The sequence below is a fragment of the Setaria viridis genome, chromosome 5, assembly GCF_005286985.2.
Source record: "Setaria viridis chromosome 5, Setaria_viridis_v4.0, whole genome shotgun sequence".
Taxonomy (NCBI): Eukaryota; Viridiplantae; Streptophyta; class Magnoliopsida; order Poales; family Poaceae; genus Setaria; species Setaria viridis.
In genome coordinates, this window is record NC_048267.2 from 10,264,176 (window position 1) to 10,335,586 (window position 71,411).

A 71,411-nucleotide genomic window follows, 5' to 3' on the forward strand; every position below is an offset into this window, starting at 1 on the left:
AAGTGTGACACTTTTATCCCGGGTCCCTCAACCGGGACTAAAGACACCCTTCTTTAGTCCCGGTTGGTAATACCAACCTGGACTAAATGGGCTGCCACGCCAGGCGCGGTACAGGCCCCCTTTTATCCTGGTTGGTAATACCAACCGGGATAAATGGTTTTGCAAAAATAAATTGAAAAATAAATAAATTCCTGGGGGGGTCTAGGAGGCCTCCCCACACGCGCACGTCGCAAGTCACGCGATTCGAACCCACGACCTCAAGCCTCGCACGTAGCTTCCTTACCATCCCACCTACACACCACATCTGACTATATAGGGAATCCAATCCTTTTATACTAACTCGTGGGGGATCCTTTTATCCCGGTTGGAAACACCAACCGGGATAAAAGACCCCCTTTTATCCATGTTGGTATTACAAACTGGGATAAAAGGGTCCGAGGGCTTTAGTTCTTTTTCAGCCACCCGTGAGGGACCCTTTTATCCCGGTTGGTGTCGTGAGCTTTAGTCCCGAGTGGTAACACCAACCGGGATTAAAAGGGTGACCTTTAGTCCCAGTTATTCTTACCACCCGAGACAAAAGGGTCCCCACGGGTAGCTGATTTTTTCACCCGGGACTAAAGGGTCCCCACGGGTGGCTGATTTTTGAACCGGGTTCCGGTTGCAAATACCAACCAGGGGTTCCGGTTGCAAATACCAACCGGGAGTAAGCTCCGCGCACCCCCTTTTATACCGGGCCTACTTTAAACTGGGATTAAAAGGGGCGCATCGAAAGTCAGTTCTCTACTAGTGCGTGATAGATGACTTGCCACACATGTGCATGTGATCATATACAGCCTGTTCGCTTCAGCTTATTCAGCCGGCTTATCAGCCATCAAACAGTATTTTCCTCTTACAACAAATCAGCCGTTTCAGCTTTTCAGCCGGCTTATACGTCGAAGCGAACAGGCCTATAGACTATCCAAATCATGAGTAGTTGGAATACGTGAGGTACGGTAGACGACGAGGTGAATCAATGCATGGCTAGTAGATGGAGGAAAAATCAATGACTAAGATAAATAATATTGTGATCATATATACACGTGGTTTTACATTTCCCGGTATGTCAATGTGTGCCAGCAGACGAAGAAGTTATCTGAATTAAGAATGTGTGTTTCTGACGTCCTGTGAAGAAGCCCGCGCTTACGTGCATTGTGTGGACTTTTTCTACGAGGTACCCATGGTGTAGATTTTATTTTTAGGTTGCATTATGTGGATTTGTTGACCCATTATTTTCAGTGAATCATTTTTTTATATTTGATATATGCTGATAAATTTTTTTTTCTCGTAGACTCAACATTATTTCTGCTTGTTCTGAACGCATATGTATGCTTCCGCTCATGTCAGGCACACGCAGACAGAGTGCGACTGCCGGCAGGCTATACGCCTAGACTACAATGCTGCCAACACAGCTCAGTCTTCCTTCTTACTTGGATCGTGGACGTATCCGATCCCTTAGCTGTGTCACGATGATGGCAAAGTTAGCTATTCCCGGCCCGTCACTGGTAACTAGCTCTCAGCCCGGCCACCCCGTGCAGGTGCAGTGTTTTCTTCCTCTTATCCGCACGTCCAGTCGCGATCAATCGTCGTTGGACAAGTGCATTACTTCAGGATCCGGCTGGCGGGCTTGTTGCGTCGGCGGCGCCGTGGCGAACTGCGATTGTGTGTGTTATTTCTGAATGGCCAAGTCAGCTGAACTGAGAAAAAAAAAATCCCCAACTTGTGTGGCGTGGATTCGTTGAGACAATATTTTCAGCGATTCATCTTTTTTTAAAAAAATATATAAGACTTGTTGATCAAAATATTCTTATATACCAGATGTTAGTTCAGTAATTTTCTCCTAAACTCAACATTTTTTTACATGTTCATTGAATTAACATTTCTAGGGTGGTGGCGATGGTACTCTTCTCATCTTCTGGTCCTGAACACATATGCTTCCGTTCAAGTCACACACACAGTGACGGCGCGCCACGGGCAGCAGGCTATGCATGGTGTTGTGTCAGCGTCGTCGGCGGATAGGGGTGCACGTGGCGCAAGCAACGAATGGACGAAGTGAGCTGAATTAAGAATGTGTGTTTATGACCCCCGCGCTTGTGCCATTGTGTGCATGACGTGAATTATTTTTCAGTCTGCATGTGTGGATATGTTTTACACACAACACATTCATACCGTACACATACGTGTGCACGTACCCGCAACAACCACGAATAAATCCTAGAAAATACGCAAGAATTCGTTCCCACTGGGGATCAAACCGATGACCTCCCGCTAGAGGCCCCGGTGCTGACCAACTGGCCACAGACCCGTTCGCGCATGTGTGGATATGTTGATTTAGCATTTTCAGTGATTCATCTTTTTATATGAGATTTGTTGATTCAAAGATTTTTACAACAGATGTTGTTTCAATATTTTTACAACAGATTTATTGACTCAACATATTTAGTGATTCAACATTCTTATAATTAAATTAAGGGAGAAGCATAATCTTTTTTTTGGGGTGGCCACTAGTCAACCAAGTAGCAGTGCACCATCAAATAGGAGGCCCGTCATTTTTTTTTCAAAAAAAGGCGGAAAAAACTTTGTACCGAATTCTATCAGAAGGGAGAAATGAAAAAAAAAACAAACAAGGACGGCTTCTTCAATGAAATTAAACTAACCGGCTCCATTTCGCAGCAACTGTTCTGCTATTGAAGCGCAATTTTTCCTTGGATTATTAACCATGCCTCCCTTTACGACATGCTAGATATATGATGTTTTCTCTTTATTTCTCACAGTACATTCAACTATTACATAGCCCATAATTGGGATCACACCAAAGTGAAGGTAACACACACAAATAAGTTTTTTCTTTTCTAAGAATGTAGATCATAAACATACACATACTTGTAGCTTGTAGCCTCGTAGGTATAGCTGCATAGAAATCCATGATCACTTGATAAACTGAAGGCAAGTACCGAGATGGTCGTAGCAGCTACTGTGTGAACTGGGGCGGCACACGGACAATGGGATACAGGCGCAGGTCGTTCTTCCTCCGAATGGTGAGGCCCATCTCCTCCGTCATGTCCAACTCACTTGGTTCCAACCCAGATTTAACCTTCCAGTCGAAGTGATACAATAGGGCAGCGAGAACGAGTTCCATGTTTGCCTGCGCAAATAGTATGCCCGGGCAGATCCTTCGTCCGGCACCAAATGGTATGTACTCAAAGTTCATGCCCCTAAAATCAACTGCACTAGACTCAAACCGCTCTGGCTTAAACTCGTCAGCATCTTCCCAATATTTAGGATCCCTGCCGATCGCCCACGCGTTCACAAGCACCGTGGTCCCTTTTGGCACATCGTACCCGAGGATCTTGCACGACTCCCTGGACTCCCTTGGGATAAGAAGTGGTGCAGGTGGATGCAACCTTAATGTCTCCTTGATAACAAGCTTCAAGTACTTCATCTCACTCAAATCATCCTCGGTCACTTTTGGCTTTCCATCAAGAATGTTTCTTAGTTCGGCTTGCACTTTCTTCATCACATTCGGGCTCCTAATGAGCTCCGACATGGCCCATTGGAGTGTAATTGCTGCCGTCTTGCTTCCGGCGCCAAACAGATCCTGCTCATGTGAGATCAGTAATAATTTTGTTAATTCGAATCTGAAAAATACAAAAAATATGAAAACAAGAAAAAGGAAGATACTGATAAGACAGCAAATAAAAACGGTATCCTTGAAGCTGCTGCACGTACAAAGATGGTAGCTTTGATGGTTCCGTTGGTGAGAGGCACGCTGAGGCCAGCTTCCTTCTGTATTCTCAAGAGGACGCCCACGAGATCGTCCTCCTCCACCACCTTGCCGTTCGCTGCCATTGTGGCCCTCATCTCTTCATGCTGCCCGATTGCATGTTCCATGAGCTCAATGCTCTTCTTGTGCATCGCATGCGATCGCCGCGCCGTGCCGCTGACGAAGTTCACAAGCCACGACCACGACGGGAACAGGTCGCTGAGGTTGAACCCCGAGGTGAGCTTGCTCTCCTCCTCGATCGTCTCCAGGAACTCCTCCCGCCTCCCGAACCTGTCCCCGATCAGGGCGCGCACCGTCGAGTCGGCGATCGCCACAGCGACGCGCTCGCTCAGGTTCGCCGGCTCCCCGGGCGGGGTCGCCGCGACGGCGGCGACGAGGCGGGCGACCTCCTCCTCCCGGACGCGGCGGAAGGACTGGACGCGCCGGGCGCTGAGCAGCTCCAGGACGCTGATCTTCCGGAGCTGCCGCCACTGCTCGCCGTAGGGCGCGAACCCTAGCCCGTACCCGTCGGCCATCATGATCTTCATGGTCGTGCTCCACGGCCGCGTGGCGAAGGTGACGTCCTGGGCCCGCATGATCTCGTGGGCTGCGTCGGGGGAGGTGGCGACCACGACGGGGACCTCGCCGAGCTTGAGGTACATGAGCGGCGGCGCGCCCAGCCTGCGGGCAAGGTCGGCCAATGCGCGGTGGACGAGCGGCTTGCCGAGGAGGTGGTGCAGGCTGCCGATCACCGGCAGTTGCCATGGGCCTGGCGGCAGCCTGACGCTATTGCCGGCACGTTTCTTGAGCTTGATGAGGAGTGGGAAGACGAGAGCCATGAACATGAAGAGGTAGGGGTAGTATGTTGCTTGCTCCATGATAGTAACTTGGGGCGCCTACCTACTGATCAGACGCTTTTTGTGGCTTTGGATGTGGGCTGCTCAGGTGTTTGCGAGATTGGAACGTTGCACATCTATATATACAAGTGTAGGTCCATGCGTGCGCTGCAAACAAAATGACATAGTACGAGTCTGTTATTTTTTTTTCCCCGAAGAACCCGTACAGGGCTCAGGGCTGCAAAAGCCAAGAATATTTTGACATGGCTCCGGTCCACACTACTGTAAACAAACTCATCAATGTTGAGCAACTCTTGGCATTATACTACATCGATTCCTTTTTGGTAGACCTATTTTCAAAAATCATTCACAATTGATGATCCTATCTGCCATCATCGACCATTGCATCTCAAGTCCGATGCTCATGCTGGAGGATCAACATATTTGCTGATTCGCCCGTGCCATCGTCCACAAGACGATATATTTAGTATAGCAGGCTTTGGCATTATTGCCAAAGATTGATCGGGTTCGAACGACTTTTTAATCTTTTGTGCAGTAAGACACGTAGAGTGCTGCCACCATGTATTTCCCCTCGTGATAAAGATATAAGTTCATTGAAATATCGATACGATCTTTAATATGTTTTGTTTAGCTTTGACTTTTCTCGAGAACATCTCTTCCATTCCCCATCCAATGGCTATCAATATTTCTTGTAAAGGCCTCCTTACTCTTGGCCTTTCAAACGGATATGAAAATCGCACCCACCCCCACCACATCATTTGGTATAGGGCCATATGGCGTACAAGAAATAAGGTTGTATTTGATAAACATCAATCACAAATTTTTTGCAGGTCTAATTCATGGAACACATTGGCTTCGGTTCAAGGAACAATTAGAATGGAGTGATGACCAGAAGAAGCTACTAGTTGTACTTTGCCGAAGTCTGAAGTCGGCAACGATGCGTCTTTTTGCCTCCCATGGATGATCTTTCTTGTTTTTACTTGATAAGTTAGACCTTATATATGCAATCTCTTTTGTCCATACATGGTCGGTTATTGGTAGCGCGAGTTACTACATGTATTATTTTAGAATTGATCTCACTTCTTTAAAAAGGATGAAGCCCAAACTCTTTCCATTGTTAAAAAAGAGTTTACTTGACATCACATGTTCCCCCTATTACTCCATCTGTTTCGAATTACAAATCATTTTATTTTTATTCAAAGTCAAATTTAATTAATTTTGTCAAGTTTATAAAGAAATAGATCTAACACGAAAAATATACTGATAGCACATTTATTTGATATTTTAGATGTTAATATATTTTAGATAAATTTGGTCAAAATAGAAAAATTTGATTTAAGAAAAATCCAAAACAATCTATAATTAGAAATTGAAGCAAATTACTATTCATTTTGACTTTTCTAGATGCATAAGTTTTACTATGTATCTAGATATAGTATATATAAATATATATAGGTGCATATCAAAATGTATGTATAAAAAAATTAAAATAAATAGTAATTTGGGATGGAGGAAGTATACGAGTAGACAGCTGAATATCTGGTAGCAAAAGTTGATGTGTTGAACTAGATATGTTCAAGGGATTAACGGAGGTCGCGAACATGCATGCTCGTCATTTCTCTATTAGATATGTTCAAGGGATTAAGGGATGATGTATTGCGCTAGGTCTTTTTCGTTAGGTTATAAGCTCGTCATTTCTCTATTAGTAGTAATCCATTCGTACACTTCAAAAAGTTAACCTCCCAATTTGACATCAGAAAATGACTAAATTCCTTCCTTAATCCTGAAAAACTTTCCCTTCCCTATATGACTGTGGGTTTAACTTTTGTTCCTCCTATAACACTTCCATCCATTCCATCTCACATATCTGTTTGATTTTCCTAGGCAAATGTCAGATTTTGTATGATGCCCTTAGGAAGGAATAGATCAGGCTGAGCCTGCTTGAGCCCGACCGACAAGAGCATTCTCTCGCCCATCTCTCATTCTCCTGTTCCTCTCGCGTGCTGAAACCCTAGATCGAGCACTGCAGCTACAGTCAGCGAGGTGGGCGGCATGGCCACGAGCGAGGCGAGCGATGCCATGGCCACGGGCGTGGCTGGCGTCATGGCCGCAGCTGGCATGGTCATGGCTCGTGAGCGCCATGGCCGGAGATGCTCGGTTTTTTTTAAAAAGGAAATAAAATATTAGTATTGAGTTTGCCGCCGCCCACCAGCAAATAGAGGACTAAAACTTGCTCAATCGTGACTGGCATCCATAGTGTCCACGAAGAAAAATAAGAGCAGAAATTGCTTCATGCAGATTAGAGGGGCAAATTCATCTTTTCGCATGCCACGCCGAACTTTTGGTAGTGTCATAGGAGGAACAAAAATTGAACCCGGTGTCATATAAGAAAGGTAAGGGATTCTTTCGTAAAAATACTTCTCCGTTTTAGATATATGTGACAATTAATTAGTTTGTTCTAACGCAACATGTTTAAAATCGAAGAACATATTATTAAGAGATTGGAAAGATTGACTTCAGACAACCCAAGATGTAACTTATCGAGAAGACTATATAATTTCGTCACTTGGAATTGAATTTAGTCGACAGCAAGCTTCCATGAATTACTTCTTGATTGGTATACATCAATCTTTGAATATATGATAACGAATATTTTATTCTTCTCGAGGTACACGACCTCAGTTTTTTTAGCAAGGAGTACTACCAATATGCAATCTCGCAAGCTAAACAGCTGCGTACTACTACTTATCTGTGAGATGTGATGTGTATCTCTTTTGTTTTAGTGATTAGTGTGATACGAATCTCTAGAGCCATGAAGTCTTAGTATCACATTAGTGGCTTGTTCCAAAATTTGACTAGCAAGGATTACCAATATAATGCAACCTCGCAATCTAAACGGCTACGTACTACTAATTATCTGTGAGATGTGATGTGTATCTCTTTTAAAATTTGTTCTAGTGATTAATGTTATAAGAATCTCTAGCGCCCTGAAGTCTTCGATCACATTAGTGGATTGTTCCAAAATTTGACTGCACTATATTTTTTTTATGTGCTGGGTTTGAATTCTTCAAACTGATATTATTAGACTTTTCATCAAAATTAGTTTCAGGAAAACAAATGTGCATAAAACCACATTTATAGATATATTATGAAAATACTCCGTTCATTTTCAATATATGACGTTGATGATAGACTAATTGATTAAAAAATAAACTAATTAACTATTCTAAATGTCTTATAATTTCAATTTGAATAGAGCATCATTTAGAGATTAGAACTTATTGGTGAGTAATGATGATCAAACATTGGAACGAAAGGATTATATAATGTCGGGAGGAATATATAATGTGGCCACATGGAGTACTTTACTCGACATAACGTGTTCCGTACAATAGAACATTGGATATTTGATACCGTAAGTTGAACAAAGTGATACTCGTTATGAAAAAGGACAAGAGATATTCAATATTATACATCACGAGATTGAGGGACGTTAGATGTTCTCTTTAACTAACGGCGCACCTTCCTTCCTTCTCAAGGTACACGATCTTAATTCGTTTAGCAGAGAAAACAAATCCAATATTACAAGCTAAACGGCTATTGCTAAATATCTGGGAGATGTGATGTGTATCTCTTTTGTTTTATTTGCTCTGTTCTCAAGTTGTAGTTGGCTTTGTCTTTGTCCTATAAGTCAAACTTCTCTAACTGCGATCAAGCTTGTAGAAAAATATGTTAACATTTACAGTATCAAATAAATACACTATTAAGCTATATGTCATGGTATATCTGATGAAACTATTTTGATGTTATAGACCTTTGTGCATTTTTCTATAAAACAAACCAAAACTAGAGAAATTGACTTAGGATAAAACTAAAACGAGTTATAATTTGAAACAAAGGATACAGTAATCCATGCGATAGAAATATCTAGCTTCCTGATCTGTGTGTTGTGCTACTCCATTCAATCACAAATAAGTGAAGCCTTGGGCTGTTCGAAGATAGGTGTTCTAAATTAACTACTATATACTTTTATGCGATGAGTTTGAATGTTTAAAAGTCATACGAGTATATTTATTGCGAAAAATAGTGTACTGAAATATTCATAAGCCACATTTATAAATATATTATTATAAAAATTACCATCCACTATAAATGGCATTAAGAACAAACTAATTAATTAAAAAATAATTAGCTTGTTCCAACCTTCGCATATCAAAAATTGAATGGATTATATACTAAAATATTGGTAGGATTGACTTCAGACATCCCCCAACTGTAACTTATTGGTGAGTTACGATGAGCAAAGACTGAAACCTAGCTTTCTACGAGCTTCCACTAATTGTTAGGTTTTTGAGGAACTAGAGCACGGAACCATTCATTTGAATGTTCTTATGAAACAATATTGATATTTATCAATCATTCTTTTTGTAAGTTCTTTCACTTCGAATGGTCTTCCATCAATGTTTGATGATAAGTCAACTCAACATTTTTGGCCTTCAATTGTTATCTGACGGCTCTTCCCTAGGACTTAGACCTTTCACAAAGAAAAAAGAAAAAGAAAAAGGCAAATGTATCCCCTCTAACAACCTCCTCAACCCAAACTTCCATCTCCTGCTCCTGCGCTGGTCCACGAAAGATGGATGAAGGTGAGTTTGACAACGAACTCAATAATGCCAATATATATTTTCATTAGCTTGTCATCTAGATCTAAAACTAGGAGAGCGAGAGGAGGAAAGAGAGAAAAAACTAGAAATAGATTTTTTTTAAATAAAACTTTATGGTCATATTATAACCATTAATGCTATGTTTGTCATTTTAATGTAATATAGAATTGAGTTTGATTATATTTTTCATTCTTATTAATTATTACATCCATAGTTTTAATTAATGAAGTTGATTATCTTAATATATAATTGAGTTTGATTTTTCCCTTCTTCTTATTAATTATTACATCCATAGTTCAAATTAATGAAGTTGTTCCAATTAATGAAGCTGATTTAATTAATATATAATTGACTTCGATTTTTTTCATTCTTCTTATGAATTATTACAAACTAGGGGAAAAGCTCCAAAAACATCAAATCTAAGGGGGAAGGTTTTGCTCTTGATTTCTCTGAAGGAGGTGACTACGTAAGGTGAGTTTGTGCCATTCCAACCTACCTTTTCAACTTCTATCCATCATTTCTAGCTTCATTAGCTTTGGGGTAATATAGAATTATTTTTTATTAAATTTCTTGCTACTTATTAGTTAGTACATCCATAATTCAATTTAGTTTATGAAATAGCTCATTAAATTTATTAATATAATATAGAAACCTTGTCATAGGTTGTTAAAGATGGATCAAAGATCATGGATGTATGGTATACGGAGACATTCACCTACTTTCATGTTAGAGGTAGCGAAGTTTGTGGAGGCTGCAAAGAAGCACGCTCGCATTTGCAATACAAAGCAAATGCGTTGTCCGTATTTTGACTGTAGCAACAAAATTATATGGGAGGATACTAATGTAATCAAGAGGCATTTGATAAAACGAGATTTTGTGGATGGGTACACAATTTGGTCCCACCATGGAGAGGCAGGACAGCACAAACATCAATACTGGCTGTGATGAAGTGGGTGGTGATGATGAAAACGACAATAATCATGTTATGATGGATGATGATTATGACCGTGGAGATCAAAATGGTGATCAAACAAATGTGCGTGTGGAACCACAGTGGACGAGGAACGTGATGTTGATATGAAGGATATGTTGCGCCACATTGAACCGGAAGTGATGGTAGGGAGCGCTAAAGGGTTAGAGAATTTCGAGACATTTAAGAAGGCAGCAAAGGACCGTATGTATGTGGGATGTGGGAAGGAGTGGACAGTGCTGTATTTCATCCTTCATCTTCTGATCCTGAAGGTTAAATTCGGCTGGTCAGATAATAGTTTCAATGATCTCCTTACTCTGCTGGGCAATTTGCTCCTGAAGCTGAACTTTGTGCCAAAAAACACATACAAAGCAAAGAAGATTATCAATCCATTGAAGATGCGTGTGCAGAGAATACACGCATGTAGGAACCATTGCATATTGTACCGCGGTGAGTATGCGATATTAGAAAAGTGTCCAAATCGCAATGCTAGCTGTTACAAAAGTAATACCGATTTCTGTGAGGACCGTGCCGGTTCCTCCATCAGGAATAAGAGAAAGAAGGTTCAAAAGAAAATTGCTCATGCTCAAGTGGAGGACGAGTCCTGCATTGGTACTGACACGACGACTCAGCGCAGAGTCCCTGCCTTGGTGATGTGGTACTTGCCGGTGGTGGACCGTTTGAAACGTTTGTTCTCAAACCCAAAGACCGATGAAATGATGACTTAGCATGCTGATCTCCCAATAAAGGATGCCGGAAAGCTTCAACATTCTTTCGATGCTCGCCAGTGGAGGACCTTCGATGTCAATCATCCAGAGTTTTCAGATGAAAAAAGGAATATACAGTTTGCGTTGAGTACAGATAGTACGAATCCGTTTGGTGAAAGAAGTAGCATGCACAGCACATGGCCAGTGCTGATGGCTAGCACATGGCCGCCGCACTCCCGACGCCCCCCCCCCCGCCGCACTCCTGAGCGCCGCCGCCGCTTCATTGCCTCCTACGCCGCCTCACTGGCTCGACGCTTCGCCTCCGCCCCCACCGCTTCCGAGCACCGCCACTTCGTCGCCTCCTACGCCACCTCAATGCCTCGCCTCCTATGCCACCTCGACACTTCGCCTCCACCGCCACCTCCACTGCCACCTCCGCCTCGATGCCGCGGTCATCGCCCGCGGCCATCTCTCCACACGCCGGACCACCCACGGTCGCCGCTCCTCCCCGACGCCGCCTCGACACCGCCGTCCTCCAGTAGCGCCACCGCCGCCCACACCCACCTCTCCTCCCCTAGCCGCTGCTCATCCTTCGCACCTCCCTCCTTCCCGCCACGACGTCATGCCATACTATCGCTCCTCCCCGAGCCACGCCTCCTCCCCGACCGCCAGTGCGCCGCTCATCCCCAAGCCCTCCGTGCTGCAGCCGGCCCTCCCCGAGGCCTCCGCGCCGCCGCCCGCCCTCCCCGAGCCCGCCGCACCACCGACCGTCACTGAGCCTAGGTGAGTTTAAAATTTGAAATGATTTAAACTCAAAGAAATTTAAAATTTGAACTTTAAACTCAAAGATATTTTGCTGTCCAACTAAATAGAGGATAGAAAAACATGTTTTTGCATAATAATTGCTAATGTAACTTGATATTTTCCAATGTTATAGTCAACATAAGTTTGTGTCCAAATTTGAGTTCGAACATTTTATGAGGTATTCAAATCTCAAAGTTTGACTTGAATTATAAGAAACTATGTGAGAGATGTATCATTTTGGGAACAATGTATATGTTGCCACTTCAATTTGTAGAATTTTATGACCAAATTTAGATATTATTGTAATTATTATTTGGTAATTTGAAAATATTATTTTAATTACTATTTGGTAATTTGAAGATATAAGTTTGTATCTTATTAGATGCACACATAGTTCAATTTTGAAATAATTTTGATAACCATGTAGAAATTCATTTAACATTTAGAAAATAGTAAATCAGTTTCAAAACTATTGAAACTTCTACCAAACAACTTATATGTAGTTTACTAAATATAAAAAATGTATTGGTGTATATAAGATAATTAATTTTACGTGTTACTTCACAATGGTGCAAAAAATTAAAAAAGAAAAAGAAAAATGTTAAGTAGAGTAGAAATGAAACAAGGGCTGCATAAGAAATGTGTTCAATATTTTGAACCAATTAGGTGTACAAATTTGTGTTGATATGCGTAAATTCATGAATAATTTTTAATTGCAAGTATTAGAATTTTGCATATTAAGAGCGATTGAATCCACCAAGGAGGATTCTGATTTCGACGGCTCATTTGGATCGTACTCTACTCCACTTGAGTATGGACCAAGCCCACCTAGGACTCGCAGGCATCTAGATGAAGATGACCCTAGATACGATCCAATCGCAGATCATCAAGTACCTGCATGCACATTCATATACTAGCTAGTGATGCGTTTGTTGTTGACATGAAGATGATAAACTCCAACTATTATTTTCTCTATATAATGATGACCAATCCTCGGTTCATTCGCCACCGCGATGTTGTAGAACATCAACTCTGCAAGAAGGCGAGGTAGCTGCCTCTGCACCATAGCCTTTGGCTAGAACTCCTTCCAGTAGTGCTCTGAAAAAGCAACGTGGGAAAAAGAAGCTGAAACCAGATCCTTAAGAAAGGGACTCTCGTCATAGAAATGCTTGGCTCCAAAGGTGAGCCCATATTACCTGAGGGGATAGCTGCTAGGTTTTGGAACATATGTGGAGCTATTGTCAGGGACAAATTGCAGACCTGGATCACAACTAGTAACTGGAAGAATGTGCCTACCACTACAAAGGATGTTTTGTGGGCCACATTGAAAGAAAAGTTCACTTTTCTTGAAGGTCAAGAGGATTCTACAAGAAAATTTGCTGAGGGCCTCCTTGGAAGATGTTTCAGGAATTGGAGGTCTATTCTTAATACAGACTATGTAAAGAAAGGCAAGAATGCTAGGAACAACTTCGGTAGGATTCCTCTAGAAATGTGGGAGGAGTTTGTACAACAGAAGAATACGCTGGAAGCAAAAGCCCTGAGTGAAGAAAATACCAGGAAGGATATGAAAGCCACCGAGAACCCCCATCACTTGGGTGCGGGAGGGTATGCGGCCAAGATCGCTAAATGGAGGAGAGAGAAAGAAGAATGGATGATAGCTGGTTTACTGGATTTGTTTGAAGGCTTGGATGAGCTCACAGGAATTGGGTGCTAGCTCGAATTTCGGTATTCACATCCGAGGGTAAGGTTACATTCAAACACCCAACAACAATGGAAATTTATGAGAGTTTGGAACAGCTCGCTGAGTTGCAAAAGAAGGGTCTTTTCAAACTGGGCAGGGAGAGAGATCAGGTAACTGCCGCAATCGGAACTGCAGAGCACTCTGGGCGTGTTCGGGGGATGTCATCAACATTGCCCTGGGGTAAAGCATTCCAGAATGACCAAGGAAGCTACAAGAAGTGGGAATGTTATAAGAAAAACCTTGAGGAGAAGATGAGAGCAATCGCCAAGTAGGAGTTGATCGAGTTCTTCGCCACCCAGCAAGCACAAGCGATGACCAACCCTAGCATTCTTGCCACCCTGCATCTAGCCAACATAGGATAGCCAACACAAGATACGTTGCTCCGAGTAGTGCTAGGTCCATTGCAAATGTGAGGTATCCCATAGATGAGATACAAGTGGATACACCATGCAGGTTGGTGATACCTTATGGAAGGAAACAAAATAAGTTTTGAGAGGTCGCAACCGGCATAGCAATAATGGCTCATGTGTTCCCAAAGGAACCCCCGCCAGAATACTCTTGGGTGCAAGTTGTTACTGTGTTGGATGAGTCGTGCGAGCTTAACATCCCTACTGATGAGGGGATTGAGGTTCTCGGTGATGCGATGAACCAATACATACTGTGGCATCGCCGAGATATCATTCTGAATATTAATGCATCGCCAGAAATCTCACGAATGAGCCAAGATGAACCCATGATACAGTCAAATGTTGACGTGGAGTAGCCGACTCAGTCACATGTGTAGGTAGCTACCGCTGAGGGCGAGCAGCCGACTCAGTCACATGTGCAGGGAGCTACCAATGAGGGCGAGCAGCCAATGCTGCTATCACCTGTTCTAGAAGGTCTCACTGAGGAGGAATGGACTTCAGTTCTCCAAGGCAATGATCTAACATCACCGAGGCTGCCATCTCCACCTCCCTAGAGGCCGTCATCTCCACCTCCCCAGAGGCCAGCGGTACCTCGTATGGTCAGGACATATGAGAATAAGGATCCATCAACACAAGTCGACAAGTTCTTAAACGTACTGAAGACCAAGGCTTCATCTTCCATTGAGAAATCTGTAGCTTGCGGCCCCTCTCGGCGAAAGGAAATAGATGAAGGCCTCAATTTCTTTACATTAGATGAATTCCTAGATAAATATGAGCATGGCAAACTATTCTTGTATTGATGGGATCTGTTGGAGGGCTCATGGGAACTCAATAAGCTGCATGGATGGATCATGACCGCAATGAAGCAAGGCATTCGAGCAATCACCGCGCGTATCCCAAAAAAGGTTTTCCTTGGCGCTTGGGATTACAAGATTGTGATCGATTTTGAAGATTTGCACAGACTTTACTGTCATCAACACCTCGACGTCCGGCTCATTCAAACATGGTGCTTGTAAGTCCACATGTACCGCATACACGAGTCTTACGTACATACGTATATATTTTATATGTCTAGTACCTGAGCGACTACCTATTCTGTAGGATGCAATGGAAAGATGAAGAATTGACGAACGGTAGGTACTCGGTAGCGTATCTTGACCCAGCACGAATTAGCGAGCCATAGCACAATTTCAAAATGAATGAAAGGGTCAAAGCAGAAATGGAAGCAGTACAGACATAAGAGGAGAAAAATGCTATAAAGGAAAAGTACCACAAAGAAGAAATGCACAAAGTGTCCGTGTACATTGCAAGAGTTACGAGGAAAAAAAGGCTCACAAGCAGCAGATCATGGGGGCTTGCAATTTTTAGTAAGATAGCTAGTTTAAATTACTATTTATATACTTGGTGCTAATTAATGTCATCTATAATATAAATTATTCTAATATAATGCAGAGACCACTGGATTTGCATCTACATTTACCCCAAGCTTGGATCTGCAATGATCCTTGACTCAGCCAGATTTACCAAAGATAGTTACAAGGAATTCCTAGGCATTATACAAAAGTAAGACATCCCTTGGCAGTACTTAAATGCATGTTGAGATTCTATGCACCTAAGTTGTATTACTAACTCTTGTGTTTATATCCTCAAAGTGCGTATAGGCTTTATGTACTGAAAAGCGGGGAATGCCCTGAAAACAGGAAGAAAGCGATGAAAATAATAACACATAGATGGGTAAGAACATAAAAACTTGATTTCTTTTCATATAATGTAGACTTGTTATTTATAACAACTCATCATTTTTCTATTTGATTGCAGTGCCACAAGCAACCTCCGGGCTCTGTGCTATGCGGATATTACGTGTGCGAGTTCCTCAGAAACAATGGGAGGTACCGGACGAACCTCGAAGACGTAAGTCTCTTCTACACTGTCATGTGCTAACTTCCTAATGGTAATACATCCTAATCTTCATTTACTGTATACTTGCATATGCCTAGGATCAACACTCGCGATGCGACGCTCGAAGACAGAGGCATCGTCAACATTTGTAGGGACATGGCGAGGTTCATCCAACGGGAGATTTGTCATGAGGACGGAGAATTCTTTGATCCAAATGGCGTGTTGGCGGCGGACGAATGCACACGTCTTTGCGTAGATGGACAAAGTCGTCGCCGGATGAATAGCTTTATTCCAATTGTTGAATTATGTGAATTATTTATTATTCAAGTTTGTTGAATAATGTGAATTATCTATTACGTATCATGCAGTTTTTAATAATGTGAATTATTTATTATTTAAGTTCGTTGTTATGTTGTTGGAGATACATATTTAAATTTGGCAGCTAAAAAGTGGCGGAAAATAGAAATTATAAATAAATCACGGGAAATAATATATAGTGTGAGAAAATAAATATTCCTAATAGGTGGCATAACCAACCACCAGCACAGAAAGCCTCCGTGCTGGCGGTTGATTATGCCACCCGCCAGCACATACCGCCATTTGTATTGGCTCAAAGTTATTAGCAGGTGTTCGACCCGCCAGCACAGAGTCCTTTTAGCCATCAGCACAAATCTTTTGTGGCGTGGTGGTCTGCTCGAGGTACACGAGCTCAATTCTTTTACGTGCGACCGAGCGGCTACTTCCCATCTGATCTGATGATCTGAAAGCTGAAACGGCGGCTAATGATATGTGAGAGGTGCATTTTTTGGAATTAGTTAATGCGTACACTTCGAAAAGTTAACCTCCCAATTTGACATCAGAAAATGACTAAATTCCTTCCTTAATCCTGAAAAACTTTCCCTTCCCTGTATGACTGTGGGTTTAACTTTTGTTCCTCCTATAACACTTCCATCCATTCCATCTCACATATCTGTTTGATTTTCCTAGGCAAATGTCAGATTTTGTATGATGCCCTTAGGAAGGAATAGATCAGGCTGAGCCTTCTTGAGCCCGACCGACAAGAGCATTCTCTCGCCCATCTCTCATTCTCCTGTTCCTCTCGCGTGCTGAAACCCTAGATCGAGCACTGCAGCTACAGTCAGCGAGGTGGGCGGCATGGCCACGAGCGAGGCGAGCGATGCCATGGCCACGGGCGTGGCTGGCGTCATGGCCGCAGCTGGCATGGTCATGGCTCGTGAGCGCCATGGCCGGAGATGCTCGGTTTTTTTTAAAAAGGAAATAAAATATTAGTATTGAGTTTGCCGCCGCCCACCAGCAAATAGAGGACTAAAACTTGCTCAATCGTGACTGGCATCCATAGTGTCCACGAAGAAAAATAAGAGCAGAAATTGCTTCATGCAGATTAGAGGGGCAAATTCATCTTTTCGCATGCCACGCCGAACTTTTGGTAGTGTCATAGGAGGAACAAAAATTGAACCCGGTGTCATATAAGAAAGGTAAGGGATTCTTTCGTAAAAATACTTCTCCGTTTTAGATATATGTGACAATTAATTAGTTTGTTCTAACGCAACATGTTTAAAATCGAAGAACATATTATTAAGAGATTGGAAAGATTGACTTCAGACAACCCAAGATGTAACTTATCGAGAAGACTATATAATTTCGTCACTTGGAATTGAATTTAGTCGACAGCAAGCTTCCATGAATTACTTCTTGATTGGTATACATCAATCTTTGAATATATGATAACGAATATTTTATTCTTCTCGAGGTACACGACCTCAGTTTTTTTAGCAAGGAGTACTACCAATATGCAATCTCGCAAGCTAAACAGCTGCGTACTACTACTTATCTGTGAGATGTGATGTGTATCTCTTTTGTTTTAGTGATTAGTGTGATACGAATCTCTAGAGCCATGAAGTCTTAGTATCACATTAGTGGCTTGTTCCAAAATTTGACTAGCAAGGATTACCAATATAATGCAACCTCGCAATCTAAACGGCTACGTACTACTAATTATCTGTGAGATGTGATGTGTATCTCTTTTAAAATTTGTTCTAGTGATTAATGTTATAAGAATCTCTAGCGCCCTGAAGTCTTCGATCACATTAGTGGATTGTTCCAAAATTTGACTGCACTATATTTTTTTTATGTGCTGGGTTTGAATTCTTCAAACTGATATTATTAGACTTTTCATCAAAATTAGTTTCAGGAAAACAAATGTGCATAAAACCACATTTATAGATATATTATGAAAATACTCCGTTCATTTTCAATATATGACGTTGATGATAGACTAATTGATTAAAAAATAAACTAATTAACTATTCTAAATGTCTTATAATTTCAATTTGAATAGAGCATCATTTAGAGATTAGAACTTATTGGTGAGTAATGATGATCAAACATTGGAACGAAAGGATTATATAATGTCGGGAGGAATATATAATGTGGCCACATGGAGTACTTTACTCGACATAACGTGTTCCGTACAATAGAACATTGGATATTTGATACCGTAAGTTGAACAAAGTGATACTCGTTATGAAAAAGGACAAGAGATATTCAATATTATACATCACGAGATTGAGGGACGTTAGATGTTCTCTTTAACTAACGGCGCACCTTCCTTCCTTCTCAAGGTACACGATCTTAATTCGTTTAGCAGAGAAAACAAATCCAATATTACAAGCTAAACGGCTATTGCTAAATATCTGGGAGATGTGATGTGTATCTCTTTTGTTTTATTTGCTCTGTTCTCAAGTTGTAGTTGGCTTTGTCTTTGTCCTATAAGTCAAACTTCTCTAACTGCGATCAAGCTTGTAGAAAAATATGTTAACATTTACAGTATCAAATAAATACACTATTAAGCTATATGTCATGGTATATCTGATGAAACTATTTTGATGTTATAGACCTTTGTGCATTTTTCTATAAAACAAACCAAAACTAGAGAAATTGACTTAGGATAAAACTAAAACGAGTTATAATTTGAAACAAAGGATACAGTAATCCATGCGATAGAAATATCTAGCTTCCTGATCTGTGTGTTGTGCTACTCCATTCAATCACAAATAAGTGAAGCCTTGGGCTGTTCGAAGATAGGTGTTCTAAATTAACTACTATATACTTTTATGCGATGAGTTTGAATGTTTAAAAGTCATACGAGTATATTTATTGCGAAAAATAGTGTACTGAAATATTCATAAGCCACATTTATAAATATATTATTATAAAAATTACCATCCACTATAAATGGCATTAAGAACAAACTAATTAATTAAAAAATAATTAGCTTGTTCCAACCTTCGCATATCAAAAATTGAATGGATTATATACTAAAATATTGGTAGGATTGACTTCAGACATCCCCCAACTGTAACTTATTGGTGAGTTACGATGAGCAAAGACTGAAACCTAGCTTTCTACGAGCTTCCACTAATTGTTAGGTTTTTGAGGAACTAGAGCACGGAACCATTCATTTGAATGTTCTTATGAAACAATATTGATATTTATCAATCATTCTTTTTGCTAGAACTTAAGTTCTTTCACTTCGAATGGTCTTCCATCAATGTTTGATGATAAGTCAACTCAACATTTTTGGCCTTCAATTGTTATCTGACGGCTCTTCAATTGGCCTTTCACAAAGAAAAAAAGAAAAGAAAAAGGCAAATGTATCCCCTCTAACAACCTTCTCGACCCAAACTTCCATCTCCTGCTCCTGCGCTGATCCACGAAAGATGGATGCAGGTGAGTTTGACAACGAACTCAATAATGCCATTGGGTGCAAGAGTGTTTCATTTCATCCGATTCATCCAATCCTGGCATCACAATTAAATGGTATAGCTAACCTATTAAACCGTAAAATGGAACTATGCATTGGAAATCACAAAATGAAACTCCCCACCGAGAATGACGCGACTATGAACTATGAGCAGAGCATGTGCTAATTCTACCGGGGAGTTTTATTAGGTGTTTTCTAAGAGCCGCCCCCACATCATTTAGAGTGTTTTGTGTTGATGAACAAAATAAACTCCTCTAATGTATAGTGTCATTTTTGTTGTTTCTTGTGCTGGTCATAGTATATAATGCGATGCATGGGATTGGAGATCCTTAGATGCAATGAAACTTTTGTCCTCAAAGTCGATGTATAACATTTTTCGTAAGTTTTGAAAAGAGTGCGTGTCCTGTTTCTCCTTTCCCCTAACTCAACACCATGTTATCATATTTGCACCTGTGTCATCTTATTTAATAAGAATAAAAATCCCAACAATATGTAACTTTTTTTGATAGGAACAACCTGTAACTTGGTGTTTTTTAAATGTACGGGAGAGCTACGTACTCGCCGTATAATTAAGAAGGATAAAATATAGTATTTTCTCTATTCCAAATGAATATTCATTTTTGCCTTTTCTACGTACATAGATTTTGCTACGTCCCTAAACATAGCATATATTAATTTAGGTGTATAGCAAAAGCTATAAATCTAAAAAAACCAAAACGAATAGTAATTTAGTACGGAGGGAGTATGCTTTGAACATGAAAATGTGCACGCAATCTGCCCAGGAGCCCAGCACGCACAGCCATATCAGCATCAGATCAGCTTGACAGCTCGTGGATGATCTGCACGAGTGACGAGTACGTCCCGGTGATCAGCAGCAGCGAGCCCAGCGCCAGGATCGCCGCGATGGCCGCGGCCTCGGCGGCGCGAGCCGGCAGGCCGAACACCCTGACATAGCAGACGCAGGGCAGTAGCACGCAGGCGCCCACACTGAGCAGCGACCCCACCAGCGCCATCAGGTACCCGAAGAACGGCACAGCGAGGGCCACGGCCACCGTGCTGAGCACCAGCAGCGTCCTCACCGCCATCGAGGCGGCGGCCGACGAGCCCGAGCCGATCCTCTCCTCAACGGCCATGGCGATGGGCGTGACCACCAGCGCGTACTTGGAGAGCGGGTTGACGATCGTGGTGAAGATGGCGACCTTGGAGCTGAGCCGCGCCGCCGGGAGGTTGAGCGTCACCTGGGACTGCACGCCGTCGCCGTACATGAGGTAGCCGAGCACCGCCATCGACCCGTAGTTGAGCGTGCACAGCACGAAGCAGATCGCCAGCATCTGCTTGTGAAGATCAATGGATTCTTCATTGTGATGACAACCATGAACATGTAATGCGTCAGAAGTTCAGAACACAAACCAATGGTACCTTTGGGAACCGACGCTTTTCCTTCATGGAGGTGTAGAGCGTGGGGAAGACTGCGTGGCCGCAGAAGCAGAAGGTGTAGAGCCCGAGAGCCGTGGGGAGCCTGGCGGGCCTCAGCGCCGTCGCCCCCGGCGCCGAGAACCCGACGCCGTCGACGGCCGCGGCCCAGAGCACGCTGAGGACGATGAGCACCGACGCGAACACGCCCGTCGCGGAGACGTAGGCGAGCACGCCGAGGCTGCGCAGCCACGTGGTGGGCGCGACCGCGAGCGCGACGAGCACGACGAACAGCTGCCTCCCCGAGAGCGACGCGGGGCCGAGGCTGACCGCGGCGCCCGGGAAGAGCTTGTCGAGGTTGTCTCCGTCGACGATGAGGTAGCCGATGGCGACGAGGTAGAGCTCCGCGTACATGAAGGCCGCCACGAGGAGTCGGCCGGCGCGGCCGAAGGCGCGCTCGCCGATGTCGGCGAACGTGCGGACGGCCGGGTCGACGGCCATGCAGCGCTGGAGGAGGAGGCCGGTGTACCAGCAGACGGCGGCCACGGCGGCCAGCAGCGCCAGGCTCAGCCAGCCCCCTTCCGACAGCGCGTAGGGCACCGATAGCAGGCCGACACCTGTCAAGGCGTTGAGGCCGTTGAGGCAAGTCTGCACGAAGCTGGCGTCGCCGTCGGCGGCGGCGGCCGTCTTCTCCAGCCGCACGGCCTCGTTGTAGCGCCCGAGGAGCGGCTCGTCGTCATAGCCCATAGGTACGGCGTGTTCTGATGGACAGACCGATTGCGCACGCGTAACGGCCGCCATGGCGTATTTCTGCAGGCCTAATCATATATGCGCGCCGCGCAATAATTGACGATCCTAACACCTCTACGCGCAATAATAGACTATCCTAACCCATGTGATTATGTGAAGCAGCAGGCTGGGGGTTGGTGAGCAAACTGATCACCGTATAAAACCTACTCAATCCTATTTTTCAAAAAAAAATATAATAAATCTAACAACACTTCCAAAAGGCTAAACATTTATATCTCGATAGACGAATCATCTACTACCGAATGAATAACATTTACATGTGGTTTTGCATTTTCAGTTAGTGTTTTAGAATGAACGGTCAGTGTCATTGGTATTTGATTCGGCGCTGTTTCTGGTTCCGGCCGTGACGTGTCCATGGCCGCTTTGTCCTTCCCGTTTGGACCATCGATGTGGCCGTGCCGCCCGTGCGACCTTGTGTTGGGACAGTGGGAGTGCCTTGGAACGTTGCACTCCCCTCCTATGCCGAAACAGTGAAGAAACAACAGTTCAGACTTCAGAGCAAGCAGCACTCGTGTTCAGGCACCGCAGCAGAACATTCGAGTGTCAAGCTAGCCACGTATATAATCTGCCTCCTGATCGAACACCCAGGGCCTGATGAATTTCATCAAGTTTACCTCCCATATTTTTTTCCATAACATTACAGAATTGGTGTAGAACTAATCCAACGGTGAAGTGTGTGCATGTACCAGAAGTAATCTAATCCAAGCTTCTCGAATGTCAAATCTATGCACACTGAATTCTAGCATTCGATGTCTGTTCTCTGAACTTTTCTTTGAGGGCTATGTCTGTTCTTTGAACTGATGATGGTTGTGCACAACACTGCTTGCAGATCTGCTGACGGGGTATTCTGCACCGCGACATCAATGGCTCCAACCTCCTCATCGACAGCCACGGCGTGCTCAAGATCGGCGACTTCGGCCTCGCCAACTACTACGGGCCCAGCGGCCGCCGCCCACTCATCAGCCGGGGTCGTCACGCTCTGGTACTGCGCCCCCGAGCAGCTCCTGGCTCCATCGACTACGGCGTCGGCATCGACGTCTGGGGCGCCGGCTGCCTCCTCGCCGGGATGTTCTTCTGCAAGCCTCTCCTGCGCGCTACCACCGAGTTGAGCTTCGTCTCGTCTTGTCGTCCTCTTCCTCCTCCGGTCATCCTTTTTCTTTTTTCTTAGAATACGCAGAAGAGCTGCGTATCTTTAATAAAGAAGGATGAAATAAAGTTTTTACAACACGGACCTAACCGAGCGCACGCACACGGGATACCTGACATACTGTTACATGATTGAAACCAACGCAACCCACATTACAGTTACAGCTAGCTCGATGCAGGAGGCCAACTGAACACACCGATGTGCTTGGCGCCTGCAGCACTCCAAAGGTTGGCCTCCTCAGCGATATCGTGGGGGAGCTGTGTGGGGGTCTTCTGTGAAGCTCTCTGGAAAACGCGGTCGTTTCGTTGCTTCCAAATTCGCCAACAGACCAACATGAAAACAGAGTCCAGGCCCTTTTTTTGTCAGCGCTGATCATCTCCCATTTGTGCAACCACCAATCAACCTCCATCTGCATCTGGTGAGTGATGACTGATGACAGTGAGCGTCGGACGATCGTCAGACTTAGCTTGAAGCACAGAGAGATGCAGGCCGTTTTTTATCTGATCATCATGCTGCTCAAGGGCATCCAGCGCGACGAGCGAGGAAGAAGAGTGGAAGAAGATCTCTTCCTCGAAGCGGACATACCGAGCCGGTGAACACCGGATGGCGCCCGGGGAGAGCGCGCCGCCGACGCGGCGAGGTTTGCCAGCTACTAGTTCTAACCTGCACGGTGCTGCGCCGGCGTCGGCAGCGCCGCGGCGAACTGCGACAAGGGGAAGCAGCTCGCTTTCTGCTCGAGGTACACGAGCTCAATTCTTTTACGTGCGAACGAGCGGCTACTTCCCATCTGATCTGATGATCTGAAAGCTCAGCGGAATACCAATTATAAAAGCTGAAACGACGGCTAATGATCTGTGAGATGTGATTGATCTCTGTTGCACTTTTTTGAATTAGTTAATGCGATACGGATCTCTGGTACTTAATGTAGTGCGCGGCCACATTATCACCATCGCGGTGGCTGTTTCCATTTCGTGGGCAGATGGCGACAGCTCTTTTAATGGATGGAAATCGTAGAGCAGATCTTAGGTCCGTTTGGTAGAGCTTCGACTTCTCATAAAACGGCTTCGGCTTCGGCTTCTTCGGTGGAGTGGCTTTTTTAGTGAAGCTGAAGCCATTTTGCAAAACGTTTGGTAAAACGACTTCTCAATGGCAATATATGTAATTTTATGATCACTTAATGCTTGGAGAGAGAGGAGAAGCCGGTGAAGCCACTTTTTTCGGCTTCTCCTCTCTAGTGTAAGCCGTTTTGCGGCTTCTCCCCGGCTTTGGTGGTGAAGCCGTTTTGAAATTGACCTTTTGGTAGGGCTTCACCAAAAATCGGTGGAGAATCACTTTGAGAAGCTCTACCAAACGGGACCTTAATATCTCCTATACACTTTATATTATATGGCACAATGGTAGCGCGTCTAACTCCAGTAGTGCGGGCGTGACCGCGTGAGTTGTGACTGGCTGCTGACGGATGCAGTTTGATTGCAAGTGAATAGTTAGGGCCCGTTTGACAAGGCTTCACTCGCTGCTCTGCCTTCACTTGATTTGGCATTGTGTAGCAAGAAGCTGGTTCGGGCAATCGAGGAGCTTTACATCAATTCAGAATTCTCTTTTTCAAAACTTGAATTAGTGACTCCATGGATAGAAGCCGATTCTTACTCCCTCTTTTATACCTTTTTTTTTATAAATGTATGATTTAATTAGCTTGCTCTGAATAGTATATATTCAGAAACGGTGGTGTACTACTATAGGGAATACTATTAAGCATGAGTTTGTCAGACGGCACGCATGAGCAAAATTTGAAATATATAGACCAGGGTGAATTCACAGTTTGTAGAATAAATTGAATTCACAGTTTGTAGAATAATTGAAGTGGTTTAAATATTTATATTTAATATACTTCTAGCTAGCTATGCGTTAGAGCTACGTGTATCAAAATTTTAGCTCTAAGAAACCCGTAGATTTCATGGAGCCGACATGGAGTTTACTCGACGCGCATGTTTACCTATTTTTTATATTATTTTTATTTCAGATCCATTTAATTCACTCCCATAGGAAGTCGAATCTGGGCTTGCCGGGTGCTACTCAGGTGCTCTAACCATTAGGCTATAGAGGTCCTTTTGCACTCTACATCACATGTTGTGATCCGTTAATTACTTAATTAAAGTATTAAGCAGATCGGTGATTTATTTTTTAAACTAACAACACGACACCTCTATATAACTAGGCAAATGGTGGTTCTCTATTTCAATCCCGCCCTATCACAAACAGGAAAGGAACGAGTTGTAGCAGCTTGGCAGCATGGCGCTCACCCCGACCACTACTGGCCAGGCCTTGCTTGACGCGCAGCTCGACCTCTGGCAAAGCACCTTCGCCTGCGTCAAGCGCTCAAGTCCGCCCTTGACCTCCGCCTCACCGACGCCATCCAGCACCACGGTGGCACCGCCACCCTCCCCCAGATCGCCACCAAGGTCACGTGAAGAGAGAGAAGTCGAGATAGAACAAGAACCGCGTGATCATCTCATGGTACATTTATACAAGTACAGGATGTCTAACGACTAGAGCGAGTCCTACGGGAGCGAGCGCAGCGAGCGGACGGCATGGCGAGCGCGGGCGTGATCATGGCAAGCATGGTGGGCGCGCTGCGCGTGCGGCTGTTGCGCGAGGCCGTTAGCCCAGGCGCTGCAGATCACGCTAACACCCCCCGTAGTCTCGACGGCGGGCTTGTCGACAGCGAGGCTGTCCCTGAAGTCGTTGAACAAAGCTGTAGGCAGACCCTTGGTGAAAATATCAGCGAACTGTCATGCACTGGGAACATGCAAGACCCGTAGCTCTCCTAGCGCCACCTTCTCCAGGACGAAATGGATGTCCAGCTCAATGTGCTTGGTTCGGCAATGATGAACCGGATGCTTGGACATGTATACCGATGAGATGTTGTCACAGTATGCGACAGTAGCATTTGGTACGGCGCAATGGAGTTCTCCGAGAAGATGTCGAAGCTAGGTACACTCGGCAACAGTGTTGGCGATGGCTCGGTACTCAGCCTCCGCGCTTGAATGGGACACCGTTGGTTGCCGTTTTGAGGACCAGGACACCACTGAGTCACCAATGAAAATGCAGAAGCCGGAACTCGACCGACGAGTGTCTGGGCAGCTCGCCCAGTCCGCGTCGGAGTACGCTAAGATCGAAGGCGTGGAGGAGGCGGTGAGCTTGAGGCCAAGCATGGTCATCCCCTTGATGTACCGTAGCACCCGTTTCATCAGAGCTGAATGGCAGTCTCGCGGCGCATGCATGTGCAGACACAGCTGTTGAACGGCGTACGTGATGTTTGGCCGAGTGATGGTGAGGTATTGGAGTGCACCCGCCATGCTTCGGTAGCTTGAGGTGTCCTGAACCGTCTGAGCTGGAGGTCTTCGGTTGCGTGTCCGCTGGGGTGGCGATGGGTTTGCAGTTCGCCATGCCGGCGCGCTCTAGTAGGTCGATGGCGTACTGGCTTTAGGAGAGGAAGAAGCCGTGACGATCCCATCGCATGACGATGCTGAGGAAGTACCGAAGAGGGCCCATGTCCTTGATGGTGAACGCCATTTTCAAGCACACGATGACATCGTGGAGGAGGTTGGTTGACGAGGCAGTGAGGACCATGTCGTCGATGTAGAGTAGGAGGTACGCCATATCGACGCCATTGCGTAGCATGAACAGCGATGAATCAGACCGAGCCCGACGAAAGCCGATGGATGTGGCAAAGGTAGCGAAGCTCGTGAACTAGGCACGCAGTGCTTGTCACAGGCCGTAGAGTGAGCGCGACAACATGCACACCGCGCCTGGCTGCTGAGGGTCGACGAATCCCATTAGCTGCTGGTAGAACACTTGCTCATCGAGGTGGCCGTGAAGGAAGGTGTTGGAGACGTCCAACTGACGCGCCGGCCATTGCTTGGAAGCAACGATTGTGAGCATCGTTCTGATGGTCGTCGGTCCACAGGGGTTAAAGTTTTGCCGAAGTCAATGCCGGGACACTGGTTGAAGCCGCGCACGACCCACCTTGCCTTGTAGCGCTCGAGGTTGCCATTAGGGTTGAGTTTGTGTTCAAACACCCACTTGCTGGAGATGATGCATGCACCGCGTGGACGAGGGACGAGCCTCCAGGTACGGTTGGCTAGCAGTGCGTCGTGTTCTAGAGGCATGTTTGCTAGCCAGTTGGGGTCTTTGAGTGCCGCACGCACCGACATTAGAATCAAAGAGAGTGGTGGCGGAGACGGTGAGGACGTCAGGGCTTATTTAGGGTTTGTTTTGAACACCCTAGCATGCGCCCGTGTGGTCATCGGATGGCGATGGACTTCTTCAGGCGAAGGTGTTGTAGGTAGTGAAGCGGCTGATGGCGGCGATGGCGCGGGTGCTATTGGTAGCAAAATGGCTGATGGCATAGCCGGTGTGGACTAGTGCGGCAACGTTGCTGAATTCGACGGAGTGGAGGACGGCGGGATCGTTGGTGATGACATGGACACAGTCGCAGGCGATGGCATGCGCGTGGCCGCGGATGATGTTGTGGACGCGATTCCACGCACCGGTGTCGACGCGGTTGTTGAGGGAGTCGTCGATGGTGATAGTACTGGGGTAGTCACCGTCATCGTGGGCGAGGGACGTCGATACGGCGCATCGTCATCGTCATGTGGTGGTGGGAGCGGCGAAGTTGATGTGGGCCGCAACCATCAGAATGGGAATCGGGCCTCATCGAACACCACATGACAAGGGTTGAAGACGTGTCTTGATGTTGGGTAGTAGCAGTGGTATCCGCGATGATCCGTCGGGTAGCCGAGGAAGACGTAGGTCGTGGATCGCGGGCTCAGCTTGTTCGTCGTAGTTGCTGTCAGGTTTAGGTAGCAGAGTGAGTTGAAGACGCGCAGTTCAGTGTAGGAGGGAGGGACGCTGAAGAGGATCTCAAACGGCGTTGTGGTGTCGGTCGCTCGGCACGGCCGTCTGTTGATGAGGAATGTGCTGGTGGTGAGGGCCTCCACCCAAAAAGACATTGGGACGCCGCTATGGAGGAGCAGCGTGTGCCTGCAGTCATTGATCGTGCGGAGGATCCATTTCGCCTTCCCGTTCTGCTGCGAGGTATGCGGGCAGCAGAGCCGCAATGCAATACCATGGGCGGTAAGGAAACTGCGCATCGCCATGTTGTCGAACTCTCCGCCGTTATCGGTCTGCAAAGCTAACCAAGGCAACCCAAATTGTGTATGGATGTAAGCGTGAAACGAACGAAGGAGTGCTGAAACATCTAACTTATTGCGGACAGGGAATGTCCAGATGTAGTGAGTAAAATAATCTAGAAGAACAAGATAGTATTTATAGTTGGAGTTGCTATGAATTGGAGACGTCCATACGTCAGAATGCACAAGTTGGAAAGGGAAATATGTAACTAAATCAGAATCGGAGAATGGCTGTCAAACATGTTTGCTCAACTGACAAAAGTGACAGACATGGGCGTTCGATTTATTACATTGGAAATCAAAAGTGTGCAAAATTTGAATCAAAGAATTATTCCCTGGATGGCCCAAGCGTTGATGCCGGAGGTCAACGGAGTCCACCGACGCACTGAGTGCAAGATTCCGCAGCTGGAGTAACGGTTAGAGCTCGTCTGAACTCTCACATCGGAGCATCATCGTTCGTGTGGGAAGATCCTTGATAGAAAAGCCATTAGGGTCAAACTCAATGGATACATTATTGTCACGAGTAAGTTTGCGAACAGAGATAAGATTCTTGAAAATGGAAGGAGATATCAACACATTATTAAGGGAGAGGTGAGGAGGATGTGGGAATGGTGGCAGCAGCCGAGTGAGACACTGGCAGCTTGGCACCATTTCCAATTGTAATTGAAATGGAAGGATGCAGAGCCCATGGGGAGTGAAGGTTACCGGAGTTCGACGCTATGTGGGAGGAGGCACCGGAGTCGAGGAACCACTTGGAGGAGCTTAGCGGCGTCTGGGTCAGAACGCCAGCAGACTGCAGGGCGGCAAGGAGGGTGCTCAGGTCCCAGGTGTTCTGGGGCATAGGCAGGAAGCTTGAAGATGCCTGGTGCTAGGCCAACATTGCGTTGTTGGGCTGGAATGGAGGATGAGGGCCCAGGACCCAGCGCCAGGGCCCAGAACGACATGGACTAGGCCTGCATGAGGCCAATCCAAGGGTTGTAGCTGGCCGTCCAGTTGGGCGTGTTGGTGGAGCGCTGCTGTTGACCGCCGCCGCCGCCGAGAGCCGCGGCAGGGGCGCCGGAGCAACTCGACTTGGGCCGCTTCTTCTACTTGGGTTTGTACCGTCCATCGAATGAGGACGATCCGTCAGACGAGGGGTGGCGCGGAGTTGGATCCGCCGTGGCTGACGAAGAGGGCCTGGCCGTCATCCTGCTTGGCGTCGTGTTCGTCACGGAGCTTCTCCATCAACAGGTACAAGCGGGCGCTTATAAATGTGTGCGGTGGAAATTTGTCAGCAATGATGGGCTTCAGGTGGCGGTATTTGGGGTTGAGGCAGCGAAGGAGATTCAACACCTGGCTGGGCTCCGACACGGGTTGGCCGATGTCGCGCAGCTCATCGGCGAGAGTCTTGAGCCTGGTGCAGTATTGAGTGATGGACATGTCACCTTGGCAGCCTCGAGGTAGATGGCGCGCTGCATCTTGTTGTTGGGGGAAGAGGCCCTCGATGTCGGTCTAGATGGTGAAGGCCGATGCGCGCGGCTTGTAGACGATATCGAAGACTGCCTTGTTCATGGTGGTGTAAAGCCAATTCACGACACTATGGTCGTTCATCACCCAGTCACCGTCGTGTTGGGTGAGCGCCGACGGTGAGTGGACGTGATTGTCGAGGCCGAACTTGCTGAGCACGGAGTCAAAGAAGCACCGCCACTGGGTGTAGTTCGATTCCAACATGTCGAGGATCACTAGAACGTGTGATCACGCCGGCGCGGGTTGAGGTGCAGCGGGGATGGTGGAAGCAGAGGATCAGAGGAGGTGGCTGGGGAGGCCATGGGAGCGGAGGTAGAGGTGGACGCGAAGGGATTCACAAGATCAGAACCTTCAGTAACTGGTACCACGAAGAGGGTGAGAACTCAAGATAGAACAAGAACCGCAGCTTGTATTGATCAATGCATCATACATTTATACAAGTATAGGATGTCTAACGATTAGAGCGAGTCCTATGGGAGCGAGCGCAGCAAGCGAACGGCATGGCGAGAGCAGGCGTGATCGTGGCGAGCGTGGTGGGCGCGTGCGGCCGTTATGCGAGGCCGTTATCCCAACTGTTGCAGATCACGCTAATATCACGGTCCACCCGGCCAAGCTCCCCTGCCTGCGCCACCTCATGTGTGTGCTCGCCGCCACCAGTGTGCTCAGCGTGTTGTCGAGGCTCCGTCGTATGACCGACGAGCTCGTGTATGCGCTCACGCTGACATCCCGCCTCCTTGTGGGCTTCAAGAGCCTGTCCCATCACCACCATGACACTCCACCCGGTGTTAGTGTTTAGACCCGGCAACCTACCGAGGGGGTACCCGAGGTAGTGTTTTATGCGTGGGGCTCGTCAAGAGCAGGACTCGAAGGTGAACTCGAACACATGATTTAGACAGGTTCGGGCCGTTTATGTCGCGTAATACCCTACTTTATGTGTGTTGATTGGATTGTATTGATTGAATTTGTTTGGAGGGGGTCCCCGCCTCGCCTTATATTGCCGGGGGCAGGGTTATAGGTCGGTTGTTTACAAGAATATCAGTCGGATTCGACTAGAGAGTCCTACTCTAACTGTTACGAGTAGTTTTCTAATCCTCGACTAGTTCCTGTCCTCCATGTAGACCATGTTATTCTGCACTATAGTCTCCATATTTGACACGTCTCGGTATACAGCTCCGTATCTAAAACTGTCCAAGCCTCCCAGTAGACCCGTAGATTTATGACCGACACCCAGCCCTCATCTCCTCCTCCTTCGAGCTCGGCGCGTGGCTCCAGAACGAGCTGACAGACCGTGCATCTTCAAGCTCAGGAACGGCAGACCTTCTAGGAGATGGCCGACCATGACAAGGCCTTCAACGCGCTCATCAACGACGGCATGGCCTCCGATAGCAGGTTCATCATGGACATCGCCATCAACGAGTGCGGCGGGGAGGTCTTCCAGGGGATAACCTCCCTGGTCGACGTCGCCGGCGGGCTCGGCGAGGCAGCCCACGACATCGCAAGGGCATTCCCGAACTTGAAGTGCAGCGTGCTGGATCTCGACCACGTCGTTGCCAGGGCACCCTACAACACCGACGTGCAGTACATCGCCGGTGACATGTTTGTGAGCGTTCCACCGGCAAATGCAGTATTCCTCAAGGTACACAGAACCAAGTTCGAATTTTGTGAATGTTCGTATTAGTACTACACATCATGTTTCTTTCCTGGTGAAAAATTAATATGCTTTATTTCCCTTGAAAAACATGCTGCTTTTGCTCTCACTTGATTTGATTTTCCATGTTTCCCAGTGGATCCTGCACGATTGAAGCGACGAGGAGTGTGTCAAGATCCTGAAGAATTGCAAGTAAGCTATACCTCCACGAGACGTGGGAGGGAAGGTGATAATCATGGACATGGTGGTCGGAGCAGGGCCACCAAGCTCGAAGCACAGGGAGATGCAGGCCGTGTTTGATCTCTACATGATTGTGACGACCGACCCCTAAAACCATCCAAGTTAATCTTAATCGGAGCCCTTGATCATAGTCATCTGTCTTGTTTTACCGCGCCGAGTGCTCAGCCTTCCGCCGGTTCCGACCCCGGAAGACCCGACCCCTCTCCATTTCGCTCCTCTCCCGACCCCGGCAAGCTCAGCCCGCCGTCGGATCCTTCTAATCTTCCTCAAATGTCCGTTCTATCCGCCGGTGGACCCGCGAGATCTTTTCCCCCAGATCCTCCGCGACAGGCGCACTCGAGTTGCATGCCCGCTTCAGAGTCTCCCTGCCACGTGGCTCATCTTCTCCGACGCCCGCCGCGCAGTTTTGTCTCTGGCTCGCGACCAAGTGGGTTCTCGCGCCCCCTTCCCCAATGGCAGCGGAAGCCCCTCTGCAACCTTTCTGCAGTGCCTCGCCTCCCGCGCCCATAATCACGCCGCCAGATCCCGGCCCCAGAGCCCGATGTCGCCCGTCTTTTCCGTCACTTCAACCGTAGTCGCGCCGCCTGGTCTCCGCTACGCGACGATTTCCCCATCGCCAACCCCGACCGCGGCCGCGACAGCTCCTTTCCCCACCCTGTCAGAAGTCGCCCGACAATCTGTTGCTCCGCGCTCGCCCGCGCGCCCGCGGCTACCTGTCTTCTCACCTGTGCGCCCTCGATTCTAGCACCGTTAAACCGGTCGCTTCTATCAAATCTTCTACACGACGACGCCCGCCTTCCGCCAAATCTCAACCACCGGTCTACCCGCTCCTACGCCGCCCTGACGGCAGAGCCCAATGACTGCTGGCGTCACCCCTGGAGTCCTGCACCACCGCCCTCTTCGCTCATTCGCCGCCCCGGCAGAGCACTCCATTGCTTCTCCCCGGCCTTCGCGCCGCTCCCCTTCTCTCTCCCCCGCGCCGCTTCCTTTCTCCGTTCCAGCAGCTATAAAAGGAATGCACCAGTCGCCGGAGTTCCCTCCGCCATTGTTGCCTTCAGCCATTCCCTCGCTCCCTGCTCAAGCTCCTAGCACCACCCACCAAGTTCTTGAGGAGCTCTTCTCTCAGATTCTCCCTTAGTTTTCTCCAAGTCGCCCAGCCGCTTGCTCCTCCGTGCTGGGTAGAAGCTTACTTGTGATCTGCAAGAAGCATCGCCGCCGCCGGAGCATTGCCGGTCTTAGCCCTTGTTCAAAGCTTTAGTCTCTCCGCCCAAGTCTGCTTCTTCCCGACCCCAAGCTTTCCTTTCAGGAAGAAGGTGAGTTGCCGACCCCAGTCCGCTTCGCCCGACCCCTCCTATCCGCCCGACCCCGGTTCCGTCTCGCCCGACCCTGTCTGTTCCGCCGACCCTTATCCGCCTCGCCCGAGGGTTCGGCTGTGATCTTTTTCTTCAACCCGAGGGTGTATGTGTAAAATTTAGGAACCCTTCAACGCTGTGTCTGAGGATTCCTAGTATATCACATCCTCTAGTTCAAGGATCAGATCGTAAGTTCCTTTCTGACCCTTGCCTCTTGATCATCACCCGCTCTCTTGAACCTCCCCACCCTCCTGCTCTGTGTCGCGAGTTTCTGGGCTCAGGCGAGCCAGTGTTGCTGTTGAAATAACCGTCTATGCTAACTTTTGCATTGCATTCGTGTAGAGCTGCACCTCGCCGACGGCTTCTACGAGCTACACCCGGCGCCGGAAGAAGAAGGTGTAGCCGAGCTCCTGCCCGCTAAAGCCGAAGTCGCCCCAGAAGTCGATCAGTTTCCTTCCTCTTTGCTCGAAGGCAAGCCCCGGTTGCATGAAAACCCTATGTGTTTTACCAGACTTGCGCATGCCTTCTGTAACATGCTTGTGCATTTACGTATAGGAGTTGTTTGGAACCATAGATGCATGACTTAGCTCCCCTTGTTTTGAACACTAGCTGTTGGACCGAGTAGTTGCAGTGCTTAACTAGGAAACGGTAAAAGCCGAGTGATTCCCTGTCACTCGCGAGTTGTAGGAGTTGCATGTCTACCCTTTCTGTTATAACTATAAGGACGATGGACGGGGCAGGGTTTTGGTAACTCTTTGGTGGTCGGATGGTTGCCCCGTCTGTCTATGAAATCTTGCTAAGGCCCGACAGTGGTGGTGTTCGTGATCAAGTGTTTGAAAGTACTAGCCTCATACTTAGTATGGGATGAGGAAGCCTAGTACCGGATTGAACCTAGACGTGAGCGGTCGCCCCATTGTTCTTGGAACGGAGTTTCCCCTGCTGGTTGTCGCACGTGGTGGCAAGCGTGGTCACAGGACGGCAGAGGCCGGGTCTGTGAAACCTTGCACCAAAGGAAATGGGCCCGACACGGGTTAGGGGATTGATGGGGAAGGCCGACACAGGAAGCGACCTCCGGGTGCGCGGATGTCGTGAGGCTAGGTTCACCATGCATGGTTAAAGAACTCGAATCGATTCGTCTGCCTCTCACAGCTTGAGATTGCTTGATCGCTATGTCACCCTGAGTAAATGAGGAATCTGATGATGACATGTTTGTTGATATATCTACACCTCTTGTTTGGTTCTATGATTGCTTAGAATAGGTTGCAAAAACCTAGACCGGATAATGAACTTAGAACCGGAGCTAAAACTGGAAATAGGGTTTTACGTAGTGCTTTGGCAAACAAAAACCCTCAACCAAAAGCCTTGCATGTCTAGAAGTGTGGAGTAGCTTACTCCTATCGGTTAAGTCTTGTTGAGCTTAGCAGCTCAGCCTTGTTGTGGCTCCTGTTTTTCAGGTGAAGTTGCTACTTCCGACCCCTCTCTTGCTGGCGCTTGGCCGCCCCAGCTCCCGCCGGGCTGGACGGTCGAGTGGGATCCTTCCTCGGACGGCGAGGAGAGGAATCAGTGACGTCCCGGTTGGCCTCACCAGGGATGTCCGACCCCGATGATTGCTTCCGCTAGTGGTTTTACCTTTTGTTGTTTTCCTTTGAACCTTGTAAAAACTCTGATGTTGGTTTTTGTGGCCGAACTAAATGGGTAAATCTGCCTAACTCAGTGGACTCGTTGTATTCTCTGGAACCACTCACCTTCGTGTGGGTTTGCTAAACTCGATCCTGTTCAAGTGGTTAAATCGGATGAAATCCGACGGCACTTCGTGTTAACTTGGCTTAAGCATGGTTGTCGCATGTTAGGCGGCTTAATCCTGTCTAATCAAGCTAATTGGAAGTGGATCCGCCACAGCTGGTACCAGAGCGAGGTTTAGCATTACAGAGAGCACAACAAGCCCTAAACACTTCTTTGAAAAGATAAAAGTTGCAAGAAACTTTTGAAAAATCTCGTACGATCGTTAAGGATGGCTTTAGTGCGAGAGGCCCTAGGGGATTTTGGGGTTGTTTTAGGTGACTAATAATTACTTGGTTATCTTGCTAACCCTCTAGCACTTCGCCACATTTATCATACGTGTGCCGAGTTCCGCATCACGAGCATGCGAAGGTTGATAGGGAGTTCTATTCAAAAGACCCTATCCTCGTGGTTGATTTCGCCCACGTCTATCACACGTGCGCAGGTTCCGTATGTACTCTATACGAAGGTTGGTACGGTTCGATTCCAACGAACCTATCAGCACGGTTGGTTCACCACGTTTGTCATACGTGTGCTGATTCCGCATCACGAGTATGCGAAGGGTTATATGGTTCCATTCAAAGGGAACCTATTTCCACGGTTGAGTGCTGTCCATGCAGCCTTAAACGCATGGGTGTCGTTCCTATAGTGAGCGGTAATGTTTGGGAACGCTTCCGTGGGTGCTGGCACGGAAGGTTCGTGTGTTGGTGTTTTTCTGCAGGTACGCTAACCGCGTTCGTTTAGGAGACGTTGTTAGAACCGACTAGATATTATAGGGAAAGACGTAACTGTTGCCTTGTCACCGGCACTGACCACGTAAGACCCACAGCTTTGGGCAGTTGTTTTTGGTTATGTGTAAGGTAGGCCGTGCATGCGTCATATCTAAAAAGCTGTAAGGTTTCCTTCTCAACAGCAACCTTGTTCGGAAGAGTTCTTTTTGGATCTAAGGATTTCTAGTTTCTTTTAGTTGCTCTTGGTCAAAACCGTATGCTTCTCTATCCGACCCCTGACCCTTGGAGTCTATCTCACGTGGTTTCGGTTTCTTGGTTCCAGATGGCTGTTCCCGGGCATGTTCTTTTTGGAGCGGACGGTACTTTCCAGTCGACATGTCTGTATTTCGAGGGTTTCCCCGCGATTCTATGGGACACGTTGAAGTGGTTTGGGTACCAGTCCCCACCCTTGTACGCCGGACGGTTATATCTGGAGCAGGGTATCCAGACGTGCCAAGTGCAGGCGGTGGTACCTCCTCCCCCTGTACGGCCCGACTGGCCCTCTTTCGGCATAATAGCCTATGGTCTTGCTCCTGAAGATACATGGGAGTCTGCCGCCCTTCAGCTTCTCACCCAGTTCTGCCAGTTGCACCCCTTGGAGATCACGCTCGACCCGATCGGCCTTTTCCCCGTCAGGAACCGGCTGGACCCGGCATGGCTCGACCGCGTCGGGAACATTGAGGTGCTGGCCACCACATGCGCCATGGTCACCATCTCCACCAATATCAGGTGCATGGCAGCTCTTTACCGGCTGATAGAGCTTCAAGGGAGAGCCATGACCCTCTTCGCCCGGACAGCAGCGGATGCTCACGGGTACCTCCAAACGGCACGGAGAGATATGGTAGGCCAAACCTACCAGCTTATTCAACGGGGTATCCAGATCCACGACATGCAAGACCGGATCTCCGAGCTTGAGGGAGAAGTCGCCGACCTAGTGGACGGCATGATAGAGCTATCGGAGGAGAAGATGGAGATGGAAATGGAGTTGGCAGTTGCCAATGCCCATTTGGAGGAGCATCAAGCTGAGCTCGATGATATGCATGCCCTCAACATGCAGCTCGAAGCTCAAGAGGACCCTGAGGAAGACGAAGGCGCGTCCAGCATGGATATCGAGGAAGATGGCGCCCCTTCTCCTACTCATAGTGTCCATTGGTAGATTGAGGGTTCTCAGGGAATCATTCTTTTGTTGTACTCCTCGGCAGCCTAAATTTGGAAAGGTTGTAATAGGTTAGCTTAGAGTCGAGTACTCCTTGTGATTGGGACACCGTTGTATATAAGGTTAATTCTGGTGTCTGGCCTTTTGATCCTTGTACAGCGTTGGATGCTAGGCTATGTGAGTTGCGCCATGGCCATATGCTGTTTTCGGGGAGCCTGTTCAGTTGGCCGACCCCAGTTGCGAGACAGAGTGCGCCGACCCTTGAGGCAGTTTCCACCTCGTCCGACCCTTTTTAAGTATGGATCGTTGCCGACCCCTTTTTCTCGGTAGGATCGCCTAACCCGACCCCTTGGCTTGAGTTGGAGCATAAGAGTCTGTATGTGACATGTTTCGTCTGAGGTTGAGTACCAGGTCAAGATAAATGTGATCTGCACAGAGAATGAGAAAAATGTGTTTTCCCTATGAGGACGGGTGTTGCACCATTGACAAAGAGTTGCATTGAAGAAACTAAATTATGCGATCCATTTGTTGGAGTACATCTAAGGCGATGAAATTAATGGAGCATTAACTCTTGCAGATGGCGCACCGCACCAGGTCTGGTTCTGTGCCCGGCAGTAGCAATCAGCGACAGGATCTTCCCCCACCCCCGCCCTCATCGCCACTGGAGGCAATCCTAGCAACTCAAACTGAGCTGCTAAGGCATCTGGTACAAGGGCAACAGCAACAGTCACATGGTGGAAGAGCTCAACAGCAGCCGCATATCGCTCGGTATGAGGACTTTCTGGGGACACAGGCCCCTTTGTTCCAAAAGACACAAGAACCGCTCGATGCTGACGCCTGGGTTCGTACGATCGAATCCAAGTTTGAGCTTCTCACCGCCCCATGCCCCGACAACAATAAGGCTCGGTTTGCAGCTCAACAGCTGCGTGGCTCTGCACGGCTTTGGTGGGATCACTACCATGCCATGCTGCCGGCTGGCCACGTGGTCAGTTGGAATGAGTTCAAGACGGCGTTCAAGGCGCATCACATTCCAGAAGGTCTCTTGGAGCGCAAGCTCAACGAGTTTCTGGCCCTCACCCAAGGAACCCGAGATGTGCTGCACTACGCTCAAGCTTTCAACGACCTGTGCCGTTATGCTGGCTACCATGCGGACACAGACGAGAAGAAGCAGGACAGATTCCGCCGAGGACTGAGCTTGGAGCTCAGGGAAAGGTTGAACCCCATCAAGGTGGACACCTACAATGAGTTGGTCAATCTGGCCATCTCTCAAGAGGATTGCATGCAAGCCCTCAAGGCCGACCAGAAGAGGAAAGCCTCTGTGGCATTTCCGAGTCCGCCGGCTCGAAGGTTCCGGATGGTTCCTCCACAAGCCCCTGGCCGACCCCAGCAGTCAGGAAGGTGGATTGCCCGACCCCCGCCAGTAACAGCGCCTCGTTTTCCAGGCTTCCAACCGCAGGTGCCCCGGCCGACCCTACCAACACCACCCCGCCCGGCAGCTAGTAGCCGTTGTTTTACCTGCGGCAACGAAGGGCACTTTGCAAAGGACTGCCCCAGGAACAAGAATCAACAACAAAGTCAGAACCCCATGGCAGCCAAAGGAAGAAGGCCCAAGGTGCAAGTCCGACAAGGCCGACTCAACTACACCAGCTTGACCGAGCTCCCCGAAGGTGCGCCAGTAATGACGGGTACTTTCCTTGTTTTAAATCAAGCTGTTGTTGTGTTGTTTGATTCGGGAGCCTCTCATAGCTTTATCGGGAGTAAGGCTAGGGAAAGATGTGGGCTGGATGTCGGTCACACTAAGGAGCCTTATGTGATCGCCACTCCTGGAGGAAGGATAACGTCGGATCAGATTGTTATTCTTGTACCTCTCCAGCTAGGCCCCACCCTCTTCAAGGAAAACCTTATCATCCTTGACCTAGAAGGCATAGATGTCATCCTTGGTATGGATTGGATGGCTCGACATCATGTGGTTCTAGATACATCAGCCCGATCCCTCTGCATCAGCTCACCCTCCCATGGCAGTTCTACCCTATCCTTGACCCATCCTGAGTCTGCGCTTCCTTGTGCCTACCCCCTATCGGGAGCCCATCTAGAAGACCTCCCTGTTATCTGTGAGTACCCTGACGTGTTTCCGGAAGACTTGCCGGGTATGCCACCTGATAGAGAAGTGGAGTTTTCCATAGAGTTGATTCCTGGCACAACCCCAATATCTAAGAGACCCTATCGGATGCCACCCGCTGAGTTAGCCGAGTTGAAGACCCAGTTGCATGATCTGTTGGAAAAAGGCTTGATCCGACCCAGTACCTCATCTTGGGGTTGCCCTGCCCTGTTTGTAAAGAAGAAGGATGGTAGTCTACGTATGTGTGTGGATTACCGACCCCTCAATGCTGTGACCGTCAAGAACAAGTACCCACTGCCACGCATTGATGTCTTGTTTGATCAGTTAGCCGGAGCAAAAGTGTTCTCCAAGATCGATCTTCGTTCTAGTTATCACCAAATCAAGATTCGACCCTGCGACATACCCAAGACAGCTTTCTCTACCAGATATGGACTGTACGAGTACCTAGTCATGTCCTTTGGACTCACCAATGCACCCGCCTATTTCATGTACCTCATGAACTCGGTATTCATGCCCGAGCTGGACAAGTTCGTAGTGGTGTTCATCGATGATATCCTAGTGTACTCGAAGAGCGAAGAAGACCATGCCGACCATCTTCATATAGTTCTCCAACGGCTAAGAGATCACCAACTCTATGCCAAGTTCTCCAAGTGTGAGTTCTGGTTAGATAGTGTCAAGTTCATGGGACACACAATCTCCAAGGATGGTATCGTCGTTGACCCCAGTAAGGTGCAGGAAGTCATGGAATGGAAGTCTCCTGCCTCAGTGCACCAGATCAGAAGTTTCCTTGGACTGGCCGGCTACTATCGGCGTTTCATACCGGATTTCTCTAAGATAGCTAAGCCGATGACCGAGTTGTTGAAGAAAGAGGTCAAATTTGTGTGGGACACCAAGTGTGAAGAGGCCTTCAAGACCCTGAAGCACTTGCTGACCACAGCCCCAATTTTGGCTCAGCCCGACCTCTCTAGGCCGTATGACGTATACTGTGACGCCTCTGGACTCGGATGTGTTCTTATGCAAGACAATCGAGTCATTGCCTATACCTCATGGGCGTTACGACCTCATGAGTTGAGCTACCCAACCCATGACCTGGAGCTAACAGCAGTGGTACATGCCTTGAAGATATGGAGACACTACCTGATGGGAACCCACTGCAACATTTACACCGACCACAAGAGCCTCAAGTACATCTTCACTCAAGCCGACCTCAACATGCGCCAAAGAAGATGGTTGGAGCTGATAAAAGATTATGAAGTGGAAGTGCACTATCACCCCGGCAAGGCTAATGTGGTAGCCGATGCCCTTAGTCGCAAACACCATTGCAACTGCTTGTTGTCAACAGCCTTCACCAAGACTCTGTGTCACGAGATGGGAAAACTCGGTTTGGAGGTTATTTCTCAGGGAACCCTTGGTCACATCATCCTTGACTCAAATTTGGAAGACCAAATCCGGTCAGCACAAGTAAGAGATAAGGAAATACAACGGATCATCAGTAAAGGATGAGGGATATAAGCAATTCCGGCAGGACAAAACGGGAGGCGTGCATTACGGAAACCGAATAGTTGTACCCGCCGACCCCGAGCTGAAGAAGCAAATCCTAGATGACGCTCATCTCTCCAAGTTCTCAATCCATCCTGGCAGCACTAAGATGTACCATGATCTCCGTCAAACCTTTTGGTGGAGTGGAATGAAGCTGGAAATTGCCCGGTATGTTTCGGAATGTGACACCTGTCAATGCGTCAAGGCCAGTCATTTAAAGGTAGCAGGTACCCTGCAACCGCTACCTATTCCCTCTTGGAAATGGGAAGACATCAGTATGGATTTCATAGTTGGATTGCCCCTTACATCACAACGATATGATTCCATCTAGGTTATAGTGGACCGTTTGACCAAGACCGCACACTTCCTTCCTGTTCGCACCACCCACACAGTCAAGCAATATGCAGAGTTGTACCTCGACCGCATAGTTTCCCTACATGGTATACCCAAGACCATCATCTCTGATCGAGGAGTTCAGTTTGTGGCACGCTTTTAGGAGCAACTACAAGCATCCATGGGCACCAAGCTCATCCGAAGCTCAACCTATCATCCTCAAACCGATGGCCAAACCGAGAGAGTAAATCAGATCGTCGAAGACATGTTAAGAGCTTGTGTCATCCACTATGCCAAGAATTGGGACAAGTGTCTGCCCTTAGCAGAATTCTCCTACAATAACAGCTACCAGGCCAGTTTGAAGATGGCACCGTTCGAAGCTCTGTATGGCCGGAGATGCCGGACACCCTTGAACTGGTCCCAACCAGGAGAAAGACAAGTCTATGGCCCTGACTTGGTGGCAGAAGCCGAAGAGCAAGTAAAGATAATTCAAGCTAATCTCAAGGCTGCCCAATCTCGACAGAAGAGTTATTCCGACCGGCGGAGAAGACCCCTGCAGTTCGACCTTGGTGATCACGTGTACCTTCGGGTCTCCCCGACCAAAGGAGTACAACGGTTTGGAGTAAAAGGCAAGTTAGCTCCCCGTTATATTGGTCCTTATGAGATTGTGGAGATATGTGGACCCGTTGCTTACCGGATCCAACTCCCAGAGCAACTATCGGCCATACACGATGTTTTCCATGTGTCTCAACTGAAGAAATGTGTCCGAGTTCCAGCAGAAATCTTAGAGCAAGAACAGCTTCAGGTAGAGCCCAACCTGACCTACGCCGAATACCCAGATCGAGTTCTTGACCAGAAGGAAAGGCACACCCGACGCCAAGTGGTAAAGATGTACAAGATCCTCTGGAGAAACCACACCGAAGATGAAGCAACATGGGAAACGGACGAATATCTGAGCAAGCGCTTTCCAGGTTTTCTATCTCATCTAGGAGGTAAAAACGTCGCCCAGCTTTTTGATGTCCGAATCTCGGGACGAGATTCTTTTTAAGAGGGGTAGGCTGTGACGACCGACCCCTAAAACCTTCCAAGTTAATCTTAATCGGAGCCCTTGATCATAGTCATCTGTCTTGTTTTACCGCGCCGAGTGCTCAGCCTTCCGCCGGTTCCGACCCCAGAAGACCTGACCCCTCTCCGTTTCGCTCCTCTCCCGATCCCGGCAAGCTCAGCCCGCCGTCGGATCCTTCTAATCTTCCTCAAACGTCCGTTCTATCCGCCGGTGGACCCACGAGATCTTTTTCCCCAGATCCTCCGCGACAGGCGCACTCGAGTTGCATGCCCGCTTCAGAGTCTCCCTGCCGCGTGGCTCGTCTTCTCCGACGCCCACCGCGCAGTTTTGTCTCTAGCTCGCGACCAAGTGGGTTCTCGCGCCCCCTTCCCCAATGGCAGCGGAAGCCCCTCTGCAACCTTTCTGCAGTGCCTCGCCTCCCGCGCCCATCATCACGCCGCCAGATCCCGGCCCCAGAGCCCGATGTCGCCCGTCTTTTCCGTCACTTCAACCGTAGTCGCGCCGCCTGGTCTCCGCTACGCGACGATTTCCCCATCGCCAACCCCGACCGCGGCCGCGATAGCTCCTTTCCCCGCCCTGTCAGAAGCCGCCCGACAATCTGTTGCTCCGCGCTCGCCCGCGCGCCCGCGGCTGCCTGTCTTCTCACCTGTGCGCCCTCGATTCTAGCACCGTTAAACCGGTCGCTTCTATCAAATCTTCCGCACGACGACGCCCGCCTTCCGCCAAATCTCAACCACCAGTCTACCCGCTCCTACGCCGCCCTAACGGCAGAGCCCAATGATTGCTGGCGTCACCCCCGGAGTCCTGCACCACCGCCCTCTTCGCTCAATCGCCGCCCCGGCAGAGCACTCCATTGCTTCTCCCCGGCCTTCGCGCCGCTCCCCTTCTCTCTCCCCCGCGCCGCTTCCTTTCTCCGTTCCAGCAGCTATAAAAGGAATGCACCAGTCGCCGGAGTTCCCTCCGCCATTGTTGCCTTCAGCCATTCCCTCGCTCCCTGCTCAAGCTCCTAGCACCACCCACCAAGTTCTTGAGGAGCTCTTCTCTTAGATTCAACCTTAGTTTTCTCCAAGTCGCCCAGCCGCTTGCTCCTCCGTGCTGCGTAGAAGCTTACTTGTGATCTGCAAGAAGCATCGCCGGCGCCGGAGCATTACCGGTCTTAGCCCTTGTTCAAAGCTTTAGTCTCTCGGCCCAAGTCTGCTTCTTCCCGACCCCAAGCTTTCCTTTCAGGAAGAAGGTGAGTTGCCGACCCCAGTCCGCTTCGCCCGACCCCTCCTATCCGCCCGACCCCGGTTCCGTCTCGCCCGACCCTGTCTGTTCCGCCGACTCTTATCCGCCTCGCCCAAGGGTTCGGCTGTGATCTTTTTCTTCAACCCGAGGGTGTATGTGTAAAATTTAGGAACCCTTCAGCACTGTGTCTGAGGATTCCTAGTATATCACATCCTCTAGTTCAAGGATCAGATCATAAGTTCCTTTCCGACCCTTGCCTCTTGATCATCACCCGCTCTCTTGAACCTCCCCACCCTCCTGCTCTGTGTCGCGAGTTTCTGGGCTCAGGCGAGCCAGTGTTGCTGTTGAAATAACCGTCTATGCTAACTTTTGCATTGCATTCGTGTAGAGCTGCACCTCACCGACGGCTTCTACGAGCTACCCCCGGCGCCGGAAGAAGAAGGTGTAGCCGAGCTCCTGCCCGTTGAAGCCGAAGTCGCCCCAGAAGTCGATCAGTTTCCTTCCTCTTTGCTCGAAGGCAAGCCCCGGTTGCATGAAAACCCTATGTGTTTTACCAGACTTGCGCATGCCTTCTGTAACATGCTTGTGCATTTACGTATAGGAGTTGTTTGGAACCATAGATGCATGACTTAGCTCCCCATGTTTTGAACACTAGCTGTTGGACCGAGTAGTTGCAGTGCTTAACTAGGAAATGGTAAAAGCCGAGTGATTCCCTGTCACTCGCGAGTTGTAGGAGTTGCATGTCTACCCTTTCTGTTATAACTATAAGGACGATGGACGGGGCAGGGTTTTGGTAACTCTTTGGTGGTCGGATGGTTGCCCCGTCTGTCTATGAAATCTTGCTAAGGCCCGACAGTGGTGGTGTTCGTGATCAAGTGTTTGAAAGTACTAGCCTCATACTTAGTATGGGATGAGGAAGCCTAGTACCGGATTGAACCTAGACGTGAGCGGTCGCCCTATTGTTCTTGGAACGGAGTTTCCCCTGCTGGTTGTCGCACGTGGTGGCAAGCGTGGTCACAGGACGGCAGAGGCCGGGTCTGTGAAACCTTGCACCAAAGGAAATGGGCCCGACACGGGTTAGGGGATTGATGGGGAAGGCCGACACAGGAAGCGACCTCCGGGTGCGCGGATGTCGTGAGGCTAGGTTCACCATGCATGGTTAAAGAACTCGAATCGATTCGTCTGCCTCTCACGGCTTGAGATTGCTTGATCGCTATGTCACCCTGAGTAAATGAGGAATCTGATGATGACATGTTTGTTGATATATCTACACCTCTTGTTTGGTTCTATGATTGCTTAGAATAGGTTGCAAAAACCTAGACCGGATAATGAACTTAGAACCGGAGCTAAAACTGGAAATAGGGTTTTACGTAGTGCTTTGGCAAACAAAAACCCTCAACCAAAAGCCTTGCATGTCTAGAAGTGTGGAGTAGCTTACTCCTATCGGTTAAGTCTTGTTGAGCTTAGCAGCTCAGCCTTGTTGTGGCTCCTGTTTTTCAGGTGAAGTTGCTGCTTCCGACCCCTCTCTTGCTGGCGCTTGGCCGCCCCAGCTCCCGCCGGGCTGGACGGTCGAGTGGGATCCTTCCTCGGACAGCGAGGAGAGGAATCAGTGACGTCCCGGTTGGCCTCACCAGGGATGTCCGACCCCGACGATTGCTTCCGCTAGTGGTTTTACCTTTTGTTGTTTTCCTTTGAACCTTGTAAAAACTCTGATGTTGGTTTTTGTGGCCGAACTAAATGGGTAAATCTGCCTAACTCAGTGGACTCGTTGTATTCTCTGGAACCACTCACCTTCGTGTGGGTTTGCTAAACTCGATCCTGTTCAAGTGGTTAAATCGGATGAAATCCGACGGCACTTCGTGTTAACTTGGCTTAAGCATGGTTGTCGCATGTTAGGCGGCTTAATCCTGTCTAATCAAGCTAATTCGAAGTGGATCCGCCACAATGATATTCCTGAATGGCATAGAGCGGGACGAGCAGGAGTGGAGGAAGATCTTCCTCGAGGCAGGATTCAGCGACTACAAGATTATGCCGGTTCTGGGCATCCGCTCGATCATCGAACTCTACCGATGACATCCAGGTGCAGATGTGTGAGCTTGTGTGGAGTGGATCTGAATTGATGAAGTCCCAAAAGCGTGGTGTTCAACTGTTAGTGTGCACTTTGATTGCTCTTGCCTCCTCGTATCTTATCATACAAGCTCCTCTTGAAGCATATGGTGAAGCCATCTAAGATCCTAGGTGGATCTTTTGAAGCATCCAGGTTAAACCACCTAAAATCCTAGGTGGATATTCTAGAAAAAGAGAGAAATTCTCACAAAATGCAAAACAATTAGCTATCAATCGATAGACTCAAATCATCATAATCATTGGATCTATTATATTTTCTAATAAATTACTCACTTATACCAATATAAAAATAGCTTAAAGTAACCCCTAAATTTATATCTAAATTACCCTATACAAAATAAACTAAAGTAATCCCTAATCTTCATCAAAATTACCCACTTATGCCATTATAAATAATTTTTAAAATAACCCCTATTTTTGCAACTAAATTTCCCACCGCTAATACTTAAAAAATAACAAAATTAACCCTTAAATTTGTACCTATATTACCCACATATCCATTATTAAAAATAACATGAGGTAACCCTATATTTAAATCCAAATAATATTAATTAAAAATATACACCAATATAGGATTCTAAATCGTCTATTTCTTACACTATTGGTATATGATATAATAATTAAAGTATATACACATGATGTGTATAACCATTTATAAAGATATAGAGGAAGTAATGGAAATATAGAGTTCTATGTTAAAATTATAGCTCAAACTTAAGGTCCATTAAACAGATTTAAGCGCATACTTGCGATGCAAAGTGAAAAGTTCAATATTATAAATGTGGATGAAAACGTTATGTAGTAATTACTAATTAAAATCTATCACAACGGACGAAGATAATAAATATATAATTATATAAGTATTATCTTCAAATATTTAACAAATAAGAGGTAGCTTAAGGTAATAGTTCATAGCAATACGGCCTCATTTTTTTATTGAAGATTTCGTATTAGTTCTCACAAGATACGCTAGAAAAAAGAAAAATCCTCAAAATTCTCACAAAAATTAGAAACATCAAACATCAATCATGTAAACTCTAACAATTATAGTTATTGGTATATTATATTTTCTAAAATGTTACCCACCAGTATCATTATGAAAATATTTTAAAATAAACCCTAAACCTATATCTAAATTACTGAGCTCGGTTATTATAAAAATAATCTAAAATAGCTCCTATAATTTTCATCCAATTTACTCATGCATATTATTATAAAGTATAACTTAAAATAGTATTCTAAATTTGTATCTAAGTTACCCATGTATGTCGTTATTAAAGATAACCTAAAGTAAATATCTAAATCTTAATCTAATTATCTTCTTGTGCATAGTATAGAAATGTTCAAAATTTAACCTAAATTACCTATTTATGTCATTGTTAATATAGAAATACTAAGTTAAGGTATATATGCATGATGAGTGTCACCATGATCTAATTATCTTCTTGTGCATGGTATAGAAATGTTCAAAATTTAACCTAAATTACCTATTTATGTCATTGTTAATATAGAAATACTAAGTTAAGGTATATATGCATGATGAGTGTCACCATGCACATCATTTATACATGTATGCGAGGAAGTGATTAAAAATATTAATTTTTATGCTAAACAAAATGTATGGAGGTGCGATACAAAATGAAAGAAAATATGAATGTGGATCAAAAAGTCTACATAGTAATTACTAACTAAGCTGGATAAAGGTAACTACACATCTATATGAGTATTATAACTACACATCTATACAAGTATTATGTTGAAGTATCGAAAAAAGAGAGAGTAATAGGTAAATAATTTTAATTATTACTAAATAATTTTCTTGCTGTTGCTTCGTGCGTGCGTGGGGGAGCAGGAAAAAATCCCCGTCGCCTCTGTCTTCACGTCGCGAGTCCACGCCGCCACCGCCGGCGTCCCCGACTGGATCTCGCGCAGCTACTCCGACAGGGGCGCGGCCTCCACCACCAGTGAGGGCGGCACAGGCGGGGGGCCCTCGCGGCCAGGCGTCCCCCGCGGCCAGGCTCCTGCGGCGGCCGGGCTCCCTCACGCCCAGGTGCCCGCGGCTGCCGGGGCTTCCCGCGGCCAGGCGCCCGCGGAGGCCGGGTCCCCTCGCTGCCTGGTGCTGGCCGCAGCTGACTCCCCTCGCGGCTCGGTGAAGCTATGGGAGCAGAAGGTCTTCGTGCAGCTCGAAGCGGAGGAGAACCACGACGCCACGCGGTGGATCCTCGACACGGGGGCGACGAACCACATGACGGGTTCTCGCGCCGCGTTCGTCGAGCTGGACTCACAGGTCTGCGGCACAGTTCGATTCGGCGACGACTCCCTCGCGCGGATCGAAGGTTGCGGGGCCGTGTTGTTTGCCTGCAAGAATGGCGAGCATCGCTTGTTCGCCGGGGTTTTACTACATCCCCCAGCTCACGAGTAACATTGTGAGCGTGGGACAGCTCGACGAGGATGGTTACCAGGTGCTGATCGAGGATGGCTTGATGACGATCCGCGAGCCGGGGCGACGACTGCTAGCGAAGGTGAAGCGCTCGCTGAACCGCCTGTACGTGCTCAACATCACTTTGGCACGGCCGGTGTGTTTGGCGACGCGCGGCGACAATGAGGCATGGCGCTGGCATGCACGGCTGGGCCACCTCAACTTCCAGGCAATGAAGAAGATGGCGCGTGAAGGCCTGGTGAGAGGGCTCCCTGAGCTCTCGCAGGTGGAGCAGCTCTGCGACGCCTGCCTGGCCGGGAAGCAGAGAAGGACGTCGTTCCCAGACCAAGCTCAGTACCGCGCCGAGCAGGTGCTGGAGCTAGTGCACGGGGACATCTGCGGCAAGATTGCGCCGGCCACCCCGAGCGGGAACCAGTACTTCTTGCTCATGGTGGATGACAAGAGCAGGTTTATGTGGATTACTCTGTTGGGGTCAAAGGATTAGGCTCCCGAGGAGATCAGGCGGTTCCAGCTTGCTGCCGAGGCAGAGACAGGCCAGAAACTTGGTGGGCTGCGTACTGACCGTGGCGGGAAGTTCAACTCGACAGACTTCCATGAGTACTGCTTGGAACACGGTGTGCGGCGGCAATTGACGGCGCCTTACTCACCACAGCAAAATGGTGTGGTGGAGCGCCGCAATGCCACTGTGGTAGGCACTGCTCGGAGCATGTTGAAAGCAAAGGTGCTCCCCAACTGGTTTTGTGGGGAGGCTGTGCTCACTGCAGTGTACGTCCTCAACAGATCGCCGACGAAGAGCGTGGAAGGTATGACCCCGTTTGAGGCCTGGTATGGGAAGAAGCCAGGTGTCCACCATCTGCGCATGTTCGGCTGCATCGTCTACGTGAAGAACACGACGCCGCACTTGAAGAAGCTGGAGGACAGGGTCCGGCGCATGATCTTTGTCGGCTACGAGCGGGGCACCGGGCACTAAGGCATTCCGATCCCGTGACATGGCGCGTCCATATCACCAGGGACGTGGTGTTCGATGAAGGTGCCCAGTGGGACTGGAGCAGCGAAGAGGGAGGTGGAGCGGACGTCGATGGCTCCTTCACGGCGGAGTACATGGTCGTGCGTGGGCACGACGAGCTGGAACGGGAGTCTGCAGCAGCGCCAACATCTCCACCAGGCACGCCCGTGGGAACGGGCATCACGGCGTCGACTCCGACAGCTGCCACTACGACGCCGATGTCTCCACCAGCAACGCCCGTGGGAGCGGGCAGCACAACGCCCACTCCATCCACTGCATCAGCAATCCAGTTTGCCTCGCCACCTATGGAGTTAGGCGATGAGCTGGACGCCGACCATGATGATGACGTACCTCTACGATTCCGTACTGTGGACGACGTCGTCGGGCCTGCGTCGTGACCTGGGTACGCCATCCGTGATCTGGGTAATGAGCAGCTGTTTGCAGTAAGCGCAGAGGAGCCGGCGTCCCTAGCAGATGCTGAGAGGCAACCGTGCTGGCGCAAAGCAATGGAGGAGGAGCTGCAGTCCATTTAGGAGAACCGCACCTGAATACTTACTGAACTTCCACTAGGCCGGCGAGCAATTGGCCTCAAATGGGTGTTCAAGGTGAAGCGGGATGAGCATGGAGCAGTGGTGCGGCACAAGGCGCGGCTCGTCGTCAAGGGGTATGCGCAGCGCCACGGCATTGACTATGATGAGATCTTCGCTCCGGTGGCACGTATGGAAGCTATGCGCCTTCTTATCGCTCTAGCCGCACATGAGGGCTGGGAAGTCCATCACATGGACGTCAAGTCGGCGCTCTTGAATGGCGACCTCCAGGAGGAGGTGTTTGTGGAGCAGCCGCCAGGTTTTCTGATAACTGGCAAGGAACATCAGGTATACAAGCTCCACAAGGCTCTGTATGGCTTGCATCAGGCTCCAAGAGCATGTAATCTGAAGCTGGATGATAGCTTGGCCTCTCGGGGTTTCAAGAGGAGTCCATCAGATCATGCTATATATTGCAGAGGGGCTGGTAGTGAACGTCTGGTGCTGGGAGTGTATGTGGATGATCTGGTGATCACAGGTAGCAATAGCTCCGGCATTCAGAAGTTCAAGAAGGAGATGACTGAGTTGTTCAAGATGAGTGATCTGGGGCTGCTGCATTACTATCTTGGGATTGAGGTGAAGCAGCAGGTAGATGGCATCTCACTCAGTCAGAGCAACTATGCTGCAAAGATTTTAGAGAAGGCAGGAATGTCTGATTGCAATCCATGTAAGATACCCAAGGAACCAAGGCTGAAGCTCAGTATGGAGAGCACAAGTCCACCTGTAGATGCAACCATGTACAGAAGTTTAGTTGGCAGTCTCAGGTACTTGATCAATACTCGTCCTGATCTTGCATTTTCAGTCGGGTATGTGAGTAGGTTCATGGAAGAACCACATGAAGATCATCTGGCAGCAGTGAAGCATATTCTGAGGTACATTGCTAGGACATGTGGTTGGGGTCTGTTCTATGCCAGGAAGAGAAATGAGCAGTCATCATTGACGGGTTTCAGTGATAGTGATCTGGCTGGTGACTTTGATAGCCGGAAGAGTACTTCTGGAATAATTTTCTTCCTGGGTGACAGTCCAGTCAGCTGGCAGTCAGCTAAACAGAAGGCAGTAGCACTTCAAGTTGTGAAACTGAGTACATTGCTGCCGCTTCTGGTGCCTATCAGGCTGTGTGGTTGGTCCGGCTGCTTGCTGAAATCCTACAGTCAGAAGTGAGCAAGCCGGTGCTAAGGGTGGACAACAAGTCCGCGATCTCTCTTATTAAAAATCCAGTGCATCACGACCGGAGCAAATTACATGTTTCCATCTAATCCGGGAGTATGCAAACAATGGCCAACTTAAAGTGAAGTTCATCAGGACTGACGAGCAGCTGGGAGATATTCTCACCAAACCTCTCTGTCGAGTCAAGTTTCGGGAGCTTTGCAAGATGATTGGTCTTCAGGAAATAGAGCAAGTGCACAAGTCTTAGGAGCATTGTTGAATAATACCTGTGCATCTTTAGCGTGTCAGTTTGTTTACTTGGTCACGTTGCACTAGTTTGTTGGGTGCATTGCCGGAATTGCTGGCTGTGCGTGGTTGAGCTTTGACGTGTGCTTGGTCCACGCGGGAGCGCGTCTAGCGCATCACGTTCCTGATGCTTGGGATAGCAAGCGTCGTGGAGGGAGTGTGGTGCGTGCATCTCGGCCCGTCGAGGCCGGAGTTCAGTTTGTATTCTTGTTGCCTTATATTCAGTTAATAGAGTTCAGAAAACGCTGCTAGTGGCAGCACCAAAAAAAAACAAGACCGTGTCTCTGTGTTCCACAGGTGTTCGCGTGAGTTCTTGAGGTCGCCGGCGACGTGGACAACGTCGTTTCTCCGGCGAACTCCGACAGTATGCTGTACACATGGTGGAGGCCATGCGCTGTGTGCCTATGTATTCTTTTACCCTGATCGTGAACGGATCACTACTTGTGTTTGCAGTAAGGTTAGTTCTAGTCTCTGTACACATGGGTCACTTCCAAATGGTGAGTACGAAATAATCAGAAGATCTTTATTTTTCATAAACAAGCATAGGATTTTCTTTCAAAAAAGCAAAATGCAAATGCGGATAAAAACCGCTAGAAAAGAAAAGAAAAGGAACACCATTGCTGACAAAACAAGTGCCGAAGGAATTACTAACGTGCAAATGGTGGTCCGTGTATGGTCAATTCTAGTCGTTGTACCAAGGGGGTGAGGCCCGTGCATTGGGCTGCATTTGGAAACAATGGCCCAGAAGAAGGAGACAGTTAAATTAGAGTGTTAAGCTTGCTAAGCTGTAAACCGAGGTATTATGCTTCTTTTCGCGAGAAATTAAGCAGGAAAACCTCTTCTTAAAACAAAAAAGAAAAGGCTCGATAGGTCCAAGCATGTATCTCGCCTTATCCTCCGCTGTGAAGACATCGGCATCGGCATTACTGGCCCGGGGGGAAGCTAGGTTTCGACAAAGTTAGGCCTGGTCAACGCCACGGCGACCTATAAACTCTCGTAGCCCGTGTCCTCATCGGAAAGAAAAACGAGAGCCAGGTATAGTGACAGGATCCGAACATCACTGGCGAGTTCTGGACACTTGCCTCTCCATGTTCCATGCAGAACAATGTGAAAGCTGACCCATGTTTTCAGATTAGGTAAACCATGCGATCGGTGTTACAGTCACAGGATACTGTCAGTGTCACTGGCTCACTGCTCATCTTCTTGCCCTCTACAGCGCTGCTACAGAGCAAGCAGATAAGAGACTTGTCCTGTTTCCACTGCGATTATGGAAATGATGGCGTCATGGCACAACTTGAGCGAATTCTATTGGAGCCAGCAGTGAACGACTGCAATTTAATTTTCTGTACACAGGACGAACAGTTCGTCGGTATCTGTAAAGATCGAAATGGTCCTACAAATTTGACTTAAATTCAGCAAGGTAATCATCAGGCCCGCGATTTAAAATTAGCAGAAAGAAAATTTTGACCCAGGACGCATCCAAAAATTTGGTCTACTTGAGGCGTCGCTATGCGTGGGTATAAAAAAAGGTGCAAACCGTTCGCATCCTTGGCAAGAACTCGCTCAGTAGTTCCCAGGGAAAAAGCAGGCTCGAGTTCGGGTCGGCCATGGCGGCGCGATGGCAGCGCTGCGCGCAGTTGCTCTCGTCCCACCCTTACCACTCCGCGATATCGTCGGCGCCATCCTTTGCTCTCGACGCGGGCGGCGACGGTGGCGGCAGCGGTAGCGGTGATCGTGGCGTCGCGGGCACCGTCGCCGCCGGCAGCTTCGCGCCGCAGGACAGAGGCGTCGGCGCGCTGGCCTCGCCGCGGCCGGCGGCGCCCGAGCTTCCCCGGGGCGCGGTCTCCGCCTCCGACCGCTTCTTCGTCACGCCGGCGCGCACGGCCTCGCTCGTCGACGACGCCGGCGCCGGCGAGGCCCTGCGGGGAGCCGTGCTGGTGGAAGCGTACTCGAGCGACCCCAGGGGGCAATTCTTGGAGTCCATGGCGGAGATGGCGGCGGCGTACGGCGCGGAGGGGATGCCGGCGCCGGAGTACAGGGAGTTCATGGAGGAGCTTTTGTCCTGCTACCTGGAGCGCAACGACCGCGGCGTCCACCCTCATGTCCTCGCGGCCTTCGCAGACCTCACCGCGCGCCGGTGGCCGACGAAGAGGCGGCGGCCGCTCCGGGGACTGATGAGGATAAACCCCTGCGTTTCAGGCTCCTGATGGTTGCGATCAAAAACACAGTACATCAAGAAGAAGAAACCAGTAGTGGCAGACTGGCAGTAGAGATTCTTCAAGCTGTTGCTACTAGTTCTGTTACTAGCTCAGAACTAGACTTGTAGCAGCCTCAAATGAGCAAGCTAAAATGGCATGTGAAAGATAATAGTTTATGCCTGATGCATGTCAGTAACAATTTCTTACGGTGTCAGCCAGATGATGAGCAGATAATCACAGGCAGTATTTGGCGGACATAATTCATACATGAGAGATTTTAGAGTGATTGAAAAAAATAAGAGTCATCTGTCCCGAGAAATCGAACGGTTGAAACAAAGGAATTATCAATTTGGTGGGACCAAGTATAAAAATAGCGAGAAATTATTATGATACTCTTTTAATTATGTGTAAATCTATTTAATTTTTTTTAAGATGGATAAGAAAGGAAACTACCGCAAAAGTAAAATTATTATAACAAAGCTCTTCATATATAGGAAAGAAGAGAAAACACGCTAGCAGCCGGGCAGGGCAACGTATTGTACTCGGATGGCAAGAGCCGACAAGCCTTAACTGGTAAAGTCCAAGTTTTACTCTTAATATTTCTTAAAACAAATATATGCAGTTCTCTTGCATATTCTATTTTTTTCAAAGGTCAAATTTGAAAAGGAACTTTGGCAGGACTTGTACCATTGATAGGGGCACCCATCCGTCAAAGAACCTACATATGCTGACGTACTACTGTATGTACCACAGGCACATATAGATGACTTATGGTACAGTATAAAATCTTGCAGGTGCATGAGATAAACCAGCTTATTTGAAATTGCATGAACAAGCCATCTCTGACATAAAGACTAAACAGCAAGGATAAAAGCACCATTTCTGCTTCAGAATTCAGGATGCATGGATAACATATTTTACAGCAGGCTACAAGCGCAATAATAACAATAAACATTCATAAACTAGATTTTGGTTGGCGTCAGTGGTGATGCGTCGCAATCTAGACGCATATGTACAAATCACCACACAAGTGGGGCAGAGGTGCCCCCATGACTTTGCGAAGATTACTCATCAGCAATGGGGAAAATGCTAGTGCTGTCTGAGTCCGATTTCCCCCAGCCGGTGTACAAGTGGAAGCAGCTGGTGATGCTAAACCTCCTAAACCAACCGCTTCCACAAGGAAAAGAATACAAAATACCACATGAACCCTCAGCTAATATTACTCAGATTCATCCTCTGAGTCAGCAACAAACTGTGCAACATCATCTTCAGAGCCCGAGGAAGCAGCGCCTGGTTGCTTAGAGACCGGCGTGGGCCTTTGCCTCAGTGTTTTCTTTGTCATTGGTGGAGGAGTGAGCTGACCTGGATGCATAGCCTCTTCGTCATTCTTCATGTTTCTTTGACTCCGACGGAGCCCTTGTCTAGGCTTCTCCTTCAACAAACGGGCAGCAAGACGGGTTCTCTTGCGCGGTACAAACACATCCTCCTCTTCCAAGTCGCTCCTGTAGGGATCAGAAGCATTATTGTCTCCATCACTATCAGCAGAGCCACCATCCTGCTCAGTATAGTCTCTGTCTTCCTCATCACCAGAGCTCAGGTCACTTAGGTACTTGGCATCATCCAGTCCTCCATCTTTGTTGCGCTCAGAATTGATGTCAGGTCTTCCATTGGCTCCTTTGTTTCCCAGATGTGAAGCACACTTCTCTTTTGTTCCTGCCTCATGTGAATCGTGTTCTTTTGCTTTCCTGCATACAGGTACAATAAGTCTTTTAAAAAAGAATTATTTGTAGTTACTAGTTACCAAATAAAGAAAGGAACAATTCCTACGATTTTGAAGATGATTCAGACATTAACTTATTGAGATTGCAATCCATAGTTTATATGTGATGATATTTCTTTGAAAATTAAAAGGCAGACTCAATTCCCACTTCCAGGAGTTTACTAAACACACAATTTTCACAAACAAACATCCCAAGTATTGATCATGCTTGTTACCATAAGAAGATAACTGATGCTTCTATTCTGCAATGAGCTAATGCTATTGAAAAAACACTGGAGTGGTGGAATGGCCTGAACTTACGATGTAGCTTTTATTGCCTCCTCAATCGAGCGATCATAATCAGCTGCATACAAAAGAAATCAAAGATTAGTAAAAAGACATGGTCTTTCACACCATTTTTTAATCCAATCAGAGTAGACATAAGCAACATGTAGCAGATATCACGAATGTTATCATATTGTACTATTTTGTGTTCTAGTAGGAATTGCCCACATCACTGTTCAACTATCATTTGGTGTGTTTGCTTGTGATCCTGGGCCAGGCAGCATCGCCAGCCCCGGGTGTCGGAAATCTGACAGCCAGGAATGCTGCTTGCAAGCTGGCCAGGGTGGTGCAAAGCAAATATGTCCTCAATGGTTAAAGATAGTAAAAGCGTGTTAATGGATGTATCTATAGAAAATGTCAGAATGAGATTCTGACAGAAGAAAAGAGGGATGAAATTGTAATATGGCATTCAGCATGACCATCAAGCTGACAGTTGCACACCCCTTGCCAGATAAAAGTAACCATAATAAGATTTGATTTTTTATGGCCTTTTGTGTTGCTGAAATGATTAACAAAGAAGATCCTTACAGTAATTGTAGTTGACAGGCCTACGGTTACGCAGTGAACGGGTTTGGAAACTGTTAGCAAAAGCTAAAAGTTTGTCCTTCTTCTCCTGACGTTTTAAATCCCTCTCTTTTTTCTGCAGAGCATTAAAAAAATTCTTTATGCAAAGGATAATGAAGATATTTCAGATATAATATAAATAATATTATTTTTAACACATCTTGAAGTAATTACAAAAGTATAGGTGGAAATAGATGGGAACTTAGGAACCACAGCTGGTGTTTACCTTTTGTAACTTCTCCACAGCTGGAATAATTTCTGCCTTAAGATGCTCAGCAATAGCAGATTCAGTTCGACCCTTTCTAGATAGCTTCTCCTGTCAACATCTTATGTCAAATATAGTAGTAAAATATAAGTGTGCATGAAAAATATATCAGCAGAAGCCCTTACTGATATCTCAAGAAACTCATCCAGGTTAGTTGCAACTGTTTCCCAATGAATATTGATGTCTGGTTTTGTCAAATGGCCACTCTTTCCCTTCCAATTCTGCTTAAAATTAACCGTTACATCTTCTTTATATAATCTATGGCCAATAGTTGAGTCACCATCATACCTAATAAGCAAAAGGATTTCATTTGGCAAAGTCAGTAAAAGAAAAGTATGACAGGATAAGAACTTTAAAATGAAAAGTGTAAGAACTGTCAGATAAGACGAACTATCACATTAGAAGAGCATCTATCCACGAAATGGAAGAGTTCTTAGTGTACAAAACTCAAAACTCTGTAGGGAGCTATGATCTCACTACCAGCCTCAAAAAAGGGTCATTTAAATTATCTTTTCATTTACCAAAAAAAAAAACTTTCTTTACCATTGAGCATCTGAATCAGATCAACCACGTTAACTAAGCATATAAAACAGAAATACCAGGATAAGTATCAAGCACAAATTGGTAACCCTTTTGGCATAATCTAGTTATCAGAATGCAAATAACTCAACATAGTCCAATCATGATTGCATTTCAAATTCCACCCAGAACTTTCTGTTTAAAATTTCTCAAGTCATCATATCAATCTATTTCTCTTCCAGAAAGATACATCATCGCAACAAACTCATCAGTTTTTATTTCAAAACTTACTGATTCTAAAGAACCTTAAATTGTGAATAGCAGCACCTCATTGACCAGAGATGATACATCAAGGATTATAGGCAATGAAAATGAACAGAAAATGACTTATACCAGTATACAGTCCCATTACTTCCAATCCCTAGCTTATCTTTCCGAAAGTTGGAAATATTAGCTCCTTTCTTCATTTCATCATTAACATACCATACGGCATCATTTTGCTGTAATGATAGATAATTTTCAGTCAGCTTAAAGTGCAGTAAAATACTCACATGAAGTTGTAGATTTTTTATTTATTAAACTACGAAAGCTGACCAAAATGCCCAGCTTGCTGAAATTAAACCAATAGAAAGTATATTTCACAACTGGAGTACCTCAGATCGAACTTCACAAAGCGCTTTCAGTATTAACAAACGCTTGATTGGATCTTGCTGCTTATACGTCTCGACCTCCTTCCTGCATGCACAAATAAGTTGCAATGATAAAATCGTCAAAACATTAGACAAATGCATTGGTGCACGTACTCATACCCCGGATTACTTTTGAATGGGTTTGCTCCTTCAGCAACCTGAAACCAAAATAATATTGTAATCACATCACAGGAGAAGGTCAAGCCATGCGAATGCAACATACCCATGACCACCAATCTGTTAGCTTCTTGGAAGTTACTATAATCCATCCATCCTCATCCTTGAGATTTTTGTTAACTGGAGGAATTCCCTGGCATATTTGGTATTAAAGATGAGCAAACATCTCAAAGAAACATGACATGGTGCAAGATAAAAAAATGTAGATGGTAATTATGTCAGCAAAAAAGACAAATTGTGCTAAAAATGAAGTTAAGTGAAATTTGCCCCCTGCGTATGCAAAGCAACAATACATCATAAAGCAACTGATGCAAAAATTTGGTAACTAATATGCAAACAAGGCAAGATGGCCCGCATATACACTGTACAGAAATGCTTAAGAATGCATGCGGGTTTGGTTTACAAGACTCAGAAGGCCTTGGCAGAATTGATCAGTTTTGACAGACAGACAATATAGTTAGTGGACAACCATCACCATGCTATCATATATTACTCCCAGAATGATGCACAAGGAACTTGCAGTAACTAAAAAAACGATCGGGTTGAAAGGTGGCTTCAAGTACATAAACAGTTACTACTAAAGGCTTAGTTGAAATCAAATCTTTCGATACTATCCCTAGCTTGATACAGAAGAAAGCTCATAACTACAAGGAGTCATCGTGGTATAAAATAAATGAAGCCAACCGGGAATTTACGTTACCAAGTCAAAAAGGAAAAAGTTAGACAATCACATATCCTTCATTTTAAGGGGAAGGGGGACTTTTCTTGAAACCTATGTGAACAACCGCAACCATGTGCTCTAGCACTAGCCATAAGAGAAAACCAAAACATGATGCTTCTGTCTCTGTGAAGTTTATAGTGATTCATGATAGCACAAACACATCAAGTCATCAACACAGAACTTGTTCCTCTACGCAATCAGTCAGACCTCCCAGGCATTGTGCCGATATGCACCTGATTTGAAAAGCAAAATGCAAACACCAGATTTGAAAGCAAAATGCAAACCCGCACAGCCACACACACGCACCGGTGGATACAAAATTATGCGGAAACGCTCCACACGAATCTGAAAAGAATATATGAGAGCCCACGGCGCGCGGGGTAACAGATAAATAAAGTAATAAACCACCTTCAAAAGGGCAATATGGATGCGAGCGAGGTTCCGGTTGTTCGACACGAGCGCCGTCTCGATTTCCTCCGCCGAGAGCCCCAGGTCCGCCTTGATCACCGGCTCAAACACCTGAAACCCACGAACCAGAACCCGAATCACATGAATCGCGCACGGAAAAGCAGAATCGCCCCAAGCGATCCGCGGATCGCGAGAGCGGGAAGAAACCCTAGGCTCACCTTGAGGAAGTGGAGCACGGAGGCGAGCTGCCAGCGGCTGCGGAGGAGGACGACAGGGTCCTCGGAACCGGCGGAGGCCTCATCGGGAGCCGGTGCCCTCGGGGGCTTCGGCGGCGACGATGGCTTGCGCTTCGCCGGCGGCGAGGCCATCGGGGAGAGAGGGGCGGGCGGGAAGGGGAGAAATTTTTGTGGGTGGAGGCGGGAGGGGAGGCAGCACTGTGGGGTTCGGCGGTGGAAGCGGTTTTATCACTCGCTCGTGCGGAGCGAGGAGGTGTCGTGGGCTTTGGCTGGGCTGGATTTCCTCCTTTCTTCAGGCCCGACGTCGGAATCAAATTGATACTATAGACTGACAAGGAAGATGTCCTAAAAACGAAAACAAATAAAAAGGAAAGAACAAGGATCCATCACGGTTAGGATTCAGGTTACCTGTTGTGGTGCCGGACAAGAGGAAGCTCCAGAAGAGGATGCTGGCATACGGTGGTAGCGGACGGTGTGTGCGTGTGGCGCCACCAATCACAATGGTAGATGCATCAAGCTTGGTCGGATTAGCGAAGCAACAACAGGGGAAGAGGTGCGCCACCGGAGCTAGGAGAGCCCGCGGAGGAGGTGGGAATCAAGGTGTTGAAGTAGGGGAAGAAACTGGCGCCGGCAATATGAAGGTTGACGCCGAGGCGCCACCCACCGTAGTGGTGGAGGATAGTGGTTAGGCGGTGCAAGCGGAGGAGGCATCAAGCTTGGTCGGACTTGCAAGGGAGTAATCGGAAGACGATGGAGAGATCAGATCTAGGTGAAGGATATAGGGAAGGAACCGGCGTTGGCGAGACGAAGGTTGGCGACGGGACGGGGCGCGTGGAGGAAGAAAGAGCGAGTTTAGAAGGGAAGTGGGTGTGGTTTAATACCCTAGACGGGGAGGGCTTCTCCTAGGAGAGGTCTGTAAACCTAATTCGGCTAAATCTAGTTGGGCTGGGGAAAGCTTAAGAGAAAGAGGCAGGAGAGTGAGACATTAATCGGGCTCCGGTAGTAGAAGAGGTTTTATGAGGTGTCATAGGCTTTATCTGGGCTGAGTTATAGGCCTAATTAGTAGGAGACCAATTTGAATGAGTGGCTTGGTTAAATCAGCTCGAATTGGGCTGTATTTACTTATTTTAGGCCTGAATAACAAGTGGTATAATATCATCGGGGATTTTGCACCATTGCTTAAAGATTCAACGGCGTAAATCTGCGGCAGAACTAAAGGAATGAGTTCTCTCTCTAGCTCCAGACACGCCTCTCTGTTGTTCTTGCCTTCAACCCCGCGCCCATCATTGCCTTATTGCAACCTCATTGTGGCCTTTGCCACCCATTAGTTCTCTTTCTCGGCACCCTATCTTTGGTACCCCCCACCTCCATCACCACCACGCTCGCTCCAGTAGTGCTACCACCACCTCACAAGTACTCTCTCACTGACCCCTTGGGTGATGCTCGTCTCTGCCAACACCGTAGGCTAGCTAACCGGTTGTTCCCGCCACCAGTGGCGAGCGCACGGGGACACCATGTTCTCGGTGTCACCCTAGAGCTTCCTCTATAGTCAGGAACACAGAATCCAACTCTTGAACCCTCCAATCCGAAATCCTAACCCACCAAAAGTATCAGAGGTTGCCTAACATAGAGAAAATGGAATAAAGTACGACGAAGAAAAAGAGGGGCCGCTAGAGAAGAAGGTACAAAATTCGATAGATTTCAACCCGCGAGTCAGTGGACCATAAAGCGAAATATAGTATGGTAGTCGAGGCTTAACCGAAGGAAAAGAGTGTTCGTTGAGGGACCATGCTCCGATGCAGTAGTGCACGTGCTACCACCTACGTGTGGGCCTGCATGAGATCCTCGTCCGTGCGCTAAGCGCGTTTTAAACAGATCGACGCTGAGGGCATGTTCAACAGTTTAGACAACTGTCGTCTGCAAGTACCTTGAATATCGTACACAGACAGTAAAACAAACAATGTACACAATAGCTTATCTATTAAATTATCCATAAGTTATTTAATTTATGCATGAACACATAATACATGGTGATTAGGTATAGCTTGATCTTTGTATGCTATTCTGTTGTTTGTTTGAGATGATACATGATGCTTACCATCCGAGAGAATAAACTTACCTAGGAGTATCATTTTAGTTTTACTTCATGTCATTCTACCTGCCTAAAGGACTTTGCTGATATTACAGTCTTTCACAAGTGATGTAATATAAAAGTGCAAGGATCTAGATGTAAAAATGGCTGCCCAAATATCTCGCTGATTCTGTTTCTCTCGAATCGTCCTTTCTCTTAGTCTTTCTCGTCCATCTCCGCTGGTAGATCTTGGAGGGGACGTGTGCGTGGTGGCTGGCGGGCGGAGTAGCGGACGAACCGTGCCGCGGCGGACGTGCAGGCTAGCGGTGCAGCTGCCAGACGGCGTGGCGGAGGGTCAGTAGCGCAACTGCTGGATGGCATGGAGGAAGGCTAGCGGCACCGCCGGCAGATGGCACGACGGCCAGAAGGGATGCGCACGGCAACCGGGCAAGCGGAGTCAAGGAACACAGGTGCCCCTATTTTACACTCGATCCGAGGGTCCGTTGCCTCAAATCCATGGCTCGTACAACCGGCGACGACGCCGTCTGTACGCATGGGAGCACGAGCCACGGTCGTCGTCTCACGAGACAACGGCTCTCTCTCTCCTCTTTCTCTCTCGTCCGCCTTAGGGGGTGTTTGGGAGCACTCCACTCCAGAAAAAATTGCTTCACTCCACCAACTCCAAATATTTTGCAGCCAAACACGTCTAGCTCCAGCAACTCCGGCTTCAGGATAAAGGTGGAGCAGGGGGGTAGATCCACGTTTTTTATGGAGTACCTCAAGAGGTGCTCCAAAAACCTCCTTTTCAGATCTCCTCATGGAGTTGGGGTTATTTACCCACCATTGCCACTGGTTACACAAGTTACCGGTTCGATTTTTCTATCTCCTCCGTCATCTTCGTTTCTTCTCCCACGGGGCGCAGGCCGGCCGGGGCGAGCTCCCCGCGGCCGGGGTGCAGGCCGGCCGGGGGTGAGCTCCCTGCGGCGGCGCGGCCGGGTGGCGGGCCGGCCGGGGCGAGCTCCTCGGGCCAGGTGCCCACCGGAGAGCGCTGGCGCCAGCTCCTCGTCTGCATGTCCTACCTCCAAAAACTGAGAAGAGAAGAGGAGAGGAGGGAGAGGAAGAAGAGAGGAGAAAATAGAAGAGTGTGACATGTGGGTCCGTTCACAAAGGGTAAAATAGACCATTCACAACAAGTGCTCATGTTTTTGGAGCTGGAGCACTGCCATTAGCCAAACACGTGCAGCAGCTCCATGTTTTTTTGGAGTTGGTGGAGTGGAGCTGGTGAAGTGAAGCTGGTTTTTCTGAAGTGGAGTGCTCCCAAACAGTCCTTTAACAAAATTGATCTACATGATACCGTATAAACGACTCACACCGTATAGACGACTCATTAATTGGCGTTGTACATACCCTGACGGCCCGTCCATCGGTCCACGCGCCCGCGTGCAGTTCCTTTCCGCGCCAACGCGAGGGCGAAACGGCGGCGGGCGAAACGTATGGGCACTGGCCAAACGCGAGGCTCTCGGTGCAGTGTCCAGATCACCCCAACGAATAAACCCGAAGCACTACGATAACTTGGATGGAATCCAGAGAGAAATTTGGGAAAGAAGCAAGCACGTGAGGTAGGTTGAGAGAAGAACAGGGAGGGGAAAAGTCTCAGGGATGAATGCTTTCATTTCTTCGATAGCAGCCGACTCGGTTGTTCCCGTACAAATACGCCACGACTGGGCCGACGCATGCCAAAGTACAATAAACGGCCCAAGGCCCAACACGACACTTAACTCAGATAAGCACACATACTTCACCTACACTAGCATGTACTTCTCCTACGCTGTCACCATGGCATCAGTTGTGACAGGTCCGCCTCCTCGAGTACCAGCTGGTCCCTAGGCTGGTGCAGAAGGAAACCTCGTCTTCAAGGCATAGTAGTCTTCCCAAGTGGCCATTGCTTCACGAAGTCCAGTCCACTGCACTTGAACTTGAGTGATAGCAGAATTACCTTTCTTGACCAGTCTACGATTGAGGACCTTTTCAGGTACATCAGTAGCATCTAAGGAAGGCAAAGTAGGAATTGAAGAAAACACTGGTGTATGGTCAGGCACTGACTGTTTTAACTGGTTTGACATGAAACACTGGGTGAATCTGGGCCGATTTAGGAAGCTCCAGTTTATATGCAGCCTCTCCAATCCTGGCTAATACTTTGTAAGGCCCAAAAAAATTGAAGGCTGGAGTCTTAGAAACACTAAATCACCCACTCCGAACTTCCTTGGTGATCTGTGTTTATCAGCATAAGATTTCATCTTGGCCTGTGCTTTGTGGAGATTTTGCTTCAGCAATTCCAATAGTACTTGTCTGTCTTGCAGGAACTCAGTTGCATCTGAAGCACTGTCTTGAGGTAATGCAGGCACAGTACCAGAATTAGGATCCACACCATACAAAGCTTTAAATGGGGAGCACTTCAAAGTTGAGTGATAAGTAGAATTGTACCATAGTTCTGCTGAAGATAACCACTTGTGCCATCTGTTTGGTGAATCATGTACTGTCTGTTTGGTGAATCGTGTACTGAACACCATAAGAACATCTCTAAACATTGGTTGACACGTTCTGTTTGACCATCCGTTTGCGGATGGTAAGCACACGCTATTGGGGAAAGGGCCTTTAGTACCGGTTCCTAACCCCCTTTAGTACCGGTTGTGCAATTGGTATTGCTACTTCGATACTAAAGGGGGATTTTTAGTATCGGGTCAAATAACCGGTACTAAAGGGATATTAAAAAAAAGCAAGTCCCGCCGCTCTCCCGCTGCCCCCGCCGCCCTCCTGCCCAGCCTCCGTCACCATCCTCCTGCCACCCGCCCGCCGCCCTCCCGCCCGGTCCCCGCCGCCCTGCCGCCGTCCTCCTGTCCTCCCTATATATGTACATTCGGGCTGCCCGGCCCGGTTCGGCCTAGGCTCGGCATGGCCCGTTCATTTTCGTGCCGGGCCTGGCCCGTCACGACAACCCTGTCGTGCCATGCCGTGCCAGTCCACAGGCCTCACTGGCGGTCCATGCATGGGCCCTGAGGCCTTTTTCGTGCCGGGCCGACCCGAAGAGCTCGGCTATTTTTACGTGCCGTGCCGGCCCACAGCCCATCAAGAGGAAAAAGATGTCACCGAATAAGGATGAAACACTAATTCACAGTCTAAGACTTTCAAATTCATCAAACATTCAAAAAAACAAAATATAAGGTTAATCAACAATCACACATTCATCACATGCACACAATCACACATAAATTCATAATAAAGGAATTATTAGAGCTGTTAACACTTGATCTATGTGATCAAGTGTTGGCTGCCTCATTAAAAACCTTCCTAGGTAAAAACTCACCCTTGTGAGAAAATTATAGGAAGGGAAAAAGAGTACAGCCAGCTCAAGACTAAAGTTCAATTCAACATTACAGTTTACAGACATTGAGACACACACACATACATAAAAGTATAGAACTAGAACACCCAACTGGCCAAGCCAACACCAACAGGCAACAGTCCAACAGGCTTCAGCTTCATCCTCCAGCCCTCCAGCAATTCAGCTTGCTCCTGGGGTAGGCCTAGAGGTGCACAACAACATAAGTGTTAGCAATTGAAAGTGTTTAACAATTGAACAAAAGATGAGTTAGTAATGGACTTATTGACTAGCTTGGCCTTCATCTTGGTCTGGGTAGGGGCTTTTGTAAGTTTCCTCCAGACCTCCTTCTCAACATCATGTTGTGCCCTTGCATCTCCCAACTCACAATCCTTGAGGAAAGTCAGCATCTCCACCGTCTCCGGCAACAACCGTCAGCGTTGCTCCTCAATCACCCTGCCAGTTACACTAAAACAAGATTCCAAAGAAACAGTGGAAACTGGAACAGACATAACATCTTTAGCAAATGGACAGAATAGGATAGGATAGCTTGTGCTCATGCCACCAACTAAGTATGTTGAAGTCATCATCATAGCAAGTAATAGTATCACTGTCCAAGTAGGATGACAGCTCAGAAGCAGGAGATATAGGAGGCGTAGATGAAAGAACAGGAGAACCACATGAACCAGATCGACCAGGACCACCAAAGATCTTACCCCATGCTGTTCTTTTATTACCAGTAGCAGTTGTAGGTTGAGAGGGCCTTTGCGCCCTAACTGTACCTAACTTGTTTTCATACTTATTAAACACCTTATATAATTCAGTTTTTACCTCAGTGAAATAAGAAGAGTAATCAACACCAACTGTCTGAGAAAGAAGTTGGAGAACATTATGAAAACCTCTCACCTTGGCTCTAGGATCCAAAATGAATGCAAACGAATACAATAGAGGTATGTTCTACCAATACTTGAGAAACTTAAGTTTCATGGGAACAACAATGTTTCTAAGCAATGGATCAGAAACTTAGCCATGCAAATGACCAGCAATCTCAATAATATGATGCAACGTCAAAGGACTTGTTGGATAGTAAACACTAGATAAAGCATGAATCATAAAATATTTCAAGGAACAGCAAAATTTTCTTAGCAATTACCCAATGGCTTTCAGTCAGAAGTGGCTGGCCATTGTGCAAATCATAATGAGCAGAAATAAAGACAGAAAAGACAGTCTTATATGGTAGTAGATGTAAAGCATGAGATATGTAGAATTCCATCTCACATCCATATCTAAACCAAACTTACGATGGCGTACCCCCTTGACAATGCAGAAGTTATGGAAAGCTGCAATGCGTTGATTAGAAGAGTTCAAAAAAGATATTGCAGTCCTAAAAGCCTCAAGATAAGACTTGATCCTCTTCAAACCAGACTTGACTATGAGATTGATAATATGACATGCACAACGTTGATGCAAAAGACCAACAAGTGCTTTATCAGAATCAAAATCAAGAGGTTCAGGATCTGGACCTAGATAACTAACAAATTTGGGAATAAGTGTGGACATGGCAGAAGTATTAGCAGAAGCATTGTCAAGTGTGATAGAGAAAATTTTATCCTGTAAACCAAACTCAGAAACTACTTGTTTAATACGCTCAGCAATGTTAACACCAGAATGGGAGCAATCAATCAACCTAAGAGCAATGACTCTCTTCTCTAATTCCCAATTAGCAGAAACAAAATGTGCAACAACACTAAGGTAGTCCTCCTTAGCATTGCCAGATCAAATATCAGAAGTAAGACAGACAAAAAAAAATATGAGACTTCAAAGTATCAATAAGAGAAACACGATGCTCAGCAAAGTACTTGGTAAGATCTCTAGAACTGGTCTGTCTAGTAACTTTAGCAAAATGAGGATTATGAGCACGCTGGATGTACTCCACAAATGCCTCTGTCTCACCAAAGCCTAGGGGTAGATCAAGTCTAGTAATCAACCGGTACAATTCTTTACGAGCAAGATCAGGCTTGTATTCCCAATTAATAATTGAGCCATCAGAATTGAATTGCAGTTGCGACTGAACAAGAGAAGAATAGTTTTGTTTAGCTAAGCACATCTTCTGGTGCCGGAGCAAATGCCTAGTATAGGCACAAGACCGGCCAGTAAGAATGCGAGAACAATGACGGCACTTGGCAGCGTACCTTACCTTCTTACCGTTGGAGCCTTCCTGGAACAACTCCTCAAAGTCGTTCCAGGCAGCAGATCGCCACTTCCCCTTGCGGACACTGGTGCCCGTTGATGTATTCGGGGTAGAAGATGGGGTAGAAGATGGGACAGAACCTCCAGCACCGGCAGCATCCACATTTACGGGAGCAGCAGAGCTACCGAAGAGTGCCACGGCTTCGGCAGCCACGTTGTCCTCATCGTCGCCTGGCAGAACAGAACAAGAAGATGATCAGAAAGATAGGAACAAGAAGATGATCAGGAGAATAAGAACAAGAAGAGGATTAGAAAGAAGTTACTTGGCAGGCCCCAGGCCCTTAGGTCGTCGTTGATGGTGTAGTTCTCGTCCATCACGACGACCTCTTGTGGCAGGCGATAGCCGGGGCGTCCCTCAGGCCTCAACCCCTCCGTCACTCAACGGTGCGTGGCACCCGAGGGGCGACGGATACCTGCAAGAAAAATAGGAGAACAATATCAGGAACAACAAGAGGATCAGCAGAACAATAAGGGGATCAAGAGAACAACAAGGAAGAAGATAGTTACCTGCGACGCCGGAGCCCGGAGCAGGAGAAGAAGATAGTTACCTGCAAGAAGAGGATCAGGAAAATAAGAACATGATCAGGAGGATCTACATCAGGAGAACAAGAAAAGGATCAGGAGGATCTGCATACCTGCTACGCCACAGCCCGGAGCCGGAGAGGATGATGGGAACAAGATCAGGAGAATAAGAAGAGGATCAGGAGGATCTACATCCAGATCTAGGAAGGCGGGACGGGAGGAGGCGAGGAGCAGGGAGCGGAGGAATCGAGGCGAGGAGGTGGTGCTGGTGGCAAGCCGGCAAGGCACCAGGGAGGTGGTCAGGCGGAGGCGCGGAGGAGGTGAGCCGGGAGCGGAGGAGTCGAGGCGAGGAGGCGGCGCGCCGGTCGCCGTCGGCCGTCGCTGTGGCGGAACCGCCCAACTTAAGCTGGTTTAAGTGCGCCTAATCGCCGTCAGAACGGCAATTATCCGAAACGCACCTAAAACAGCATAAGTCCGGTAGTCCGTCGAGTGTCCCTAGGACTCCTCGAAGGATCCACGACATGTCTCATAGCCATACATCAGGATAATATCCGCGATGGGATAATATCAACACATATTACATTTTTACATACACAATTAAGAGGTACGAGTTATTACAAGACATAAGTTGAGGCAAACTTAGTGGTGCAGTGTTAGACAAACTCTAAGATTAAACATAAAGAGTTCAGGAGAAGATGCGTCGATAAACTGTTTTCTAGAGTATTGTGAGACTCAGGTCAATATTCTAGGTCTTCGGGGTCTTCTCCTCGGTAGCTTCCTGTGGAGCTTCTGAAAGATAACCACAAGGGGAAAACCCTGAGTACGGGGTACTCAGCAAGTCTTACCCGACTAACCAATATAATAGTTTTTCTTTGGAATGCATGTTAGCCTTTGGGTGTGCTTGGTTGACACAATTTTTGCCGAAAAAGCTTATTATGAGTGAGGCCTTAGTTTTATCTTTTATTTGAGTTAAGTCATTACCTAACCATTCTAGATGATAACAGAAGTAAAAAAAATCACAGCTGTTAATTCATACAGTACTTGGCAACAGAAGATTTTATATCGCATGAGTTCATATTACGAAGCTTAACAGCGATCAAGTGCATTCGTAACCGAGAATTGCGGCGATCCGGATCTAATTACATCCTGCAGGAGAGTACCCTGATCACCAGCATTATACGACTGTCCAGGTCGTACTAACAACCTCTCGATTAGTAAAGTCAATGATTAGGAATACAACTACCCGGACCCAGGGATGCACCCCCACATGGGACCCCACATCTGGCCTGATCTCCATGTGAGTTTCAGGCTACACCCCTACCAATCTCCAGCACGTCAAATGCGGGTACGAAGCATTCCTGATCATAGAATTTACTAATCTACTGGGCTTTACTGGTCCCATACCCAGTAAGTGATCAGAGGTTATCACTTGATCAATGGTTAAGACACGGATCGGTCCTTAACCAGATTAATCTAGCAGACAGAACTACATCTCTAGCTTCTGTCTGGTTCCATGTTCCAACTATTTTTCATAAGCGACATGTATGACTTAAGTGTTTGCCTTAAGGTTGGTAAACCAAGCATGTAAGCAAGTAAGCAATGCTAGACTTGGATAGTTTCTAAGGTTTGAACAAGTGGCAAAGATGTCCTTAAAACAAGGTATGATCATACACAAGAATAGGTTTCAATCAACTCCTAGACTTAGTGCATGCGATAACAAATAACTTATAACTAGTTACATAAAATAATGACTCCAAAATAGATAGGTATAAATGCACCGGGGCTTGCCTTGATCGTTAAAAAGATTAGTAGAAGCCGACGGATTTGCTTCACAGGGAACAAATTCAAACACTTCGTCGGTTTCCAAGGGTCCTTCTAAAAATTCCCAGTAATCTTCTTCCGGTGCTTCTGGATCTACGTCATATATACATGCAGGGGTTAGAATGCAAACTTTTTGAATAACAGACTATATAACTTTCCTTCATGATAAAGTTGCAAGCCAACAAGGACTATACGACTTTATCATGATAAAGTTGCAAGTCAAAACACATAAAATCTAAAAGATTGACCTATACTTTTATTTTTCTTAATTAACCCTTCCTATAACTTTTCCTTTAATTTTTAGAAAAGGTGGTAAATAATTTCTAACTTGAAAATCTAATTTCCTATGGGTTAAGAATTATTTGTGATTGATAAAGTATTATTCATATTTTTATACATTTTATAAATATTAAGTATTTATTTAATTACCTTAAAAGGAAGGCACTAAATAAATACCCAAATTTTTATTATTTTCCTAGGGTGTAAAAATTTTTATGCATAAAGGAAAATAAAATAAGCCTAACAAAATTGGTTTCACTAATTTTGGACACTCCTACAAATTTCTGTGATTAAAATGGTATAAAACAAATTTAAACGAATTGTTTTGCTAAAGAAATCTAACTTTTCCCGAAATTCCCCCGGAAAAACTTTTCTTACTCACCCACGCTCTACCCTCTCTCACGAACCCCTGGACCCCACGGCGCGGACCCCACCTTCCTATTCCTTTCTACCCGCCGGTCCTCCTTCTTCTCCTGACGGGCCCCCACGGGCCGATTCTTTTTTCGTTTTCCTTCGGCAGCCCAGCACCGGCCCACGACCCCTTTTTCTTTTTCTTCCTTTACCACGCGACGCCGGCCCGTGAACTGCTCCGGCCTCGGGCCTCCTTTCCAACTCTCGCCGACCGCGCGCGCGCTGCTACTGGGCCTCCCACACGCTACGGCCCAGCAACCGCTTACGCTGCCCTGGCCTGCTTTCCCCCTCCTCCTCGGACGCGCGGGCCCGGGTGCCCAGCTCCTTCTTCTTCCTCCCGCCAAAAGCGTGACCGAGACAGGGGGCGGCGCGGCTCGCCGGCCGGCGCCCTCCCGGCGGCGGGACCAGGCGACAACACCAACCCTAGACCTACACGACCCCGTGCGCGGCAACAGCTTCCCCGGAGATGGCCGGAGCCATCCCCTCCACGGCGACAGGCGGCGACACCCTCGGCCGGTGGTGACTACTCACGATAACGGCATAACCTACTCAAACATCTACCCCGACGCCATCCTAGGACCCTAAGGACTCGACTACGACTACTCAAGAAGAAAGAGAGGCAGCGCGAGGTGGTTCTCACCGTGAGCGGGCGGCGCGACGGCGGCGGACAGAAGCAGCGGCGAGCACGGCTATTCCGGCAAGGATGTGGGACAACGACTGGCTCGGGGTGTAGCTGGGGTGTCTGTGGAGGAGCGAGCGAGAGGAATCGACGGGAGCTGCTGGGAGGTGGTAGAATTTTGCGCGGCGGTGATACTGATCAGAGGAGAGTGGGCGGCGGTAAAAAGAAGAGCAGTGAAACGGTGGCGCGGGAACAGTAAACATTCAAGGGTTTCACCGCGCGCATGGCTGCCACCGTGGTCTACCCCTAGGCTTGCGTGGTGAGGAGGTGGCCTAGCTAGTCGTGCTGGCGGACGACCGACGACGGCGGCGACGACACGTCTAGGTGCTCTGTCACCGCTCCTCCCGCCCGTGATCTTCAGAGCCAAGTCGTGGTTGATCCTTGATCCAACGGCACACCGATGCTCAAAGAAAGTTACAGATAAACTCGAATTCTCCATCTTTTGTTTTGGCTCCATCCCGAGATAATCATCAAACCAGTGGAAACTTGGAGATGTTGCTCGCGTTGGTTCTGAAATCAACTGAATCAAAGGTTCAGTTCGTCAGTTATCGACAGTAGTGTCGATCTCACTTGTCAATCCAATTCAGTGACTTAAACCTTGTTTTTCCAATCCAACTTCTACCCAAACATGTTCTACTATGTCCCAGTGTTCCATTTTGCTCCTGAACAAGTACCTCTTTTGATCTAAATAGCTCTGAATTCGAGCTTCAAGTCATTGCCTTGCTGCTGTCCAGACTTAGAAAAATTCAGAGTTTCAGTCAATTTGTGAATTTGTGCTGACTTTGAGCTGGAATTTGACTCCCTTCCTGTTACTGATCCTGGCCAACAACACATGATTATTGTAGTCCAAAGTCTATATTTCAACATGGTATAGTTGTTCTGGTGCACTTGGTTGAAAAATTTTCCAGAATTAAATTTTGAAAACAGACTCTGCTGCTGTTTACTGAGCTGCTGTTTTCGGATGGTGAACAGTAAACGTCGTTTCTCTTTTCTTTTTCTTTCTCTGATTCTTCTGTAATGTTTGACACCAATTTAGCTCCAAACTTTTGATCCCCTAATTCCAAATAATCTTACACTTGTAGTCCACATGGTTGACAAATTTTTCTGAATTTCAAATTTGAAATTCAAATTTCGGTCAAAATTTGGCCGAATTTGGAATTTTTGCCAATTTCCTTTCTTTTTCTTTTGGATTTCTTTCTGAATTTTTCATGGTCACTGTATTGCTTTAAATGGCACTTATTACAGCCTCTCCCCCTTAACAGAATCTCGTCCCGAGATTCCCGGGGTTAAATCCTTGGTTTTTGGAATGGAAAGGAAACTGCGTCAGGTCATTTACTCTTTCTTTTTCTGTACAAGGATAGTGGGGTGGTGGTTCTTGTTTATCTGTTCCTGACGGTTTCAAACAATTCCGGGTACTTAGACTCTAGGTCTTCCGCTTTTTCCCAAGTAGCTTCGTCCGGAGTATGGTTTTTCCATTGTACTTTATAAAACGTGATACTCCGAGTTCAGGTATCGCGTGTCTTTTGATCCAGAATTTTAATAGGTTTCTCTTCGTATGTGAGATCTGGTTCGAGCTCGAT

The 71,411-nt window shown here is 47.3% G+C and overlaps 3 protein-coding genes and 2 pseudogenes across 3 annotated transcripts; 1 reads left to right on the plus strand and 4 right to left on the minus strand.

The window, feature by feature from the left end:
• Positions 1 to 2,780: 2,780 nt before the first annotated feature.
• LOC117855701 (desmethyl-deoxy-podophyllotoxin synthase) lies at positions 2,781 to 4,763 on the minus strand. Its single transcript, XM_034738082.2, has 2 exons — positions 3,766 to 4,763; positions 2,781 to 3,634 (listed from the first exon to the last, which is right to left on the minus strand). Exons 1-2 carry the CDS (start codon positions 4,675 to 4,677, stop codon positions 3,008 to 3,010), a joined length of 1,539 nt encoding a protein of 512 aa, XP_034593973.1. The 5' UTR covers positions 4,678 to 4,763; the 3' UTR covers positions 2,781 to 3,007.
• A 15,438-nt stretch (positions 4,764 to 20,201) lies between these two features.
• On the minus strand, positions 20,202 to 21,973 carry LOC117855782 (amino acid transporter AVT1J). The gene is made up of 2 exons (XM_034738165.2): positions 21,052 to 21,973; positions 20,202 to 20,963 (listed from the first exon to the last, which is right to left on the minus strand). The coding sequence occupies exons 1-2, from the start codon at positions 21,844 to 21,846 to the stop codon at positions 20,448 to 20,450; spliced, it is 1,311 nt and encodes a 436-aa protein (XP_034594056.1). The 5' UTR covers positions 21,847 to 21,973; the 3' UTR covers positions 20,202 to 20,447.
• A 3,223-nt stretch (positions 21,974 to 25,196) lies between these two features.
• On the plus strand, positions 25,197 to 45,105 carry LOC117856215 (O-methyltransferase ZRP4-like; annotated as a pseudogene).
• Positions 29,320 to 29,922, minus strand: LOC140223005 (uncharacterized; annotated as a pseudogene).
• Positions 45,106 to 53,755: 8,650 nt separating the features above from the next.
• LOC117858730 (DDT domain-containing protein DDR4) lies at positions 53,756 to 58,596 on the minus strand. The gene is made up of 11 exons (XM_034741857.2): positions 58,402 to 58,596; positions 58,184 to 58,294; positions 57,101 to 57,187; positions 56,998 to 57,035; positions 56,842 to 56,923; positions 56,582 to 56,688; positions 55,795 to 55,957; positions 55,631 to 55,720; positions 55,369 to 55,480; positions 54,817 to 54,859; positions 53,756 to 54,481 (listed from the first exon to the last, which is right to left on the minus strand). Exons 1-11 carry the CDS (start codon positions 58,549 to 58,551, stop codon positions 53,956 to 53,958), a joined length of 1,509 nt encoding a protein of 502 aa, XP_034597748.1. The 5' UTR covers positions 58,552 to 58,596; the 3' UTR covers positions 53,756 to 53,955.
• Between the last annotated feature and the right edge of the window lie 12,815 nt (positions 58,597 to 71,411).

Coding starts and splice junctions, on each gene's coding strand:
- LOC117855701 (XM_034738082.2), bottom strand. CDS start 4,677: ATGGAGCAAGCAACATACTACCCCTACCTCTTCATGTTCATGGCTCTC. Junction 3,635..3,765: donor CCATCAAAGCTACCATCTTT/GTACGTGCAGCA, acceptor TCACATGAGCAG/GATCTGTTTGGCGCCGGAAG.
- LOC117858730 (XM_034741857.2), bottom strand. CDS start 58,551: ATGGCCTCGCCGCCGGCGAAGCGCAAGCCATCGTCGCCGCCGAAGCCC. Junction 56,924..56,997: donor CCATTCAAAAGTAATCCGGG/GTATGAGTACGT, acceptor TTGTGCATGCAG/GAAGGAGGTCGAGACGTATA. Junction 56,689..56,841: donor TTTGTGAAGTTCGATCTGAG/GTACTCCAGTTG, acceptor CTATCATTACAG/CAAAATGATGCCGTATGGTA.
- LOC117855782 (XM_034738165.2), bottom strand. CDS start 21,846: ATGGCGGCCGTTACGCGTGCGCAATCGGTCTGTCCATCAGAACACGCC. Junction 20,964..21,051: donor AAAAGCGTCGGTTCCCAAAG/GTACCATTGGTT, acceptor CTTCACAAGCAG/ATGCTGGCGATCTGCTTCGT.